Here is a 63,991-nt window from a genome sequence, read left to right on the forward strand (position 1 = left end):
TCTAAAACAAAGTCGTGTATCACAAACATTAAACATTAGTAGATGTTTTATAGTGAATCCCCCCCTCCCCCCTTTCCCCCCCCCTGCCCCTGTTCCTCAGATTCGTTGCCTATCTTATTATAGAATCCTATAAGCCTTGCCTCAGTTCCCTCTCCCTGTCCCCTCCCTCTTCCCATGATCCCAGTCCCCTCCCCCCTTCCTCCCTAACCCATTTCTAAACATTCCACACGAAAGAACAGTCAGTTCAAGATGAGGAAGAAGTCTCCAATTGTTGTTGTATTCTGGTTAACTTGTTTAGTATTTGTCATTTTATGGTGGGTTGTAGTGTAGTCCAATATCTTTGCCACACTCTACGAAATGCCAGCACATCACTATGTCTGCGTGCTGAGGTGGCTATCCCACAAAGCTCTAAGTTCAGAAGTTCTGTCATTTTTGTCTTCCATAACTCTCTTGTGGGGGCAAGGGCCTCTCTCCATTGAAGCAAAATCACTTTTTTCCCGACTACTGTTACTCGCTGAAGAAACCCCACTAGTCCTGCAGGGATGGGCTTTTTCAGTGCGAAGTTATCAAATAAGATCAATGGGTGAACGTCCATTTTCCGCTTCCAAGACAGACCCACCTCTGTCAGGATTCGGGCCCAGAACTGAAAGATAAATGGGCAGAGCCAGAACATGTGTCCCAATGTCGCCACCACTGCTCCGCATTTAAGGCAAGTTCCTGTTCCAAATCCCGCTTTCAGTGCTCTGGCCGGTGCCATGTAATATCGCAAAGCAAATTTATACTGTTGCTCCCATTGTCTAATGAAATGAGTTCTGTGCTGGATAGCTAATAAAAATCTCTGTAGCATTTCAGCCGTGAATGTGGTTCCCAGATCTCGCGCCCAGTCTGCTGCAGTTTTTATGTAATCAATATCCTCTGTTGTATCCAGGAGGGATCTGTGGTGGAACCGCAACGGCACAACCCCCTGTGCTCCCAATGTGAGCGCCACAGACAGAACATCCTGCACATCTTCGCTGAGGTTTAAGGCTCCCAACGTATGGGCGTAATGCCTCACCTGAGTGTGTGCATAAAAATCACAGTTAGGGATTCCATATTCCCGTTGTAGGTCTCCAAAGGTTTTGATCTGCCCTTCTTCATCAAGCAGCTGATATAGGTAGTGTAGTCCCTTCTGTCTCCAGCGGACAAATGCTATGGCAGAAGTGCCATCTGGGAAATCCGGGTTCAGGTTCAAAGAAAGAAATGGGGTTGCAGCCGCAGAGAACCCATACCTGCGACACAACCATCTCCACGCTGCTTTCGCCGAGAGCGCAAAACAGCTTAACCTCGGTGTGTCCACTGATCTCTTTCTTGTGGTATGAAGCAGGCAGCTCAAGTGCGTCTCTGGTGTCAGTGAGGCTTCTAGGCTCGTATTCGTGAAATGCTCGGTCCCTGTGAGCCAGTCTCTAATGTGCCGCATGGTGCAGGAGACAGTTAAATAACGAACATCAAGTAGCCCCATGCCCCCATGGTCTTTGGGTTTGTATAGCACATCTAGTGTTATTCGGGGTCTCCTATTATTCCACAGGAACTTTCTCAATGCTCCCTTCAATCTCTTCTCCTCTCTCCCCCGCAGGTACAACGGGAGCATCTGAAACTTATACAGCCACTTAGGGGCTATCATCATATTATATAACGCAATCCGCCCTGCCAAAGAGAGAGGACAAGAGCCCCAAATTCCCAGTAGTCGTTCAGTCTCCCCCAGCAAAGGCAATACATTCTCCTTGTATAACTCGTGCATCTGAACTGGGACCTTCACCCCTAGGTACTTCAGATGCCCCTCCGCCCAGCTAAAAGGGAAAGGGCCTACCCACTGCTGTTTAGTTGCATGCGACATGGGCAGTGCTAGGGATTTTGAAAGATTTAGACTAAACCCTGACAGGTCCCCGTATTTTTTTATCTCCGCTAACAGGCCTGATACCGAATTCTGTGGATCATCCACCAAAAGCAGTAGGTCATCCGCATATGCTAAGAGCTTCACTATATCCTTGCCCACCTTCATCCCCTTGATTTGTGAGTTGGCCCTGACAGAGCACAGCAATGGCTCCAGTGAAATTAGAAAAAGCAACGGCGACAGGGGGCAACCCTGCCTCGTGCCCTTCTCTATCGGGAAATCCTCAGTTTTTACCCCATTGACCAGCAATCTCGCCCGCGGGTCTGTATAGAGTGTTGTGACTGTCTGTAGGAACCACCCCTGAATTCCGACCCACTTTAGGGCCTCAAACATGAATGGCCATAATACCCTGTCAAAGGCACGTTCTGCATCTAAGCTGATCACTAAGCCGCCGGGAGCTCTGTCCGGCGCCTCTATCATGGCTGCAATTAGCTTTCTCACATTGCGTACTGAGTGGCGACCCCTAACAAAGCCTACTTGGTCCCCCCCAATTACGGAGGGGAGCACCTGTGCTAATCTCTCTGCCAAGATCCGCGACAGAATCTTAATGTCCAAATTTATGAGAGAGATGGGCCTGTATGCTGCTGGGTCCGCTAGGTCCCTTCCCGGCTTGGGGAGTAGACTAATCAGGGCTTCATTGGCATATTTAGGGAAATGGCCTCTCTCAATCGCCTCTTCATACAGTCCTAGCAAGGTCTCATTAATTGTAATTTGAGGATCTTGAAAAATTCCCCCGAGAACCCGTCTGGGCCAGGCGCCGAATAATGTTTCAGCGTCTGTATCGCCTCCAGGATTTCCTTTGCACGTAAAGGGGAGTTCAGGGAGTCTACCTGACCCCCCTGTAACTGTGGCATCTGTACCTGTTTCAGAAATTCTCGGATCTGCGCGCTCAGATCCGTTTCTACTCTCTCTCCTTTATATAGGGCCTTAAAATGTGCTAGAAAAATTTTTGCTATTTGTTCTGGGTTCGAGGTACTGTGTCCCGCCTTGTTCCGGAGTTGCATTACCACATGCGGTTTGCGGGCCCCTTTAATAAGCCGCGCCAGCATACCCCCTGGTCTATCGCCAAATCTACTCAGATTATTTGCGTACTACCGTCGCCCGCCCATGTCTTTCATGCAGTAAACTATTTAGCTCCGTTCGTGTTGCTATCAAGACTTCCAACAGGGCCTGAGTGGGATTCTCCGCGTACCTCCTTCTAGCTTTCCTCACCCTCCGCTCCAGCTCCACCACCTTCTGTGCTATTTGGCGATTCCTCCTGCTGACATATGCTATCACCTCTCCCCTGATAACAACCTTAGCAGTGGACCAGTAAAGTCCCGGGTGATCTATATGTTGCGCATTTGTCGTCGCAAAATCTTCCCACTTTTGGGTGAGGTATTTGGTGAATTCCGGTGAGGGGTAAAGGTACGCCGGGAACCTCCAGCCCCCCGCCCCTTGATAATAGGGCTGAGGCTCAAGGTCCACCCAGACCATGGCATGATCCGAGATCTCCTCAGGACCAATTACCGCCTCCACAACCTGAGGAAACAACCCCTGCGACACCAAGATATAATCCAACCTTGACTGGGTCCCATGAGCCCTCGAGGTATGCGTATAGTCCCGCTCCTCTTCATGTAACAGTCTCCAGGGGTCCACGACCCCCAGTCCTCCGCAAAAGGTCTCCAGAATTCTACGCCCATGGCCCCCCTCTTCTGCAAGTCGCCCGGTTCTATCTAGCCGCGGATCCAGTACCTGATTCATATCCCCCGCTACTATTATTGGATCTGTCCCATATTGTTGGCATTTTGCAAATAAATCTGCAAAGAATTTTTTCCCTCCAGTCTGCGGGGCATACACTGCCACCAGCAGTCTAGACTGCCCCTGCAAGTTCAGCCGCACTCCTATATAATGCCCTTCTTTATCTGCGAACAGCAAGCTCGCCCCCACCGCCACGGCTTTATTAAGTAAAATGGCTACCCCTCCACGTCTCCCCGATGCTGGGGAACACAGTACCTCTCCCACCCAGTGCCTCTTCAGCTTTTTGCTCTCTTCTAATGATAGTCTGGTTTCCTGGATGCATGCGATTCCCACCCCATGTCTCTTCAACGCTCCCAGTATCTTTGCCCGCTTAACCGGTGATGTGATGCCGCCTACATTCCAGGAGATTAATCTAACATTTTTCCCCGACCGGTTAACCATTGTAATCTATCCCATCATATTCAAAGGTCTCCATCCATTTTGTCTTCCCCAAGGGTCCCAGCCTCCCCCCAGGGCTTATATCAAGTGCAATACTTCCTCTAACCCATTGGCCTCCCCGGACGAGTGTCAAGTTCGCCAGGGGCCCTTGTCTTCCCTTCCTGCTCTTCCATTCTTGTGCGCCGCTTAAAAATTCTACCCCCCCCCCCCTCCCACCTCCTCCCCTCCCAATCATCCTCCCTCCCAACTGCCCATCCCATCCCCCCTGAGTACCTTCCCGGTTAACCCTGCCCATATACTGTAATGGGTATGAGGGGCTTCCCGTGCCTCCCGGTTCCCGCTCCAACTTAAGTTTACTGTATATTGAATACCAAGAAAATCACATTATTTTATCTCCCAAGGCATACCTTTGCACATGTATTAACTCATGTCACATTTAAAGCTCTTAATTACAGCTCAACTGGTCTCTGCATCTCCAGATTGTGCATTTTCCTTCAGTTCATTCACAAATTTTCCCGCCTTCTGGGCATCGTCAAACTGTTTCCATCGTCCCTCGTGCCTGATCTTTAAGATTGCAGGGTAGATTAGCATGAAAGTGACTTGTTTCTCATGCAGCGCTCTGCAGATCGGGGTAAATTTCTTTCTCTTCTCCTGCAATGCCGCTGAATAATCTTGAAATATGCGTATCATGTGTCCATCGTATCGGAGCTCATTTCTTTTTTGACGGGATCCTCTCAGGATTTCTTCCTTGTGCACGTAATTGTGCACTTTGATGATCACTGTTCGTGGAGACTGCCGTCCATCTTGTTTGGGGCCTATGCGGTGTGCCCGTTCGAGACAGAGCCTCCCCGCGCTATCCGATAGGGCAAACTCGTCCGTCAGCCACTTTTCAAGGACCGACGAGAGGACCCTGTCCGCCACCGTTTCCGGCAGCCCCACAAGCCGTAGATTCCCTCGTCGGGATCTGTTCTCAAGATCATCTAGCTTTGTCGACATCGCTTGTAGTGTGCTAGCCATCGATTTCACTTGTTGAGCAGTAGGGCCCGCCAGGTCCTCCACCTCCGACACCCGTCTTTCGAGCTCTCCTGTTCTCCGGGTGGTCTCCGTTATGAGCGCCTCTAGGCTCGACACCTTGGCATACAGCTTTTCTAATTTTGGATCTAAAGCAGCGCTCATCGCTTCGGTGAGTTGCTGTATTTGCTCTGTTGTGAACGAGGCGTTCCCGCCTGTCGTCAGGCTTTCCGCCATGCTGCCCGGCGTCTTCAGCTTGTCTTTGTCTTTTTTCCCCCCTCTGCTCGTCATTGTTCTCGCTGGCGAGTTTAAGTATTTGTCCATGGGGTATTTATCTTTCTGTTGGTATGTCTCTTGGGTCTCGATCGTAAGAAATTCCGGTATTTAGTCCGATTTAAAGGGAGCTTGGGCCCGGGAGAGCACGAGACCACGTCTTCTCTCTTCAGAGCATCACGTGACCCCCCTTTATTAAAATATAAAAAGGAACAATATGCAGTGTAACTGTTGTGTATAAAATAAATAAATAAATAAAACTGCTGCTGGGATTATGAAGATATTTGTCTGAAACCAAGTAAGTGTTAGTTGGATCTTCACTTACCATCATGTCAGACACTACAGAGCAAACCAAGTTGACACATCTGTGGAAGAACACCTCTCAGGATGACAGCACTGCATCAATGATCCTATGGTCAGGCTTTCTAAGAGGACACTTTAAAACAATCCATAGAATTCTACTGCTTTAGCACCATCTGGTCATCCATCCCGCTCTGCCCCTGTTTCTCCTTCACATAAGAACATAAGAATAGCCATACTGAGGCAGACCGAGGGTCCATCTAGCCCAGTATCCTGTTTCCAACAGTGGCCAATCCAGGTCATAAGTGCCTGGCAGAAACCCAAATAATAGCAACATTGGGAGCAAGATTCTAGAATTCTAAAGAATAACAAGATTCCATGCATAATTTCAAAGTGTAGCAACATTCCATGTGGAACCCCAAAGAGTAGCAAGATTCCATTCAGAATCCCAAGTACTTAAGTGCTGCCATATTGGGACAGACTGAAGGTCCATCAAGCCCAGCATCCTGTTTCCAACAGTGGCCAATCCAGGTCACAAGTGCCTGGCAGAAACCCAAATAGTAGCAAGGTTCCATGCTACCAACCCAAGGCAAGTAGTGTCTTCCTCCATGTCTATCTCAATAACAGACTATGGCTTCTCCTCCAGGAACTTGTCCAAACCTGCTAGACCTCCCTGCTTATAATCGAACGAGAAAAACGCCCAAGTTCCGACCTAAATCGGGAGATGGGCGTTTATCTCACAAAAACGAATAACGCGGTATAATCAAAAGCCGAATTTGGACGCTTTCAACTGCACTCCGTCGCGGATGCGGACAAAGTTGACGGGGGCGTGTCGAAGGCGGAACTGGGGCGTGGATATCGGGCGAACAGAGATGGGCGCCCTTTCGCCGATAATGGAAGAAAAATATGCGATTTCAGCGAGAATTTAGGGCACTTTTCCTGGACCCTGTTTTTCCACGAATAAGGCCCCAAAAAGTGCCCTAAATGACCAGATGACCACTGGAGGGAATCGGGGATGACCTCCCCTGACTTCCCCAGTGGTCACAAACCCCCTCCCAGCACAAAATATGACGTTTCACAACTTTTTATTTTCACCCTCAAATGTCATACCCACCTCCCTGGCAGCAGTATGCAGGTTACTGGAGCACTTATTAGGGGGTGCAGTGGACTTCAGGCAGGTGGACCCAGGCCCATCCCCCCCCTACCTGTTACAATTGTGCTGCTTAATGCGTTAGTCGTCCAACCCCCCCAAACCCACTGTACCCACATGTAGGTGCCCCCCTTCACCCCTTAGGGCTATAGTAATGGTGTAGACTTGTGGGCAGTGGGTTTTGAGGGGGATTTGGGAGGCTCAACACACAAGGGAAGGGTGCTATGCACCTGGGAGCTCTTTTACCTTTTTTATTTGTTTTGTAAAAGTGCCCCCTAGGGTGCCCGGTTGGTGTTCTGGCATGTGAGGGGGACTAGTGCACTACGAATCATGGCCCCTCCCACGAACAAATGCCTTGGATTTATTCGTTTTTGAGCTGGGCGCTTTCATTTTCCATTATCACTGAATAACAAAAACGCCCAGCTCACAAATTAGCGAATAACATATGGGCGTCTATTTTTTTCAAAAATACGGTTGGGTCCGCCCCTTCACGGACCCGTTCTCGGAGATAAACGCCCATGGAGATAGGCGTTTTCGTTCAATTATGCCCCTCCTCGTGGACTTACCTCCCAGAAATGCAAAAAGATCTGCCCGCACATTTCTGAATCTGTACTTCCCCAGCTGCAAAGGATTAAAGTACAAACTAATACATGCAACCAGCTTTTCTTACATGAGCACACAGTTATGGAATGCATTACCAAATAACCTGAAAATAACTAACGAAATAACTAACTTTCGCAAATCTCTGAAAACCTATCTCTTCAACAAGGCTTATCACGAGAATCCCTAGCTTAACTATAAAACTCCATCCTTATTCGGAAGTCTTCTTTCTATAACTGTTGCTTAGTCTTTTATGTTAGCCTAATCTTTTTGTAACACCAATTGTATTTTTTACCCTGGAATGGCGTGCCATAACAGGTCTTTGTAAGCCACATTGAGCCTGCAAATAGGTGGGAAAATGTGGGATACAAGTGCAATAAATAAATAAATATAGAGACCAATAATAACCCTCCTTCCCACCACCACCCTCTACCCTTCCAACCCCAACAATAGGTGATTTCTACTACCCCAAGGAATCCTAATCCACCCTATTCAAATGTCCAGGAGAAAAATATGCCCTATAAAGCACTATTATGGTTTTTTAGTCCGTGAATAAATAAGAAATCATCAACAATCTCAGGATTCAATCTAGCTCTCCTGTCTTCCACAGTCCTTCCTGGAATAGAAGTTGTCTTCTTAGAAGATGTGCTGGTAGCAGGATGTACAGGATCTCCCATGCAAATTTTGCTAGTTGTGGCCAGTATGTTTGCTTGTTTTTCCAAAAAATCAAAATATCTTTGTAGGCATCACTTAAACATAAATAACAGTCCAGTTCATTAACAGGCTTCAAAGTAGAAAATTACATGGGGACAAAGTTTGTCCCCTGTCCCCGTCCCTGTGGGCTCTGTCCCCATCCCTGCAGTTACTGCGGTTCCCCGTCCACGTGTCATTCTCTAGTCTCATGCATTACACCAATGGTCTCCAATGTTTCTCATACCTCACACTAACACTATCGGCTTTTGTCTCACCTAGAATGTAACCCGCACTGAACCCTGCCTGGAAAGGGGATCTTAGCGGTATACAAGAATTGATTTGATTTAATTTAATTGTCATTCTAACCCCCTTTTTCTCCAGATTTAGGTTCTTTACAGGTGGTACTTCATGCACTGGCCAACTGGTTATCTGTACATAAATTAGTATTAAATACTTCCAAAAGTACTGGAACATACAGAGGGTCTTACTCTGATCCCTACTCTTCTCAAAGTATTGATGCCGAAAGTGCATTCATTTTGCTATCTGGGTGTGATAATTGATTCTATATTATCATTCGAACACCACATTTTTCAAATAGCCCAGAAAGGTTTCCTCTGGCTTCACTGTTATTCACTCTGTCCTTAGATATCTTGATTTTTCTTCCATGCATACTCTGATTCAAGCATTTGTTATCTTGAGTGTGGACTACTGCAATGCTGGCATTTCTCAGGTTCAGCTTTGACACCTTCAAACTCTTCAAAATTCAGCAGTAGGTCTGTTATTTCAGGCTAAGAAATAAGACCATGTCACTCCACTATTCTTACGTTTGCATTGGTTGCCTGTAAAATTCTGAATCTGCTTTAAAATCCTATTTATCACTCATAAGGTGTAGCACACAGGATCTCCTCTTTACCTTTCCTCACTGGTTATTCCTTATACTCCAACTCGTTTTCTCTGTTTCTTGGATGTTCATTGATAGGTTCTGCCGTCATTGAAATCTGCTCATTATGGAACTACCAGATCATCAGCCTTTTTCTATTTGGCAGCAAGTCTCTGATATTAAGAGTCAAACTTTCCTTGTCAAGATTTAAATCGCTATTAAAAGCTCACTATTTCCAGCAGGCGTTTAATTTGCCCAACACTTAGATATTGCGACCTCTTGAAGATGCAGCCCTTACTGTTTTCTTTAATAATATCTATATAAGATGTGAGTGTGTGTTCTTTCCTGTTTTAATTGGAGTTCCTTTCCATTTTATTTAGAATTTCTTGTATGTAAACCACTTTGATCTTTTGTTAGTAAAGGCGGCATATCAAATTTTAGAATAAATATAAACATCACCTTAATGTAAGGTATTCTTTGTAATACGCTCTGAACCGTATTGGTGAAAATGGACTAAAAAAACTCAATGAAATGAAGCAAATCACTGTGAATAACTATCTGGTTACTCAAGACGATTTCTCTGACCCAACATCTCAAAGTTCTGCTCTTTCAGTACTGCGTTCACTGACAGAATTAACTCTTGTTCGATCAGTGCCCAGTAAAACCCAACAAGACCACTCAGATTCCACCACCCAGTCCACAACACCCAAGACTCTTTACTAGAAATGTTGCGCAGGTGGCCCATGCCAAATCTTATGGGGGAAAAGTGCCTTTCCGTCTACAATTTCTCCAGCCAAGCCAAGAATTATTCTTGTGAATTTTGCGGCGTGGAAGTGAATAGAAATCCTGTCTCTCATTTTGGGTGCTATTTTTGATGTTCTGTATATACATTTATTCTATCTATCCATTTTGGACATTGGAGGATTCAGATTCTTTTGGTTACGTACCCTTGTTATTAATGAAAACAGGCTTTATTCTGGCAATATACATGAGCTAAATTTGTCCATCTAGAAGACCACCAGGCCTAAACAAGCATATCTCATGCATATGAATGGAATCCAGTTGGATGTGAGGTCATCAGGACAGATTTGGGAAGCCTTGAAATAAGAGGATGGTGCCCTGGTGATGGGTAGACAGAGGCAGTACATGGCTGAAGGGTGCAGAGCGTGTTGGTGGCAGAAGTGGGATTTACATTTCCCAGTTCTATGATCTAATCAGGGCAGCTTCACTGTTAAGTCTTAAACTCCTCTCTTCCCCCTACTCCCCACCAAAGCCAGTTTAATTCTCATGTTTCCCAATTAGTCTGAGCTCTTACCTGCAAAAATATTTGCTCTTCAGACAGACCCACTAACCCAGAGTAAACCCTGATATGAATCTCAAGGGCAGCACGCTTCCTTCCTCTGTCCTAGCCTCGCTGTGGCTGTTTTTTCACCTTATAACAGATCAAATTCTAAAATAAGAAAAAGGAAGACTGGTGTCTCCCCCCCCCCCCCCCCCCAACCAGTGCAGAGTAAAATTATAACTTGAGGTTCAGTGGATCATTGCCTTTCTCTGACACCACGATCCCTCGTTATTTATAGTAACTGGAGTTACTTACCTGTAACAGGGGTTCTCCGTGGACAGCAGAATCAGTCAACTCCTGTCTTCAGCCTACTCATGTAATTTGTCTCTTGACCCCTCAATGATCTGGACACCTCTCCCCTCCCCATGCTGCCCTAGCTAATTCCTTTAAAGAGTGTTATGTAAATGGATTGGCTTTAGCCCACCTCTGTCCTCATTACCCACCAGACACACATGGCTCTGAAGAACCGGTGACCAAAGTATGAGTTAGTTTAAGACGATGATGAGACCCATAAATTGTGTCATGGACCTTAGTTTTAAAGAAAAGAAAACTTTGTAGCCAAAACAGTTTCTGAATAGACCCCTCTACCTACCATCCAACACTCCTGGTGTTGTTGGATTTCCACTGTGTGGTCCATCTCTGCCGTAACTAGCCATGTCTAAAGAACAACTGACCAAATCCGTTACAGAAGACGTCAGTTCACAGTGCATTTTGATGAACCAGCGGCAAAACTACAGATTGCTAGAGCAGCCTAGGGGCAGAGAGTGAGGTTTCAAAACCTTATGGATGCCAGGCACCTGTTCACCTATGGAAGCAGAATTTGAGGTCATCCTCACTCCCCAAGCTATACCAAGGTGATGCAGATCCTGGGTGGCCGGGAGACCATATCACCTTTTTCTCTGACCAGCCAAAGATAAGATGAGCATTGATGCTGGCTACCGGGTGCAGCTGAGGCGATCCAAGATGGCTGCGTAGTGACTTACTGCTTCGGACGTGCCCTGAATCTCTCCAAATACGCACTGCAAGGATCACCCTGTATCGTACTGTCTCGTATGGCAATCCCATGAGCCCTTGGGTCCAGCTGGAGGATGGAAGTGAAGGTGGACCCCAACCCTCCAAAGGACAGCCAAACAACCCCAAGTCTTCACCTGCGGTGACCGCCGTTCCCCGGGCGTTGAGCCCCCAGGTGTGGCCAACAGGACTTCTGGAACCAGTGGTGTAGCTAGGGTATTTGACACCCGGGGCCGGTCATTTTTTAACACCCCCCCCCCCCCCAAAATCCAGTACTAGGCATACCGAGAATACAAAACACTCAGGACCTATAGAGCAATTCTACCATACCATACCATAAGCAGTAATTTGTACGAGTCACACAAGGAAAAGGAAAGCATCTTAAACACTACAGTAAGCACTAGAACATCAATTCACCTATTGTAAAACGAAAACAGACAGATTAGTACAGATCGTCAATCCTGCACAGCCAATGCCAACTGAAAGCCATGTCTTTTTCACAAACACAGATAGACCCTAATCCACTATAGAATAAGTAATCATAAACTTTCTATTTAGACAAAAATTAAACTGGACCCCCGATGCCAGACTCTGCATACAATGCAACACCACAGAAACAGAAAATGTCCCCATAGTACTGTGCAAAATATAAAGACAGCAGATGTAAATTTGAAAAAACAAATATCAATCACCACTTTGCAAATTAACAAATAGAAATAAAACAAATACAGAAAATAAAATAATACCATTTTATTGGACTAATACATTTAGCTTCCAGAGGCCAAAATCTCCTTCCTCAGGTCAATACAGTATAGTACTGTTACAGTATCCTATCCTGACCTGAGGAACGGGGTTTTGTTCTCTGAAAGTAAAGTCAAAATGTATTAAAATTAGTCCAATAAAAAGATGACCTTATTTACATGTTCTATTTATAAACATTTATTAACACAGCTACAATACTATATCCTAAAGCAAAAAATAAAAATATATATTTTATTTACAGTTTGTTGTCTCTGGTTTCTGCTGTCCTCATCATCTTTTCACTGTCTTCCTTTTATCCAGCATCTGTCTTCGCTCTCTCTCTCTCTGCCATCCAGTGTCTGCCCTCTCTAATGTCCCTTCCATCCACTGGCTGCCCTCTCTCTCCCTTCCATCCACATCTGCCCTCTATTTCTGCCCCTTCCATCTGCCCCAGTCTGCCATCTCTCCCTCCTCCTTCCATCAACATCTGCCCTGTCTCTCTCCCTTCCATCCACATCTGGCCTCTATCTCTGCCCCTTCCATCCACCATTTGCCCCAGTCTGCCCTCTTTCTCTCTCCCCCTTCCACCCACCATCTGCCCTTTATCTCTGCCCCTTCAATCCGTCTGCCCTCCCTCTCCCATCCATCCAGGGTCTGCCCTCCCTCACGTTCCCCCCTTCCATCCAGGGTCTGTCCCCTCTCTCTCTATGCCCCCTCTTTTCAGCCCCCAGTTCCAGCCCCCTTCATCCACCACATGCCTTGCATCCCCCCCCTTTTCAGCCCCAGACCCATTCTCCCACCTGCCCCAGGCATGGACCCATTTTCCCTCCTGCCCCCTTGTCAGACCTCAGTTCCAGCTTCAGACCCCTTCTCCCATCTGAGCACACCCCTCCCCAGTCCCCTTCTCCCCTCTGAGCACCCCTCCCCAATCCCCTCTGAGCTCCCCTACCCCTCCCCAATCCCCTCTGAGCACCCCTCTGAGCTCCCCCACCCCTCCCCAATCCCCTTCTCCCCTCTCAGCACCCCTCTGAGCTTCCCCACCCCTCCCCAATCCCCTTCTGCCCTCTGAGCTCCCCCACCCTCCCCAATCCCCTTCTCCCCTCTGAGCTCCCCCACCCTCCCCTTCTCCCCTCTGAGCTCCCCCACCCTCCCTAATCCCCTCTGAGCTCCCCTACCCCTCCCCAATCCCCTTCTCCCCTCTGAGCACCCATCTAAGCTCCCCCACCCTCCCCAATCCACTTCTGCCCTCTGAGCTCCCCCCGTCAAGAGCCGACAGAGCCCTCTTCTCCTGCCACCACCCTGCCTTTTTTTTTAATCCATGCAGCGATGCAGGCAGCGCCTCGCGTCTGCCCTGCGTGTGCTGTGAAGGAGAAAATCACGTCACTGGCGTCGGGCCTTCCCTCGTTGTGTCCCGCCCTCAAGGAAATAGGAAGTTACCTCAGAAGAAGGCGGGACACAGTGAGGGTAGGCCCGACGCCAGTGATGTGATTTTCTCCTTCACAGCACACGCAGGGCAGACGCAAGGCGCTGCCTGCGTCGCTGCATGTATTTAAAAAAAAAAGACAGGGTGGTGGCAGGAGACGATGGGGCACCCCTCCCCACCCGCTGACACCCGGGGCAGACCACCCCCACCGCCCCGCCCTTGCTACGCCACTGTCTGGAACTGCAGGGGTTGGCGGACTGGCCACGCGGAGAGAGAACAGGTGCTAGCACAGGTCAGGGCTGGCAGCAAGCGAGGAGTTGTCAGGAACTAGCAGAGGTCAGGTCAGGCAGCAAGCGAGGAGTTGTCAGGAACTAGCAGAGGTCAGGTCAGGCAGCAGGCGAGGAGTTGTCAGGAACTAGCAGAGGTCAGGTCAGGTCAGGCAGCAAGCAAGGAGTTGTCAGGAACTAGCAGAGGTCAGATTAGGTCAAGTTAAGCAAAAGAGTAGTCAGGATACAACACATGAAAGCTAAGTCCTCAGAGTTGAGAAGCCGAAGCAAGGAGAATGAGGAATGCTGCTCCTTAAGTAGCCCTCCCAATCAGGGTCAGAGTGTCAGCTGAGGCATGCGGGAACTGCAGGGGCCGTCATCAGAGTGGTGGCTGTGGGATAGGCTCACCGGAGACTGGAGGAGGAGTCCTGCTGTATCCAGCTACTTAGGGAACTGCAAGGCGTGGCCTCGGTCCCTGAGCACCCGGAAGAGAAGCCCACTAGCAGACACCGGCGCCATCTTTCCCGATATCAACGATGCCGACCGCATGGCCGGCGATCAGGAGCAGCGCTATGAGGATGGCCGCGCTACGAGGATGGCCGGCGATCAGAAGCAGCGGCCGAAATAGCCAGCCAATGGTGCAAGGGGAGGCGGCCAACATCCCTTGCCCCCACTCCGGAGTGCGGCCTCCGCAGGAGTGGTGCCACCAAGGTGAGGGACGCAACACTCCCAGACCCCGGAGACATGGGGAAGCGGAGAGGCAAAGTGCGAGAGGTTCCCTCTTCCTGCACTGGGTCCAACCCTCGACAACAGGCGACATTGGAGCAGTTCAGGATATCGACCGTCCCCAGGCAAACTTCTTCTCCTGCTATCGGTGCCAGCGCGTTGGCATTGGACAGCAGTGCGAATGGGGTTTCCTTAAACCCCGTACAGCATGCAGCCCCCCCCCCCCCCCCGCAGCCAGGAGGGAGGGGAGTGGAGGCGGGTCCTGCAACACAAAGTCCACAATGGAATACGAATGTTCAGGGAGGGAACCAGCTCACTCCGACGGAAACGCTGAGAATGGTATCAATGGAAGAACACATTTCTTCATGAAATGTGCCTACACAAATAGTGAGTACATTGAACCAAATACTGAGCGCTTCCCCTCCTGTCTTTGTTATGGGGAACTTAGAAAAGCCGGCCGTAGAGACATTGGAGTCACTCTGGGACTTAACCTATACACTACATTCCTCTTTCTTACAAATGACTGAACCAAATGCTGCTGAAATAAAAGTACTGTCAGAAGCTGTCCTTTCACAGGCACAGATTACCACCCAACAAACTTCTCAATTAAATCAGATGGGGGAAAAGTTACAAACACTAGAAACTATGGGTCAAGTCTTAATAAGGGACCGGAATGTCACTTTCCAACGTTTAGAACAACTGAAAAACCAATCTAGGAAGTTGAATTTGAGACTAACTAATTTTCCAAGATCCCTCTTGATTTCTTGAGTAGATATGGTAAAGAAATACTTAACGGAAATATTAGGAATGTCGTGAATCACTTCCTCCTATTGTGCGTGCACAATATATACAAAGTAATAGAAAAATGGATGGAGAGATTTCTCAACCGCAAATAGGAGATGGTATGACCATGACAGCATTTTTGGAGTCGTCGCTGGAAATAATTACTCAAAGAACTACAGTGGTGGTATCTTTTGCACTTGAAATGGACAGAGATTCTGTTTTAAAACTTTCCTTTAGACATTTAGACTCATTGTTTTTGGGTTCTAAAATAAGAGTTTACCCTGATCTTTCTAGAGAAACTCAGAAGAGGCGTAAGGTTTTCCTGGCCATGCGAGCTAGGACCCTAGCTCTTGGTACGAGTTTTGTCTTAAAATTTCCTTGTATCTGTCGTATTCTATATCAATCTAAGCAATTTCATGGTTTTTTTTACCCTAAACAATTAGAGGAAGTTTTGTTAAATAAAGAGGAGGTTGATGTAACAGTTAATTAACAGATGCACACTGTAAGATAGGCTTTGAGGAGATCTGCTGGGAAGTAGTAAATATTGTTTCTTTAAATTACTGTTTGATTATAAGTAATTTCCTTAATCTTGGATCGAATTGCCTCAAAATTATTGAACGAAAGTTATTATCATTTATTTCTGGCATTGTTCTAATTAGGACAATTGATGTAAGACTAATGTTGCATTTTTTGTTATTTCTAATTGCTTATCATTTCTTACTGAGTTGTAATATTATAAATGAAAATAAAATAAAAATAAAAAGATGAGCATTGATGACCACATGGGTCAGTTTTCTTCAGATGAGTCACTGAGACCTGGAGGGGAGCTGTGGGGGGGGGGGGGGGGGAGTCATGGGATGGTGAGGAGAAAGTAGAGCAACAGGAACACCCCTCAGAACTAAGTGAAAGCTGGGTTGTCCTTTACCATAAAACTTTTTAACTCCTTGTACCATGCTGCCTCCTGTCCAAACTTTCTAACACCTCCAGCAGCTGGGCTTCTGATGCTGGAGGCTGGTTTGCTCACCACTCGCCCCTAGGTATTAAGCTTTCCCTTTCATCAGATTGCTTCATGATCATACATCATTTGTACCCTGACAATATATATCATATGTGTTATTTGATTGTTTGCTTTATTTATTTATTTACTTATTTATTTGTGACATTTATATCCCACATTATCCCAAACGAGTTTGAGTTCAATGTGGCTTACAATAAACAGTACAGGATACATGACAAAGAATAATCCATAAGAAAGTAATTTGTTGTAAGAATACAATATCGTAAACATATTGGGATAGCTATGGATGTTTAACATTTAGAAAATCTATTATGAATGAGAAATTGTACATGAAGCAAAGAGAAGGTTAATGGTAAATAGAGTAATAACCAATTCAGGTAATAATTAGTTGTTTGATATATGGTTGTTCTTTGTGAGGGTTTGTTTGAATAGGAACGATTTGAGGATTTTGCGGAATCTAGTATATTCCTGTATATTTCTTATTTTGGGTGGTAAGGAGTTCCACCATTTGGTTCCTAGGTAAGTGAAGTCTGCAGAGTGGACAGTTTTCTAGATTACTTTTTTGCAATTTGGGAGGTGTAGTCTGAGCTAGTTTCATGCTTCATATTTAGTGTTTCTTTGAGGTAAGTTTATTAATGGTACCATATAGTTTGGAGCTGTGCCATTTAGGATTTGAAAGATAAAGATACATAATTTGAAGGTGATTCTCGGTTTGATGTACATTGTACAATGCCTTGGGTGAATTTCTTGAAAAAGGCAGTAAATACATCCTAATAAATAATAAATATGGCTTACACACACATTTGAAGAAAAGACCTGTGTGTGGTCTCATGAACCACTTCAATGTCAGCTGCTTCTGTCAGTGGTTGCATGAGCCATATTCTTTCCATAGGGCTGTTAGGGTTCTGGAAGGGTCCTTTGTGCCCATTTTGGGCTTTCTCAGCCCCCCCCCCCCCCCCCCCCCCCCCCCCCCCCCCACACACACTTGCTTAGCACTCTTAGCCTCCTGTTGCATCCTGCCAAAATGAAAGACGGCAGAAACCACAATATCCAAACACCCCATAATGGCCAGATCCCTCTCTGCTCAACCCCCACCTGCTGAGATCCCCCCTCCCCAAATGCTCCAACGTCTTCCTAACCGCAGAGGGGCCTTGGGACGGCTTTCCCTGCTTATCTGTTCTCTTGCAAGGCCCCTCTGTATCCCTTTTCCTATCAGATAAGAGCCTGCTAAGGGGTAACCACAAAAAAACGGTATTTTACGATCAAGAGCAACACAGGAGAAATTGCCCCCCCCCCCCCCCCACACACACACACACACAGTAGAAGAGAAGGAGGTGACTCAGCATTCTCCCTCTCCTTCCTCTTCTCCTCCCTCTCACTGAGAACATTTTGCCATTTTTCATCCAGCAGAGAGTGCCTGAGATGGGGGAGGGGGAGGGGAGGAGGTAATTGGCTGCTGCACCCCTAGATAGAGTGATCCTCAATTCTTTCCTCACTGAAATGAGATCAGCTTTGGGGAATCTGTTGCAAAGTTACTGAAGAAGGTAGTGAGGTGGGGGTTGAGAGGCCGCAGGGACTGGCATTGCTGCAGACTGGCAGACCCCCACCCCCCCAGGGTGCAAGGGAGGCAGGGTGCCGAAATGTCTCTCTGTTCACAGGGTGCAGTGGGCAGGGAGGGAGCACCGGGGGGGGGGGTGTATCTCACAGGGTGCAATCTGGGTCAGTATGGTCCTTGCTCCAGGAACACAAACCGGAGGAGCAGCCTAGTGGTTAGGGTGGTGGACTTTGGTCCTGAGGAACTGAGTTCAATTCCCACTTCAGGCACAGGCAGCTCCTTGTGACTCTGGGCAAGTCACTTAACCCTCTATTGCCCCATGTAAGCCACATTGAACCTGCCATGAGTGGGAAAGCGCAGGGTACAAATGTAACAAAAAAAAATGCCTTCAACTGGCAAGTCGCAAATCATGGGGCCGAGCCCAACTGACAGATGTAGGAGCCTTTCCAGCCATTATAATGGGATCATGCTGACTCCAGAGAGGGCGGTGCTGCCCAGCTCTTTAGAGGTCAATAGGACGATGTTAACCTTGCCCTCAAGCTCCAGGCCATAATAATATGTGGATTTTTAAGCTGCTTTTCCAAAAATGCTCCAGGCAATAGACAGCATTATTAGCAATTCTGTAAGTGCAGAGAGGGAAAGGGGTTGAACCAGAACTGGGTTCAGGAGCAGCTTGCTGGCATCTCTGGTGCCCACCACAGAGACGTTAAGTTACCCAGTTCCAGGCTAGAGATTTTGGACCAGTCCTGGATTTCTGACCACTCCATCCTGGTGCATTATGGGACCCTCAGCACTGATTTCAACGGGCAGGATCAGGCACTACAAACCCCACACTGCTTTGGGATGTGAGTTCAAAAGCAGAACTGGCCAAAACGTCTCCAGCCTGGAACTGGGTAACTTGCAAGCTCTGCCACTATCCCTTTAGTAAGTAGCGTGTGCTGAATCCCCGGGGGGGGGGGGGCTCTCTCATCACAACCCTGGTTTTCACATTCCGCTCCTTCCCTCCCCCACAGCTGGACTCATGATAACAGGAAGAAAAACAACTGTTTTGACAAAATCACAGCTTCAGCAGTTTCCAGATTTCTCTGTAACCCTCTGACTCTATAACATTCGTTCCCATTTTTTTTTTACCCTTGAACTTTTCTGTTTTTTTGCACATCCCCACACTTTCCCTGCCTTTCAGAACTTCCTGGTTGCTGCCATGAGTCAAAACCATGAGCTGTTTATCTCGAAGGACAGTGTTGTAACACCTAATTTTTTGTGTCCAGGTCCGGTCTATCTGATAAAGAGGCCCAATGCAGTCAAAAGTTCAGTTCACTCCAATCACATCTTTGAATTTTTTCTGGCTCCAGTACAGCTATGAGAACCCATTAGGAGGTCACTTAAAAACAGAAAGCCAAAACTGAATACTGCTCTGTGAGATAACTAGCCTGAGCCAGCCAGTCCCAGTAAGTAACAGATCGAGCGCCAAGTGAAATGAAGGGTTTATCCAATTTTGGAGCCCATTGGTGCATGCTGAGCGCCATTCCGTAACGGGACCTTGGCACGTATTGCATTCAAAATTTGCACTCTGGTTCATAAAATCATCCACAGCGAGGCCCCGGTCTACATGTCAGACCTCATAGACTTACCAACCAGGAATACAAAAAGTTCAGCATGCACATTCCTAAATCTCCATTACCCCGGCTGCAAAGGACTAAAATATAAATCAACATATGCATCTAGCTTCTCCTACATAAGCACGCAACTATGGAATGCGCTACCAAACGCCATAAAAACAATGCACGACCTAACAAACTTCCGAAAATCACTAAAAACCAACCTGTTCAACAAGGCATACCATAATGATCCATCCTAAATACCAGACAATGAAACTTATACCAGAACTGGACAAAACCAAACTCTCTATACCTGACTGCTTCATCTAATTTGTCACTAATGAACTTTAATGCAATACCAATTTATTTCTCGTTCCGATAATGAATTCTCTATACTTGATTGCTTAATCTACTCTGTCACTTATGAACTTTTAACACAATACCACTTTCCACCTTATAATTGAAAGAGAAAAACGCCTAGATTTCGACCCAAATCGGGAGATAGACGTTTATCTCACAAAAACGAATAAATCGGTATAATGGAAAGCCAATTTTGGACGTTTTCAACTGCACTCCATCGCGGAAGCGTACAAAGTTGACGGGGGCGTGTCGGAGGCGTGGCGAAGGTGGAACTGGGGCGTGGTTATCGGCCGAGGAGAGATGGGCGCCTTTCACCGATAATGGAAAAAAAGTATGCGTTTGTAGCTAGAATTTAGGGCACGTTTCCTGGACCCTGTTTTTTCACGAATAAGGCCCCAAAAAGTGCCCTAAATGACCAGATTACCACCAGAGGGAATCGGGGATGACCTCCCCTGACTCCCCCAGTGGTCACTAACCCCCTCCCACCACAAAAAAATGATGTTTCACAACTTTTTATTTTCACCTTCAAATGTCATACCCACCTCCCTGGCAGCAGTATGCAGGTCCCTGGAGCAGTTGTTAGGGGGTGCAGTGGACTTCAGGCAGGTGGACCCAGGCCCATCCCCTCCCCTACCTGTTACAATTGTGCTGCTTAATGCTTAGTCGTCCAACCCCCCCCTCCCCAAACCCACTGAACCCACATGTAGGTGCCCCCCTTCACCCCTTAGGGCTATAGTAATGGTGTAGACTTGTGGGCAGTGGGTTTTGAGGGGGATTTGGGGGGCTCAACACCCAAGGGAAGGGTGCTATGCACCTGGGAGCTCTTTTACCTTTTTTTTTTGTTTTTGTAAAAGTGCCCCCTAGGGTGCCCGGTTGGTGTCCTGGCATGTGAGGGGGACCAGTGCACTACGGATCCTGGCCCCTCCCACGAACAAATGCCTTGGATTTATTCGTTTTTGAGCTGGGCGCTTTCATTTCCCATTATCACTGAAAAACAAAAACACCCAGCTCACAAATTATCGAATAAAATATGGACGCCTATTTTTTTCGAAAATACGGTTCGGTCCGCCCCTTCACGGACCCGTTCTCGGAGATAAACGCCCATGGAGATAGACGTTTTTGTTCAATTATGCCCCTCCACGTATTTCTCATTCCGGAAATGGCGATCGCCATTACGGAATAATGTAAGCCACATTGAGCCTGCAAAGAGGTGTGGAAATGTGGGATAGATACAAATGCAACAAATAAATAAAATTATACAATTCTGTCACAAGGCACCACCGGCGTTCCAAAAATGTAACGCGCCTTCGGTTACACCTGCCGTAGACATGTTGTAACTGTTGGCGCATTAGTGCGGCATGGGCGTATGTATCTTACAGGGTCAGTTGGTGGCACAGCCCTGGCACGCACACACACCAAAGCAGCCACTCATGCATCTACACAATGGCACTTAACCGTTTATGAACAGCACCACGGGCCTTTAAAAATGGAACACAGTTCTTTAATGAATGAGCCTTGACAAAAATGATACAGAAAGTGAAAGTGCCTTGGTGCTTTGTAGCTTTTACTACATGAGACGTGGGGTAAGGAATAATATATTGTAGAGGAATATATTCGAGTTATTCCCCAAGTTTTCCACGTCATCACTGTGACCCCTGACGCAGGTGCTAGTCACCGAAACACGGCCCGTGTCGGGTCTTTTTGTCAAGGCTCATTCATTAAAGAACTGTGTTCCATTTTTAAAGGCCCATGGTGCTGTTTTTTTGTTTGGACTTTAGTTTGTACTTTGTTCCCTCTCTTTTGTTATATCCGCTTAACCGTTTATGCACATCACTGCCAGTTTTCTCAGCAGCGACATACGTAAGTGGCAGTAGACGACAGCTTCTAGAACACATTTGTTAAAAACGCTCAGCATAGGAAGGAAATAAAAAGAAGGTGAGCGGGTTCTCAGTTCATTGTTCTAACCACCAACTAGAGCTCTGCAGAAACTTGTTCCAACGTTTGCATTTTCATGCCTGATAGATTCCACCAAAATACCATGTTGAAATGATAGACATGAAGAGCACATTTCAGGGCTTTGTTTTTTGTCTGTGTCTGAAGGGCAGCAAGACTGGAAGTATGTGATATAATTTAGCTCGGAGACAGGAAACAGAAGCTTCATGGGGAGAAAACAGTTCATGCGGAGAACTCTGCACATTTGCAAATTCTGAGGTCATCTTAGTGAGCCATGAGGAGTGAAAACCCTGTTCCTCTTCTGTCCCCCAAAGACTAGTGGAAAACTGTTCCTCCTGGGGGGCCATTATTGTACTAAAATATGGTACATTTTGACATTTGCCAAATTGTGTAAAGGTCCTGCAGTAAGTGGGGTATAACCAGCCTCCCCCACCCTCTGCATTTACCACTCATTACGATTATTAGCAATTAGTATGTGTCACAGATATCAAGAATTAGTAAGTGAGCCCTTGTGCTGATCCGGAGACCAGCAGTCAGAAACCCAACGCTTCACCTGCAGCGACCACCATTCCCCAACGGCTGAGCCCCTGAGTTCGGGAGGCCAACAGGACTTAAGGAGTTGGGCGGCGAGACGGACTCAGGCTCAGAAAAGAGGAAGAGGCGAGCTCAGAGCCAGCAGAAGTCAGGTCCCAGGTAGCAGTCAGGTCAGGTGGCGATCCAGCGGAAGTCAGATCCAGGCAGTGGTCAGCAACAAAGAACTTCTACGGTCTAAGCCCTGAACGTGACTAAATAGATAGGGATGGGCTGGAGTGTAAATTTTAAGGGGCTTCGACGTTAGCTTCAGAACGTTTAGTACAAGAAGAGTGCTGGGCAGACTCCTAGGGTCTGTGCCCTGAGAATGGCAAGGACAAATCAAACTCAGGTATAAAGTATCACATAACATGTAAAATGAGTTTATCTCGTTGGGCAGATTGGATGGACCGTAAGGTCTTTATCTGCTGTCATTTACTATGTTACTTTTTGGGGTTCTACATGGAATGTTGCTACTAATTGGGATTCTGGAATCTTGTAACATTTACTATGTTTAACAGCAACAGAAAAAATGCACCAGACACCAGGAAGGTTAGTAGCTGAGGCAATGAAGTAGTGAGGAGTTTTTGGTTTCAAAGCAAAGGTGTCTGATGTCAGAGTAGGCACCCCCAAATGTAGATGTGCCCAAACTGGAGATACTCAGAAGAGAGGTATTAAGCACATCACAGGTGCGTACATCTGGCTCCACGTTTGATATTCCAGGTTCGTGACAGTGTGGATGCACTTAAGGACCAGCATCTCCGTGTAGGTACCCGAGAATGTGCGATGAGTGACTGTTCCATACTGGCATCTGGGCACCTGGTTCTGTTACAGAAATAGTAGTGTCACCTGGTATTTGGCATACCTAATTAGCTTAGCAGGGTTTTAAAAAGGTTTGGATGGCTTCCTAAAGGAAAAGTCCATAGATCATTATTAAAATGGACTTGGGGAAAATCCACTGTTTATTTCTAGGATAAGTACATAAGTACATAAGTAATGCCATACTGGGAAAAGACCAAGGGTCCATCGAGCCCAGCATCCTGTCCACGACAGCGGCCAATCCAGGCCAAGGGCACCTGGCAAGCTTCCCAAACGTACAAACATTCTATACATGTTATTCCTGGAATTTTGGATTTTTCCAAGTCCGTTTAGTAGCGGTTTATGGACTTGTCCTTTAGGAAACTGTCCAACCCCTTTTTAAACTCTGCTAAGCTAACCACTTTCACCACTTTCTCCGGTAACAAATTCCAGAGTTTAATTACACGTTGGGTGAAGAAAAATTTTCTCCGATTTGTTTTAAATTTACTACACTGTAGTTTCATCGCATGCCCCCTAGTCCTAGTATTTTTGGAAAGCGTGAACAGAAACTTCACATCCACCTGTTCCATTCCACTCATTATTTTATATACCTCTATCATGTCTCCCCTCAGCCGTCTCTTCTCCAAGCTGTATAGCCCTAGCCTCCTTAGTCTTTCTTCATAGGGAAGTCGTCCCATCCCCGCTATCATTTTAGTCGCCCTTCGCTGCACCTTTTCCAATTCTACTATATCTTTCTTGAGATGTGGCAACCAGAATTGAACACAATACTCAAGGTGCGGTCGCACCATGGAGCGATACAACGGCATTATAACATCCTCACACCTGTTTTCCATACCTTTCCTAATAATACCCAACATTCTATTCGCTTTCTTAGCCGCAACAGCACACTGAGCAGAAGGTTTCAGTGTGTTATCGACGACGACACCCAGATCCCTTTCTTGGTCCGTAACTCCTAACGTGGAACCTTGCATGACATAGCTATAATTCGGGTTCTTTTTTCCCACATGCATCACCTTGCACTTGCTCACATTAAACATCATCTGCCATTTAGCCGCCCAGTCTCCCAGTCTCGTAAGGTCCTCTTGTAATTTTTCACAATCCTGTCGTGATTTAACGACTTTGAATAACTTTGTGTCATCAGCAAATTTAATTACCTCGCTAGTTACTCCCATCTCTAAATCATTTATAAATATATTAAAAAGCAGCGGTCCTAGCACGGACCCCTGAGGAACCCCACTAACTACCCTTCTCCATTGTGAATACTGCCCATTTAACCCCACTCTCTGTTTCCTATCCTTCAACCAGTTTTTAATCCACAATAGGACATTTCCTCCTATCCCATGACCCTCCAATTTCCTCTGTAGCCTTTCATGAGGTACCTTGTCAAACGCCTTTTGAAAATCCAGATACACAATATCAACCGACTCCCCTTTGTCCACATGTTTGTTCACTCCTTCAAAGAATTGAAGTAAATTGGTCAGGCAAGATTTCCCCACACAAAAACCATGCTGACTTGGTCTCAGTAATCCATGTCCTCGGATGTGCTTTGTAATTTTGTTTTTAATAATAGCCTCTACCATTTTCCCAGGCACCGACGTCAGACTCACCGGTCTATAATTTCCCGGATCTCCCCTGGAGCCTTTTTTAAAAATGGGCGTTACATTGGCCACCCTCCAATCTTCCGGTACCACGCTCGATTTTAAGGATAAGTTGCATATCACTAGCAGTAGCTCCGCAAGCTCGTTTTTCAGTTCTATCAGTACTCTAGGATGAATACCATCCGGTCCAGGAGATTTGCTACTCTTCAGTTTGCCGAACTGCCCCATTACGTCCTCCAGGTTTACCGTGAAGTCAGTAAGTTTCTCCGACTCGTCCGTTTGAAATACCATTTCCGACACCGGTATCCCACCCAAATCTTCCTCGGTGAAGACCGAAGCAAAGAATTCATTCAGTCTCTCCGCTACGTCTTTGTCTTCCTTGATCGCCCCTTTTACCCCTCGGTCATCTAGCGGCCCAACCGATTCTTTTGCCGGCTTCCTGCTTTTAATATACCGAAAAAAAATTTACTATGTTTTTTGCCTCTAATGCTATCTTTTTTTCATACTCCCTCTTGGCCTTCTTAATCTACGCCTTGCATTTGCTTTGACACTCCTTATGCTGTTTCTTGTTATTTTCAGACGGTTCCTTCTTCCATTTTCTGAAGGCGTTTCTTTTAGCCCTAATAGCTTCCTTCACCTCACTTTTCAACCAGGCCGGGTGTCTTTTGGACTTCCGTCTTTCTTTTCTAATTTGCGGAATATGTATGGCCTGGGCCTCCAGGATGGTATTTTTGAACAGCGTCCATGCCTGTTGTACAGGATAAGCAACATAAAATGTATTGTACTTTTTTGGGATCTTGCCAGGTATTTGTGACCTGGATTAGCCACTGTTGGAAGCAGGATGCTGGGCTTGAGGGACCTTCGGTCTGTCCCAGTGTGGCAACACTTATGTACTTGGGATTCTGAATGGAATCTTGCTACTCTTTGGGGTTCTGCATGGAATGTTGCTACACTTTGAAATTCTGCATGGAATCTTGTTATTCTTTAGAATTCTAGAATCTTTATTACTCTTTGAAATTCTGCATGGAACCTTGTTATTCTTTAGAATTCTAGAATCTTTATTACTCTTCAGGATTCCAGAATATTGATATTCTTTGGGGTTCTACATGGAATGTTGCTATTCTTTGGGTTTCTGTCAAGTATTTGTGACCTGGATTGGCCACTGTTGGAAACAGGATGCTGGGCTTGATGGACCTTTGGTCTTTCCCAGTGTGGCAACACTTATGTACTTCGGATTCTGAATGGAATCTTGCTACTCTTTGAGGTTCCACATGGAATGTTGCTACACTTTGAAATTCTGCATGGATTCTTGTTACTCTTTAGAATTCTAGAATCTTTGTTACTCTTCAGGATTCCAGAATATTGATATTCTTTGAGGTTCTACTTGGAATATTGCTATTCTTTGGGTTTCTGCCAGGTATTTGTGACCTGGATTGGCCACTGTTGGAAACAGGATGCTGGGCTTGATGGACCTGTGGTTTGTCCCAGTTATGGCAATACTTAATCGGTACCAGCAAAATGCCAGTCATAGAACTGGTATAACTCTGGGAATGTAAATATGGCAAGGCCAAGGCCAACACATAACTTTTTGTATTCTGTCAGTAGCTCTGCCCCTGTGGATGTCTCCTGGCATTTACATGGGCACTGTTACAGAATCGCGCTGAGGCACCCTGCCGCCACTGTCCCTGCCCATAACCCATCCAGTTCCTGCCCCTGTAGCTCTCACGCCCGCAGGGTAACTTGCCACACTTTAATACAACGATCTGACAAAACAGTTTTAAAAAGCTGCTGTAGCCCAAAATACATATTTTCCTCAAGGGGCTGAAAATAGCAACTACAAAATGGGGGGGGGGGGGGGGAGGACTATAGGAGAACCAACATCTGTGGGAATGTCCCTCCCTGCCCTAGACAGACCATGTGCTTTCCTGCGGTGCCTGGAAATTCCTTTTCATGCACAAAAGGCATGGCCAACCCTCATTCTGAACGAGGAGCAGCTTAAATACCGTTCCTGACAGCTTTGGGGAGTCATGAGCAGAAAACGCAAGGCAATCTGAGAAAATATTCAGCTGCTAAAGTGTGAAGTGAGGGGGACAGGGGTACAAAAACCTCGGCTCAGCAGGGAAGTCCCCGGAAGAGAGAAAAACCTAAACCCGGTTTGCATCACCAAAAACGCTGCGAGACTTGTTCAGTCTTCCGGGAAATCAGGGGGCTGAACCGAGTGGGAGGGAGGAGTGCCAGTCCCCGTCTGCCCGGACCCTCACACAACCTCCTCTCTCTCAGTCTCTGGAGCTCCAGTTCTCTTCCCCGTCTCGTTTTGTACGTGGTGTCAGCCAGCCCTCACCATGCTGCCCAAGCTAGGATTTGCACTCTGCGCCCTGTCCTGCCTTTCTCGGGTGCTGTTGGCCGCTGCAGGTAAGAGCCCGATTCTCCTTTTTGCTCCTTTTACACAGAATTAGTTAAAAGCAATGCAGTTTCGGCCCTAGGAGGGGTCGAAGCCGAAGCCCCGCTGAGTCAATATTCCGAGACTGAAAAACTTTCGGGACTTCTTGTAGATTGTCGGTAATAAATAGAAAATAAGAAGATACGATGATGCCCTTTTTTATCAGACTAGATTTTCAAAGGCAATAACTTATTCAAACCAGATGTTTGTCCTGTTATTTATAGATTGTTTTAAGATGTATAAAATCGAGGAAGGAGAAAACTAAAAAAAAAACAAAAACATTTTAAAAAACCACAAAAAGAAACGAGTTCAGAGGTAATTTTTTTGCATGTGACTTGGGACTGGGTTTGTACCGAATCCAGAATAGTGATTTAAATTCGAATACGAATAATCCCGGACTTCTACTGAAATAAACACTTTGATCTCTGATTTTTCGTTGCTTATTATTATTATTATTATTATTTATTACCTTAAAGCTGGATGCCTTTATTTATATTGGCCAGATAGTAAAATATGCAATATGCTAGTCGGTACAGCTGTACTTGGGACCTTCATTTGCCCTGAATGGGGACACCCCACACCCACCCTAACACATCTAGTCCTACAGCTGGTCTGTATTAGATTATTTGGGGACAGCACTGACCCCACAGAAATTTCTCTTTTATTTTAATACCCTTCTGGTCTGACAGTAATAGGGATTGTGAGCCAGGACAGGATGAACATCAGAGATGGTAGTGTCTGGGACAATTCCTATCTTGTGACAGGTAATATTTCCACTATTTAGCTTGTAAAATATTATTAATAAGGTACATTGCATTCGTGCAGGCCAGTTTTTCTGTCTGTTCTAGCATTGAATGACAGGCGTGCTTTTGCAAAGCATAGGAATTGCGCATCCAGATACTCTGAGAAATCCTCAATAAACCAACCCAAAACCCGGCTATCAGCGTATTTTATGAGACACCTTTGGCCCCAGAAATGAACAGCAGTGGGACAGGCCCTGCTGCCTATGAATTGATGATCCTCTGTCCCCCTGTTTCTCTTTACAGAGGCTGCCTGATGCAGGTGCAGGCCTGGGAGAAAGTAGACCAGGCAATGGTCACCTCAAAGAGTAGCTTCTATGAAAGACCTCAACAGAGAGAATGGACCTGTTCAAGGTTTGCGGAGGAAGGGGAAGCCAGTTCTGAAACTGTTTTATATAAGATCTGGTGAAGTCTGAGAAGGGCTTGACTGGCTTCTTCCTGTAGAAAGACCCCCTATTGGTTTTTAAAGCTCCAGGATGTGTTGGACTTGAAATATTCCGAGGATAGGTTGTGTCCCTATGAGGTACTAGAGCAGAGTTTCCCAAAATGGAGTCACGGTGGGGTCGTCATATGTGCATCTTTAATCTGCACTTCCGGGGGGGGGGGGGGTCACACGATTTGATTTGGTCTCAATCATGGGGTCACAGCCACAAAGAGATTGGGAAGCACCGTCCTAGAGCTCAGGAAGAAGTTGTCCTGCAGATTAGGAGGCGGGAGTGCAGAGTCCAATCCTGCCTTTGTCTATCAGGCACCACCACAGTTTTGGAACTGGCTTCCAACCACATTTCTGAAAACTCAAGAGTTCTGATGTGAACTTTAGAGGTTTCAGAAATGTGTTAAGTCATAATTGGTTCAGCTACTGGCTTGTAGCTTTCGATCTAGTTGGTTATTAGCATGTGGAGTAGGGGATTTATTTCTGCTGTATTTTGTTGGTGCTTTATTGTTATGTTATTTTAATTTTATATGACAGGAGATGGTTTTATTAATTATTGCAGTTGTATGTTGTATTTCAGGACGTTGATGCAATGTACGCAGTAATAATTAGTTTACTTTATTTGTATTCCTAAGCAGATTACATAATCAACATACGTTACCACAAAATAACATCCAAAAATAACAAAAACATAAGTGAAAAATAATTCATAAAAGATATAAACCGGAAAAAAAGTATTATCTCTGTAAACTGTCAGCTAAGCAGTCTAGTATGAATTTTGAGTTAAAAATGTCTCTATCATGTCCCCCTTCCCTCTCTCACAACTCACTTCTCTTCCACTAAAGCGTGTTAGAGGCTTTGAGCTATTTTCACAGTCATCACGTGGCAAACCGCGTGTTAAATGCTTTTTGTGTTGGGGACATGTCGTCACGGAGAGCGGACTTGAAAGCCATTTGATTTGGTTCTGCAAATAACATATGCTAAAAGGCACTTTTGCCCTTAGTGTGGGACCACTTACTGCGTCCTGTCTCTCTCTCTTCCTCTTCCCTCTCTTTCTCTCCCTCTCCCTCCCTGTTACTCTCCTCCTCCTCCTGCTCTCTCACAGGTCCTTTTACTAAGCTGTGGTAAAAGGGGGCCTGCGCTAGTGTCCGCATGTATTTTTTGATGGTCTGAGACCCCCTTTTACTGTAGTGGGTAAAAAGCTGTCTTTGTTTCCTGAAAAGAAATGGCCATGCGGTAAGTAAACCACTTGCCTTATGGCCATTTCCGGGGGAGCACTTACCCGCCCCCGCCCATTGAGGTGGCAGTAACTGGGCAGCAATTACCGCTGGGTAAGCTCTGGTGCTATAAACATGGAAAATAATGTTGTAGCTCTAGAACTGGCCTGCGCTGGGGGTGAGAACTGCCGCCCAGCGGTAGTTCTGGATTGGCATGCGGCAAGACTATTGTCATGCGCCAGACCCTTTAGTAAAAGGGCCCCTCACTGTCCACCCCCCCCCCCCTTTCACTCTCTCTCTCCCCCTCCCTTTTTCCTCTCTCTGTCTGCCTCCCTCTCTCCCTCCCTCCCTCTCCTATCTCCCGGTCCCCTCCCCTCTCTATATCCCTCTTTCACACTCTTTCCCTCTTTCTCACTCTTTCCCTCTCCATCTCTCCTCTGTCTCCCTATTCTCTCTCTCTCTCTCTCGTCCTCCCTCCCTCTCCCTCCCTCTTCTCTATCCCCCTTTTCTTTCTCTCTCTCTCTCTCTCTCTTTCTTTCTCTCCCTTTTCTCTCTCTCTCCCTTCCTCCCTCGCCCTCACTCTTTCCCTTTCCTCTCCCTCAGTGTCCTCTCTCCCCCTTTTTTCTCTCTTTCCCTCCCTCCTTTCCTCTCTCACTCACTGTCCCTCTTCTCTCTCCCTCCCCTCTCTCTCTCCCTCCCTCCCCTCCTCTCTCTCTCTCCTTCCCCTCTCTCTCTCCCTCCCTCCCTCCCCTCCTCTCTCTCTCTCCCTCCCCTCCCTCTCTCCCTTCCTCCCTCCCTCTCTCACTCACTGACTGTCTCCCTCTTCTCAGAGGAAGAAAGAAATAAAGAAAAGGGAGAGAGACTCTCCCTTTTCTTTATTTCTTTCTTCCTCACTCTCCCTAATGTCCTTTTCTCTCTTACACGCTTTAGTACAGTGTATTATTGGTTCATAAGATGTACTTAAAGGTCAGCTATACTGAAGGGGATTTTTTTTCCCTATTGTCTGCCTATTTGAGAAAAAAAAAGAAAGCTTAATAGATTTGCACATTCTTAAATGTTTTTGCACCTCAAACCTTTACCTCACTGACTGGCCTCTGCTCCAAAAGAGGTCCAGCACTTAAAGACAGAGGATGCAGCTGGAGACAGAGTCATTTAAGTCTGAGCTTATCAAATTTATTCCATCCGTTTTGTGTCCGGGATCCACTTAACCCCACAGGCAGGGAAATGTGCATTTGTGCTTTTCTAGAGACAGGGTGGGGACAGTCCAGAGAAAGGCCATTATGAGGTGAGAATTTGGGGTCTAAACATGTAGGTGGGCGTGATACAAGAGACATTCAGATACTTGAAAGGTATAAATAATGTACAAGGTTTCAAAAGCCTTATTCAGAGAAAAGAATGTTCTAGAACAGCCTTTCCTGGGTGAAAGAAAACCAGGAACAGAATTCAGAAAAGCCTGGGGCTAAGTGCGCAGGTTCCCTAGCTGAAATGAACACATGTAGGGTTACCATATGGCTCCAGAAAAGGGAGGACGCTTTGCTCCAGTCCGGGGTTTTGCTTCCAATGAAAGCAATGGAAGTAAATCCCAAACTGGCTCAATCTCTCCTCCTTTTTCTGGAGCCAGTAGGTCTCTGGCACTGCCCCAGAGACTGAACGGGTCTCAGGGTGCTTATCTGCCGTCATCTCCAGTTTCTGTATTTATGGGGAGCTAAATCAAATCAATTCTTGCATACCGCTATTATCCCCTTTCCAGGGTTTCAGTGCGGTTTACATTCTAGGTGAAACAAATATTAATGAAATAAATGTTAATGAGACAACAATGAAACAGAATCTTTCTATATGTCCATTTAGGAGACACATGTATACATTTTTTTAAATACTTTTTATTTATTCATATATTTCGGGGGGGGGGGGTTCTTCATTTTTCCACACTTAAGGAACACTCTGCACTCATCTGGGCTTTTCTGGGAGGGATGGTAAGTTTGATCTCAAAAAGCCATTTTTTTTCTCTTATCGGAAAATGAACTGCTGCCCACCCCATCCATGTGAGTAGACATTTTCGAAGGAGCTGCTTTTGTTTAGTCCATGGAAAACAGATTTACTTAGGACCAATGTTTAAATACATAGAAAGAGAACTCGCTATTTCCACCTCCTCTGGGCACAGGATCAGGAATACAGCAGGGGAAGATCCGAGGTAGATATTAGGTGAGGTCAATTATTTTTACGAGCAGGTGGGACACATCATGTCTATTTTGGATGGTTTGGGTGGAGTGGATCCCACCTGGAAGCAGGGTGGGGGTGAACTAGATAATCTCTCGAGCTTCCTTAGGGCATTCTCGTTCTGTGGATCCCAGATATGGACATGTTTTTATTAAAACAAACACACACAGAGAATATCAATGAATTTACATAGTAACATAGTAGATGATTCAGAGTTAATTTTAGGTCCATCAAAGCTATTTAAAAAAGAAACCTGCAACTTTGAAATTAAATAAAAAAATATTCTCCCTCAAGCTTATAACCAGATTCTTAGGCCCCCTTCAATCTCCCCACTGTACTTACCCCATTCAGCAGGTCATCCTAGGTCAGCTTGTCATACTGGTACCAGCTCACCTTAGGCTGTGCTATTTGGAAATTTTGCCATACATCAAACTAGCTTCAGCCTTGGGTCAGTGGTGGGAAGGACTTGTCTGATTATTGCCCCACCCATCTTTCTTACCCCATCTGCCAGATCTTCACAGGAAAGCAGTGAGGAACCTGGACCTGCCATTTTGTTTTCTGTTTTGTACTTTTTTTTTTCTTGAATTGTTTTTTGGGTTTTGTTGTTGTTTTTCTTTTTAATTTAAATCAAACAAAACAGCCCTAATTGTAGATCATCCCCTGAGGTCCCTCCCAGCTCTTCCTGATAATCACAAAGGTCCCTTCTCACCACACTTATGTCTCCCTGCCACATTCTGGGAGCTTCCTAAAAATCCTTTTTCTTCCCCTTTTGCAGGAGACTCGTGCAACGTGAACATTTTGAACGGCAGCCTTGTTTATGTGGAGTACGATGGGTCCCTGACCCTGAACTGCAACAGTTCCTGTAAGGACATACGAGACATGAATTGGGAAACATCCCTGAAAAAGGATGTAGACAAGGGAGACCAATGGACTTCAGTTAAACTCAACAACATCATGCTCTGGAATACAAGGGTGATATGCTACGCTATGCTTCAGAACGGGGAAACAGCACAGCAGAACATCACCATCATCACATACCGTGAGCTTCATTCTTTTTGCGCTAAGCAAAAACTTATGGTCATTGAGTACCTCGCTTTTAACCGTACTTGTCCTTTCTGATGGAATTCGTTCGCTTTTCAGCCCCAAAATGAAGGGGTTAATTTTACTTATTTATGCATTCTTGTATCCAACTGTTATCCAAAAACACGTTTTGGTTCAAAGTGGCTTACAAATTACATTCTGGTTAGCAGCTACAGTAATTTACAGTTTAGTTGTGACTTTTATAGTGATGGATTGCATTTCGGTTGGGAATTAAGTGATGGTTTATGATTAGCGATGGTTAGTGCAGTGATCTGAAAACTAGGGGACCTGGGTTCAAGTCCCACTGCGGCTCCTGGTGACTCTGGGAAGCCACTTAACCCTCCATTGTCCCAGGTGCAAAATAATATATAAACTGCCTTGATTGTAACCACAGAAAGGCAGAATATCAAATCCCTTTCCCTGTATATAATATGTACACCGCTTTGATTGTAACCAATCCCATCCTCATCCCCTTTCAAAGCAATTTAACTGGCCAGAAATGGCTCCTGGCCCTTTAAATGGCTGGTTCGGGCCCTAACTGGTCATTTTCAGCGGCAGTTAACCGGATAGAAACACTGAAAATATGCAGGTAGAGCCCAATACGAAACTGACAATTGGAGTTTTACGGGGACAGAGTTGGCACTTGGCCAGGTTAATCTCATAAAAGTCACTCATATCATTATGTGGTCCTTCAAACTGCTATACTATACACAGAAATTCAATGCTGGAGCCTGGGCCTGAATTTCAGGAGAACACTGATTGATGTCAGCTGAATATCAGGCCCATAATGTTAAGAAACAGCTTCTATAAGAATGATCAAAAGTTCAACACTGTTGGGGTCTAGACCAAGGAGGTTTGATAACAGGAGATGTCATGATGTCACAAGGTTGAAGCCAGTGTCCACCCACTCCACCCAAGGAGGTTTTAATTCTCCCCAATGCAGCCATCTTGATAGAACAACAAGCTCTGCCTACTGGCTTCAACCCACATAATAGGCTCGTGTGGTCTCCTGGTATCAAGCCTCCTTGGTCTGGACAGCTCCTGTGACAGACAGACAGATGGACAGACAGCCACATCCCAATAAATAGCACCGTTGAAATTAAGAGGGAAAGAATGTTACTTGCTGTTGTCCACCTGCTTAATCACATTCGCCCTCACTGACGTCTCAGAGAATTTATCCGTGGCGCACTTTTAAAAAGCGTTTTTTGCATGTCCGTTCTTTCACTGCGCAGGTTACCTTGAGGGTGTTTTCTGTTCTACGTGGCTTATGGCATTTTTCGATTCCCAAGGCTGGGCACGGTTCATAAACAGCATCGGGATCCACGTCGGAGGATTTACACCAACTGAACCCTGGTGCAAATCTCCGCACTTAAATTATTTATTTATTTTTATTTGTTCCATGTGTATCCCACATTTCCCCACATATTTACAGGCTCAATGTGGCTTACATAATACCGTAAAGGCATTCGCCAAGTCCGGTAGGGGATAAGTACAAAAATTGTTGTAGTGGGATAGGGAAGCTAAGAATCAGTCAAGTTGGGTTTAAGGTAAAAGGGTTTGTTAATGTCTAATACGATCTTTGATTGTAAAGTGTTGCAGGATTGAGGCATTTAAGTGGGGTCAGTCGGGTATGCCTTTCCGAATAGGTGAGTCTTTAATAATTTCCTGAATTTTAGGTGATTGTAGGTTGTTTTCACCACTTGTGGCAGTGCGTTCCTTCCACAGGCGCGTTCGTATTGTAATAGGTTGCTGGGCGTTGCTCAGCCTCTAGGGCTATCCGCCCTTCTCAGCAGCCTTTAGCATACAAGTCTTGTTCAACAAAGAAACAAACAAAAAAACACATCAGGATCAAATACAACCTTTTCCCTTTTATTGTTCTCTCACTCAGCTTGGGAGAACTCAGCCCAGGCTTCCGCCGCTGGTTCCCCTTTTCGGTTTCCTGGGGTGGAGCGGCTCCAAAAGAGAGAAACCCTAATTCAGTCCCACCCGGGCTTGTTATAACCCAGGCACCATACAGCCTGGGTCAAAAAAAAAAACACCCAAAAACAAAACAGCTCAGGACACCTTGGTTTTTATAAATCCACAGTTCAGGTAACCAAGCTCTCAAAAACAGCACTATACTTGGCTCTTTAAATCCACAGTTCAGGTAGCCAAGCTCTCTCAGAATGGCAATATAACTTGGCTTTTTTTTTTAATCCACAGTTCAGGTAGCCAAGCGCTCAAAACAGCACTATACCTTGGCTTTATAAATCCACAGTTCAGGTAGCCAAGCTCTCTCAGAATGGCAATATAACTTGGCTTTTTTAAATCCACAGTTCAGGTAGCCAAGCGCTCAAAACAGCACTATACCTTGGCTTTATAAATCCACAGTTCAGGTAGCCAAGCTCTCTCAGAATGGCAATATAACTTGGCTTTTTTAAATCCACAGTTCAGGTAGCCAAGCGCTCAAAACAGCACTATACCTTGGCTTTATAAATCCACAGTTCAGGTAACCAAGCTCTCAAAAACAGCACTATACCTTGGCTTTTCAAGTCCACAGTTCCTCTGGCTTTGCGCGGGCTCAAAGCCTGGGGTCCCACCCACTTGGTCAGACTTTTACTTACTCTTCTGACCTCCTCCCGCTTGACCCCTTTTTCTCTGGCCCGTTTAGCCAGGGACTGTCCTACCTCTGTGTGTTTCTCTGGGCCAGGGCTGATATATCCATGGGCTCCTCCAGGGTTCGCTCTGGTACTGTCAGCTCCCTGGGCCAAGGCCCAAACTCCTCTTTCTCCTTCCCAGGAGCCCAGTCCATACTCTCCTCGCCCCACCCTCCCCCCAGCTGCTCCTCATTTTCCTCATTAACCCTTTCGGGCTTTTTCTCTTCTTTTTCCCACCTGTTCCACCTCTCTTTCCCCCAGGTTGGAGAATTAGTATTACTCCTTCTCCTGCAGCCCCCTTCTGGTGACTCTTGTGAATGCACCCTGGTTTGTCTCTCTTTTTCCCAAGGTGGCTGCTGGGATTTGTAGTTCTTGCCCCTAAGTTGTCTCTTGGGGAAAAGCGGCCGGTAAGGGAGAATCTCCTCTGTGTCTTTTTGGGGGTTGTAGGATCTGGTTCCCTGTGTTTCTCCCAGGTCCCTATGGTTTTCCACATTCCCTTTACATACCCCCCCCCCTTAAGCTCGCCTCTCTCCCTTTTCTTTCATTTGCTCCCTTTTCTTCGTCTACCCGGGATAGGGCGTCCACATGAGCCAAACACTTCCCAGGACGATGCTCCACCTCATATTGAAATGGCTGTAAAGCTAGGTACCATCGCATTAATCGTCCATTATTGTTTTTCATCATGTTCAGCCATTTCAATGGAGCATGGTCCGTTACCAGTTTGAATTTTTTTCCTTCCAAATAAACATTACATTCCTGTACGGCCCACCGTATGGCCAAGCATTCTTTCTCTATTGTGGAGTAATGCTCTTCATGGGGCAATAATTTTCGGCTCAAATATAACACGGGATGTTCTTCCCTGTTATGCTCCTGGGATAGTACCGCCCCCAACCCCCTCCCTGAGGCATCTGTTTGCAGGATAAAGGGCCTCTCGAAATCTACTGCCTTCAAGACCGGCTCTTGACACAGGGCCTTCTGCATCTGTTCAAAAGCCGTCAGTTCCCCCTCCCCCCATCTCAAATGATCAGGGTTCTTCCCTCTTAGCATGTCCGTTAAGGGGGTGGCCACAGCTGAAAACAGAGGGATGAAACGGCGGTAGTATCCTACCATTCCCAGGAAGCGCCTCAATTGCTTTTTGGTGTTTGGGCGGGGAAACTCCTGTATGCTTTTAACCTTATTTATCAAAGGCCTCACTTCCCCTCGGCCCACATTGTAACCCAAATACTTCACCCGAAATTGCGCAAAATGACATTTCTTTGGGTTCAGGGTGAGTCCTGCCTCTCGGAAAGCCTGCAGCACCGCCCCTACCTGTACCACATGGGTATCCCATTCCCCACTGTGTATGACCACATCATCCATGTACGCCGCTGCGTAGGCCTGATGTGGTCTAAGAACCCGATCTAGCAATCTTTGACAGCTCGCAGCTGCTGAATTCAGACCAAAAGGCAACCTTTTGAACTGGTACAGGCCCATGGGTGTGCTAAAAGCTGTCTTTGCCTGAGCCCCGGGAGTAAGTGGGATTTGCCAATACCCTTTTGTTAAGTCCAGGGTGGTGAGATATTGGGCGGTTCCTAACCGGTCCACCAGCTCCTCAATATAGGGCATAGGATAGGCGTCTGCCCGAGAAATGGTGTTCAGCTGGCGGAAATCGATACAGAACCGCCACTCCCCCTCGGGCTTGGGTACTAGCACCACGGGGCTGGACCAGGGGCTATTGGATTCCTCAATCACCCCAAAGTTTAACATTTCCTGCACTTGTTTTATTACCTCTTGCCTTTTCATGGGAGAAAGCCTATAGGGTTTTTGTCGTACTATCTTTCCCCTCTCCGTTACTATGTCATGCTGCACTAGCTGGGTACTTCCAGGGCAAGCTGTTAATACGTCCTTAAACCTTCTTAGTAAGCTCCCTAACTCCTTTTTTTGTACCGGGGTCAAATGGGGATTAACCCCCGGCTCCCCAGGCTGGAAGATATCCCTTATTTGGGGGCCCAACTCCTCTCCCTCTTTTTCTTCCACCCTAGCCTGTAAGCCTACCCTGGCTACCCAGGGTTTTATCAGGTTTACATGGAAAGTTTGGACTCTTCCCTTCTCGTTTTCTACCTCATACGTGAGGGGGCCTAGTCGCTTCTTCACCACCCAGGGGCCCTTCCACCTAGAAGCGAACCTATGCGGGTCCTCCGAGATTAAGATGAGCACTCTATCCCCTGGTTGAAACTCCCTTTCTTTAGCACCCCTATCATAATATTCCTTTTGGAGAATTTGGCTCTCTTCGAACCTCTCCTGGGAATATTCTTGTATCTTACCTAATCTTGCCCTCAGATCCTGTAAGTACTCGACTACTGACTGATCAGTGGCCTCTGGGGTTACCCACTGTTCTTGCAGTATGTCCAAAATGCCCCGGGGCCTCCTGCCAAACAGGAGTTCAAAAGGGGACACTCCTAAGGAGTCGTGCACCTTTTCTCGGTAAGCGTATAACACAAAAGGCAGCAGTTGGTCCCAGCTGGTCCTATCTTCCCCTAGAGCTCTTTTTATCATGCCCTTTAAGGTTTTATTAAACCGCTCTACCATCCCATTGGTTTGGGGATGGTAGGCCGCTGTACGGAGATGTTGTATCCCAAACGCCTCCCACACTTGCTTTAGGGTCCTGGACATGAAGTTGGATCCCCTATCCGTCAGAACCTCCCGGGGAAAACCCACCTCACAGAATATTTTTATTAGCTCCCGGCCAATAACTTTAGCGGATATGCTCCTTAAAGGCACAGCCCATGGGTATCTCGTGGCCATATCCATTACCACCAACACATATAAGAAACCCCTTTTTGATTTCGTGACTGGGCCAATAATATCCATTGCTATCCTTTTCCCCGGCTGTTCCACCCTCGGAATAGGATTTAAAGGGGCTTTGGGTGGGAACCTGTCTGACACCTTCTGACAGTTGGGGCAGGACTTACAATAATTTTCCACCTCCCTATAGACTCCCGGCCAATAAAATCTAGCCAAAATCTGAGTCAAGGTGGCTTGGGTGCCCTTATGCCCACCTAACGGGTGATCATGCGCGAGCCTTATGACCAGGGGACGGAAAGCCTGGGGAACTACCAGCTGTCGCCCCCCCTCAGGGCTCTCCCAGTTTGGCACTTGCCGATATAAGATGTCCCCTTCTATCCGGAACCCCGGAACCTCTTGATCTTCCCCCTGTCGGGCCCTCCCCCAGGCATATTCTAATGTCGGATCATTTGCCTGTTCCCTGTGAAATTGAGGAAACTGTTCCCTCAGTTCTTTTGGGGCTACCGGTAGATAGCTTTCGGCCCTCACCTGCTCCAATGCCTCCTGTCTACCCCTCTTCTCCTTTTTTTTCACGGCCTTCCCTTTTCTCTCTTTTCCCGGCTCCCCTAAAACCTCACCCTGGAACGGAAAGATATCTTCTATTCCCTCTTCCTGCCCCTCTAGGTCCCGAAGAGCCTGAGCCCGAGTAGTTACCCATACTCTTCTCTCTCTAATACAATCGGAAAAAGGGGGCCAATCCCTTCCCAAAATCATCTCCTGGGGTAACCTTGGAAGAACAGCCATAGCCATTTCTATGTCGCCTGTGGGCCCTTTTAGGTTCACTCTATGGAGGGTGTATCGTGTACTGGCCCCATGGATACACTGTATTGCTACCGCTCCCTCATAGGTATCCCGTCCCCTATTCCTCCTCCCTCTTATTCGGTCCCATAACCGCCGGGAGATCATGGACTGGTCTGCCCCGGAGTCCAACATGGCCACTACCGGTAAACCTTCCACCTCTAAAGGGGCCGTATACCTGGGTTTAAATCCCTCGTTAACCTGGGAGATCCATCCCTCCCGACCCGGGCAATCCTTCCTGAAATGCCCCGTTCTCCCACACTTATAACACTTCTGTACCCCATAAGAGGCCACCTTCTTTTCCTCCCATGGGAGCCCTCCTTTCTTTTTCCCCAGCCAAGTGGAGTCCGGCATCCCTTCCTTTTGCCCCATCTTGGAGGAGCAACTTTTGGTACCCCCACCCCCCTGGGGTCGGGGCTTTCCCCCCTCCCTCTCGGGTCCTCCCCAATGTTGGGCTTCCAGATACCACTCCAACCCGGCAGTCACTCCCTCAACTGTCTTACAGCCTCTTTTTACCAATTCTGCTCTTATTTCTCCAGGTAGGCCTTGGAGGAATTGCTCCACCACCAATTCTTGGAGAATTTCCTGGATAGTGTGGTGGTCGGGCTCTAACCATCTTTTTAATAAGTCCATCAACCTATTGGCCACAGCTTTCGGGGTTTCTCCCTTTTCCCACTTAGTGGCGCAAAACGTCCGCCTATAGGCCTGGGTACTAAGGCCATAACGGTCCTTAATGGCCTCTTTCAGCCTCCCATAGTGGGCAGCATCGCCTGGAGACAGGTCTCTAAAGGCGGCCAGGGCCTCCCCTGCCAGGGAAGGGACTAAACGCATGGCCCACTGTTCTTGTGGCCAACTAGCAGCCACGGCCACCCTTTCAAAGGCTGTTAGGAAATCATCCACATTGTCCTGCTCGGTTAACTTTCCCCAGGTCAGTGTGTTCATGGATAGTGTTCCTACCGCACCGCTGTCTCCAGTCCATGGTCCTAAGGCTGCTGGGTCCATGTCCCTTGGAGCGGGGATCCCCCTCTGAAAGAACTCCTGGAGCATCTTTAGCACCGGCTGCTGTTGGTCTCTCGCTGCCGTCAAGGAGTCCTCCACCATCTTAGCTGTTAGTTCCTGCTGTTTTTGGAACTGCATGGTCATCCACGCGAAGATTTCCTTCGGATCCATCCCCTGGCTCCAGAACCGCCTCCTGGAAGAAAAAAAAACAGAGGACCACTCCAAGTGCGATTTCCCCCACTTCCTTGGGTCTTTCTAAGATCCCTCCGGCCCCCACCTGTCTAGGCCCCGCTTACCGGAACCCCAGATGGGTCTGCGCCTTTATCAGCGTTGGCCCCTCCGTCGGGCTTTTCTGCTGGGCTGGTCTCGACCTCCTCGAGCGACAGGTTCAAAAAAAAAATTTAGATCCCACTCCTGACACCAATTGTAATAGGTTGCTGGGCGTTGCTCAGCCTCTAGGGCTATCCGCCCTTCTCAGCAGCCTTTAGCATACAAGTCTTGTTCAACAAAGAAACAAACAAAAAAACACATCAGGATCAAATACAACCTTTTCCCTTTTATTGTTCTCTCACTCAGCTTGGGAGAACTCAGCCCAGGCTTCCGCCGCTGGTTCCCCTTTTCGGTTTCCTGGGGTGGAGCGGCTCCAAAAGAGAGAAACCCTAATTCAGTCCCACCCGGGCTTGTTATAACCCAGGCACCATACAGCCTGGGTCAAAAAAAAACACCCAAAAACAAAACAGCTCAGGACACCTTGGTTTTTATAAATCCACAGTTCAGGTAACCAAGCTCTCAAAAACAGCACTATACTTGGCTCTTTAAATCCACAGTTCAGGTAGCCAAGCGCTCAAAACAGCACTATACCTTGGCTTTATAAATCCACAGTTCAGGTAGCCAAGCTCTCTCAGAATGGCAATATAACTTGGCTTTTTTAAATCCACAGTTCAGGTAGCCAAGCGCTCAAAACAGCACTATACCTTGGCTTTATAAATCCACAGTTCAGGTAGCCAAGCTCTCTCAGAATGGCAATATAACTTGGCTTTTTTAAATCCACAGTTCAGGTAGCCAAGCGCTCAAAACAGCACTATACCTTGGCTTTATAAATCCACAGTTCAGGTAACCAAGCTCTCAAAAACAGCACTATACCTTGGCTTTTCAAGTCCACAGTTCCTCTGGCTTTGCGCGGGCTCAAAGCCTGGGGTCCCACCCACTTGGTCAGACTTTTACTTACTCTTCTGACCTCCTCCCGCTTGACCCCTTTTTCTCTGGCCCGTTTAGCCAGGGACTGTCCTACCTCTGTGTGTTTCTCTGGGCCAGGGCTGATATATCCATGGGCTCCTCCAGGGTTCGCTCTGGTACTGTCAGCTCCCTGGGCCAAGGCCCAAACTCCTCTTTCTCCTTCCCAGGAGCCCAGTCCATACTCTCCTCGCCCCACCCTCCCCCCAGCTGCTCCTCATTTTCCTCATTAACCCTTTCGGGCTTTTTCTCTTCTTTTTCCCACCTGTTCCACCTCTCTTTCCCCCAGGTTGGAGAATTAGTATTACTCCTTCTCCTGCAGCCCCCTTCTGGTGACTCTTGTGAATGCACCCTGGTTTGTCTCTCTTTTTCCCAAGGTGGCTGCTGGGATTTGTAGTTCTTGCCCCTAAGTTGTCTCTTGGGGAAAAGCGGCCGGTAAGGGAGAATCTCCTCTGTGTCTTTTTGGGGGTTGTAGGATCTGGTTCCCTGTGTTTCTCCCAGGTCCCTATGGTTTTCCACATTCCCTTTACAGTATGTAAGAGAAATTGGGCGCATGGGTTGTCTTGTATTATAGTCCTTTGCAATTTCGGTAGTGAAGATTCAAGTAAGACCGTGATGAATTGGTGCTAGGTGCGGATCCCCCAAATTCTGTAATACTGCGCACAAATCCTGACCTGCCTGTCCCCTGTCATGGCCACACCCCCTTTTCAGAGCCACATGGAAAATTTTTCACGCACACCTTTTAGTGACTATAAAGGTGCGTGAAGAAATTCCAATTACTGCCAGTTAGCACCAATGATTTATTGTTAGCTGATTAAGCAATTAAATTCCATGCACTATTTTAAGAGCTGTACGTAGACTTGAGGGGTTAAAGTGTTGTTTCTTTTTGTGGGTGTTTTCTCAGGACCTCCCACGAGTGTGAACATCAGTCTGGATAAGGAGACAATGGAGGTGAACCGGTCCTACCCCATCACCTGCCATATCCCCAACGTCGCCCCCCTCAGGAACACCCGCGTGACGTTTCTGAGAGGGGAGGAAACCCTCCACGTGGTGACCTTTGAAAACAGCACTACAGTTGATGGCGTTGACCTACTGGTGACCCACAATCACATCGCCCAGGAGGCCGATCACCACATGCCGTTCAAGTGTCTGGTGGCACTGGACCTCCAGCCCCAGGGGGAGCTGTTTAGAGAGTTCTCAAGGAATGTGACCGTCAGGACCTTTGGTAAGCTGACAGCAGGGGCGTAGCTAAGGGGGGGCCATGGGGGCCTGGGCTCCCGCAAATTTCGTTTGGGCCCCTGGTTTGGCTGGCGGGGGTCCCCATATATAAAGGATTTGAATATATATATATATATATATAAATTTTAAATAAAGTTGTGTAGAAAAGGAATTGTGAAGTTAATTTGGAAGGCAGCTACTGATACTAGTAACAAGATTGGGGAAAAAAATTAACTCATTGTATAGGGAAGGTGTGTAATGAATATACATGAGATATTTGCATACAGCAGGGATAGCAGGCACGTAAATCTCCTTCATGCATATTCATAGGGATCTCCTGAAAACCTGACCCACTGGCAGCCCTTGAGAAATGGAAGTGAAGTCCAAGGGGTTAGAGCAATGGACTGAGGACCAGGGAAACTCAGGTTTAAATCCCACTTCTGCCCCTGACTCTCCTTGGGACATCGGGCAAGTTCCTTTTATCTCCCATAGCCTTGGGTACCCATGTAGACAGTAAGCTCTTCAGGACAGGGACACAGTTTACCTAAATATTTATCACTTATGTGCAGCACTGCCTACATCCCATAGCATTATAAAATGATAAGTACTATTATTATTAATGTGCAGCTCTGCCTGAGAAACCCACGATTCACATGCTCAAGTACATCGAGAAGGGCTCAGAGGTCACTGCCGAGTGCCAGGTGTCTGGCGTCTTCCCGCCTGAGGAGGTGAACCTGAGCTTGATGTTGAGTGGAGAGGACGTGAATGCCACAGTGAAAAGGATGAATGACACAGTGACAGCTGAAGCGCGGGTGACCCCCAGCAGCTTGGAGCTCCCAGTCCAATGCAGCGCCACCTTGTGGGATGAAGTCAAAATGACACAGGATATTGGCTACGTCTACAGTAAGGACTTGTTCTGTGGATTGGGGTGGGGTGAGGGGGAGGTTGTACTTATCAGGGCATTTCCCAAAGTTTACAGAGTTGTAAGTGTGTCTCACTGTCACCCACAGCAGGTCTCATCAAAGAGTTTGAACTGGTGCTTGAGCGCTTTTGGGGGAGGGGCTGAGACGTAAAAATAGGATCCCTCATTTTCTATGGTAGTTCACTTAGGGGACCTTTTACTAATATGGCATCTATTGGGGTGAGGGGCGTCCCCAGTATTTCCTACTGCAGGTCGTGCATTAACATTGATTAACGTATGATACCTGCTCCAAGTTCTTAGATCCCTCTTCTTTAGGAAGCGGTTAGTGGTCGCATGTTAACTCCACGTTAGTCTGCGCAGTAGGTGCAGCGGCTTAAGTACCAAACGCCCTCCACACCCACTGTCCGTCCATGCCAACCCCCCCACCACCACCACCACCACAAAAAGCACTTAGAACTAGATTCAGTACATGGCACACATATTTGATTGCTAAAACAAGCCAGCTCAGAACGCTATTCTGTATATGCTCAGTGTGCTGCGGCAGCTGAGAAAGCAAATAGAATGTTAGGTATTATTAGGAAAAGAATGGAAAACAAAGATGAGGATGTTATAATGCCTTTGTATCGCTCCATGGTGCGACCGTACTTCGAATATTGTGTTCAGTTCTGGTCGCCGCATCTCAAAAAAGATATAGTGGAATTAAAAAAGGTGCAGAGAAGGGCAACGGAAATGATAAAGAGGATGGGATGACTTCCCTATGAGAAAAGGCTAAAGCAGCTAGTGCTCTTCAGCTTGGAGAAAAGGCGTCAGAGGGGAGATATGATAGAGGTCTATAAAATAATGAGTGCAGTTGAATGGGTAGATGTGAAGCGTCTGTTTACGCTTTCCAAAAATACTAGGACTAGGGGGCATGCAATGAATCTACAATTTAGTAAATTTAAAATGAATCAGAGAAAATTTGTCTTCACTCAACGTGTAATTAAACTCTGGAATTCGTTGCCAGAGAATGTGGTAAAATTGGTTAGCTTAGCGGGGTTTAAATTGCCTTGGGAAAAATTCACTGCTTATTTCTGGGATAAGCAGCATAAAAGATATTTGTGACCTAGATTGGCCACTGTTGGAAACAGGATGCTGGGCTTGATGAACCTTTGGTCTGTCCCAGTGTGGCAATACTTATGTACTTGTACAGCGTTCCCATTTGCGAGCCGTTGATAGATCAGCACTTAGAGCTGATTTCCATGCCAGACTTCAAATGTGAGGATTTATACCAACAGAAACCTGGTATAAATCCTGGCGACAGTGACGATCCCAGGTCGGCTGCCACCCGGGGCGGATCGCTAATGCGCACCCCCCCCCCCCCCCAGGGTGCACTTTTAGCTGCTGGGAGCTGTTCCGGGGCAGAGGGAGCAGGGAACCAGCGGAGCCGACAGGCGCGCAGCTGCTCTCTGCACCCCTCCCCCCAGCAGCGTGGACCCGGGGTGAATCCCCGGAATTCAGTAATACTGCGCAGATCTGTAGTGACCTGCTCGTACCCTTCCCGGGGCCACCTTTTCAGTTGTGCTAAAAAGATGTACGCACAAATCTTTGAAGATCAGCCTTTAGCAAGATGCAGGCGCAAATCCAAATTGCTACCAATTGATGGCAACAATTGTTACATCCAGTTATTGGTGTTAATTAGCTCGTCAGCCCATTTAGTTGCACAAATAGGAATCTCGTACAATTTATAGAATCCAGGGGTTATGCACAGCGATTGCTAAATTACAACAAAGCCCCTTAATGCGTCTCTGCGCTATCAGTTACCACACAATAAACTGTACGTTAATCCCAGATTCTATATATGGCACCAAGATTTTCACTCCCTCAAATTTAAGCGCGATTAATTGAATGATCAGCTCAGAACTATTCGATACTTGAGCGCTAACAACCAATTATAGAAGTTAAATGGCATTCACTAAAATTTGCGCACCCAACTGGTGGCTCGCTATTCTATAAGGCAGTGCGTCTAGCTCCCATCGAATGTCCGAAAAGTGGGTGTGGTCACAGGAAGGGCATTTCAAAAAGTTGAGTGCATAGTTACAGGACACCAGGTCAGTGCACCAGCATTTACCCCAGGTTTCGGGTGCTTAAACGTTTGGGTGTGACAATCGGTGAGAAGCATGATTCCATAAAGAGCCTTACGCACTTAATGCAGTTTAGTAAAAGGGGCCCTTTAGATTCACAGGTGTGAATTTATCGATTGATGACCTGTTTACCAGATTAACCTGGGGGTCCTTTTACTAAGGTGCGCTGAAATATGGCCTACGGTAGTGTAGGCGCGTGTTTTGGGCGTGCGCAGATCCATTTTTCAGCACACCTGTAAAAAAAATGCCTTTTTAAAACATTTTTGCTGAAAACGGACGTGCAGCAAAAATCAAAATTAGCACATGTCCATTTTGGGGTCTGAGATCTTATCGCCAGCCTTTGACCTAGTGGTAAAGTTTCACGTGGTAACCAGGCGGTAATGACCTAAGTGCATCAAATGCCACTTGGCACGCATCTGATATGCATGTCCGAAATAAAAAAATTATTTTTCTGACGCACAACAAAAATGAAATTACCGCAAGAGTAGCTGGGCGGTGACTCCATTTTGGTGTGCGTAGACGCTTAGTCTTCAGATGTCTTAACCATTGTAGGTGGTTTGTAAGGTCCCTTGTAAGCACACTGAACGAGGCACAGAGAAATAATATCCCAAACTGTTTACCATCGGAGAGAGCTCTGCTTGTCTCCCCCCTCCTTCCCCAGCCCTCAGCTGATGCATTCCAAGCGAACAACTCCCCCTCTCGCCTGGCCAAAAACATATTAACAAGCTTTCCAAATGTCTTGAGTCTCAGCAGTGCATTTCTTCATCAGATTTCTGAGTATTTGGGCTAGAAAGGAAAGGTGAGTGACCCAACCAGATACAGAGAGAGCAAAGGAGAAGGGGAAGAAAGGAGGGTGATGTGTACTTGTTCAAAAATGGAGAAGAAATGGACCCAGAACCAGCTGTCCTAACTTACCTGGATCCGTATCCTGCTACAACGCTGAATAGTGTTATCCATCTCTGGACCGCTGGCGGTCAGTGAAGGTTTTCAGAGACATTATTCAGATAGTACCAGTGAATATCTGGGGCTGGCCCCAGTGGGCAGTATGAATCCAGAACCGCTCCAACCTGAAAAAGCACCGCTGAATCTCAGATGTATTTGGAAAGGAGTTTTAGACGCTTTTACTGTGCTGGTTAAATTTTATGATGTTTTAAAATACTTATTTTGAATGTTTTCACTGTAACCTACCCAGAAAGAGTTGATGAACAGGAATAAATAATAATAAATAAATATAGGGGTCCTTTTATTAAGGTGTGCCAGAAAATGGCCTGCACCGGTGTAGCCGCGTGTATCGGACACGCGCAGGTCCATTTTTCAGCAAAAAAGGCTGGGGTTTTTTTGGTCGGAAATGGGCGTACGGCAAAATAAAAATTGGCATGTGTCCATTTTGGGCCTGAGGCCTTACCCAGCCATTGACTTGGCAGTAAAGGTCTCACGCGTTAACCGGGCAGTAATCGTCAGCGTACGTACACTGCCGATTACTGCCCGGTTTAGTGCCATGCGGTAGAAAATAGAACTTATCTTCTGCCGCGCATTTTGGACGTGCGTAAAAATTAGAATTACCGGCTGGGGCACACGGTAGCCGGGCGTTAGTTCTAATTTGGCGCATGTTGTATGCGCATAGTCACCTACGTACCTTAGTAAAAGGACCTATAATGTTTATATATAGATAGGTAGATTGATAGATAAACAAAATGAACATTTTATGGTTGCCCATCCCTAGTTTAAACATTGGCCTGTCCATATTTTAAAAGCTTCAAAAGCCATTAACTGAACGGAGTCAAGATGCATAATAACTGTGAAATCGAATTAATGTGTTCTGCTACATTTTCTCGCTTGTCTTCCTCCCCCCACCCCCCCTCGAAACCTTTGCAGCTTTCTCCCAGCCAGTCCTGCAGCTGACTGACGCCAGCACAAAGATGGGAAACAATGTAACGATTAATTGCAGCCTGGCTGAGGCCAAGCCTGCCAGTGTCCAGTTCATCGTGACCGCTGGGGGAGCGCCTCTGAGCTGCGAGGAGGGATCCCTCTTTCAGCGCCTCTGCACACTGACTGTGCAGAGGGAAGATCACGCCAAGGAGGTGGTTTGCAAGGTCCAGCTCCAGTTACCTGAGCAGATCATCTCGAAACAAGCATCCGTACGGCTAAACGTCACCTGTACGTAAAGTCTTATTTTTTAAATCGCACTGTGCAGGGCTCCGTTGCTTATGTCTCTGGAAGAAACTCTCTCTTGGGTTCTGTCCCATCACTACTGATTTTCTAAGTGGAGTTTGTTTTATTAGTAGTATTTCTTTTTCATAAACTTTATTTTATTATTCCTGTTCATAGCTGTGTTCAATAATAAATCAACAATAAATACATGGGGGTTTTCTTTTTATAAATGCAAGTCAGCACAAAAAGGTGTTACTGGAGGAAAAGCCTCAAGAAGCTCCTAGACTTATTAAACTGCCTTACATATGAGGGACCTTCAATATCAACAGGCAAAAACCTCCATAAAGTAATTAATGCTATAAATTATGCAAACTTAGCTTAGGCTGCCAGGTCTCTTTTTCTTCCCTTCTCAGCTTCTCATTTGCAGCAACCGTGATCAACGATGGCCAGCGTTTCGAATCACTTTCAGGATCACAGGTCAGAAGAATTTTGGTTCCGTTCAACAACGCCGACGGAGTGATTCGAAACGCTGGCCGTCATTGATCATGGTCGGTGCAATTAATTACTTTATGGAGGTTTTTGCCTGTTGATCATGAAGGTTCCTCTCCTGTAAGGCAGTTTAATAAGTCTAGGAGCTTCTCGAGGCTTTTCCTCCTGTAACACCTTTTCATGCTGACTTTGCATTCATAAAAAGAGAACCCCCATATATTGTGCATTTTTGTTGGTTTGGGTATCTCTCCCTCGGATAGTATTATTTAGTTTATCTCTACAATAATAAATCAAGCCACCCTTTTCACCAGCCTCCGTCCCTAAACTTCTCTGTAATGTTCTGTACTTCCTGACTTAGGGTCCCTTTTTACTAAGCTGCGTTCAGCGCTACCCACGCACTGAACGCAGCTTAAAATGGTGTCCCATGGGCTGCCCTCGGGCATCCTGTGGTAACAGCCAAATCAGCGCCTACTAGCTGCGCACGAAAAAGTATTTTATTTTTTCTTGGCGGGTGTGTGTCTGCGGGTGGAGAGCGAGTGATCCTGTGCTAATCAGCACAGTTACATTACTGCAAACACTAGAGAATGACACGGGGACAAAGATTGTCTCCTTCCCCACCCTATCCCCGCAGGTTCTGTCCCCATCCCATGGGTTCTGTCTCCGTCCCCACCCCAGGTTGTCTCTGTCCCCGCTCCGTCCCCATGGGCTCTGTCCTCATCTGCAGAAGCCTCGAACACTTATGATTTTATATTTAAATCTTTTTATTAAAATATAAAAAGGAACAATATGCTGTGCAACTGTTGTGTATAAATTACAAATAGAGAACAATAATAACAATGAGCAGCTATAATAACCCTCCTTCCCACCACCACCCTCTACCCTTCCAACCCCAACAATACGTGATTTCTACTACACCAAGGAATCCTAATTCACACTGTTCAAATGTCCAGGGGAAAATATGCCCTATAAAGCACTGTTATAGTTTTTTAGTCTGTGTATAAATAAGAAATCATCAACAATCTCAGGATTCAATCTAGCCCTCCTGTCTTCCACGGTCCTTCCTGGAATAGAAGTTGTCTTCTTAGAAGATGTGCTAGTAGCAGGATGTTCAGGATCCCCCATGCAAATTTTACTAGTTGTGGCCAGTATGTTTGCTTGTTTTTCCAAAAAAATCAAAATATCTTTGTAGGCATCACTTAAAGATAAATAACAGTTCAGTTCATTAACAGGCTTCAAAATAGAAAATGACACGGGGACAAAGTTTGTCCCCTGTCCCCACCCCGTCTCTGCGAGCTCTGTCCCCATCCCTGTGGTTACTGCAGTTCCCCGTCCCCATGTCATTCTCTACTGCAAACTAGATTAGTGCAGGAATAGTGTGTGAGCCCTTACTGCATACAAAATGAGGGCGGTAAGTGATTGTGCGCTAATTTTTTTTAATGACTGGGCACTAATGGCTGTTAATGCAAAAAAATGGGAAAAATGGCTATTTTTATGGCTGCAGTAAAAATAATGAATAGGAAAAACCCACGCAAGGGTGCACTAAGACCACTTTATACCGTAGCTTAGAAAAAGTGTCCCGTAATGACCTGGCTTAAAAGAGGACCAAGGTCCACAGAGAACAGCCTTCCTGTGATCGCCTCATGGTCTCTTCCTGCCCTTTCTGACTGTCCTGTGCAAGTCTGATACTACCAGAAAAAAAATAGATGGAAAAAAAATCCACTGAACATCCATTGCTTAATAGAGACACAGCTGTCAAAACAAGAGAGAACTCAGGGGTCCTTTTACAAAGGCGAGCGGGAAAAATGGCCTGTGGTACTGTAGAAGCGGGTTTTGGGCATGCACAGAATTGTTTTTCAGCGTACCTACAAAAATGCTTTTTTTAAAAACTTTTTGCTGAAAATAGACGTGCGGCAAAATGAAAATTGCTGCGCCTCCATTTTGGGTTCAGAGACCTTACCGCCAGCCATCGACCTAGTGGAAAATTCTCATGCGGTAACCTGGCGTTAATGATCTATGCACGCCAAATGCCACTTTGTGTGCGACCAAAAATAAAAGTTATTTTCCAGATGCGCATATTGGATGCGCGCCAATAATTAAATTACTGCAAGGGCCACGCGGTAGCTGGGCAGTAACTCCATTTTGGCACACGGGCATGCAAAGACGCTTACGTGGCTTAGTAAAAGGGTCCTGAATTGACTGGGAGAGAAGACCTCATCTAGCCAGGAGAAGAGCAGAGATGCTGGCAGGGTGGACCATAGGTCATAAAAACTACCCTGTCTACTTTTATGTTTTATGTATCACAATTGAATTGTGTCAGTAATGCTCCAAATAAAATTCAGAGTCCCAAATCTTCACCATTGGCTGTGTATGATGAACTTCAACTTTCTAACCTTTTAAAGCCTCACTTATCTTCAGTCTTCAGTCCCGACGGGAATCTCCGTTTCGCCGAAAAGCTTCCTCAGGGGAAAACTGAAGATTGTGGCTTCCGGCACTTGACCCAGTCCGTTCCATCCAAGTCTGGGTGAAACAGGATCGAAGACTCAAGGGTTGCTTTATAATGTTAGAAAGTCGCATTTTGTAGTACACAGCCAATCCTGACGAGTTGTATATTTGGGACTCTGAATTTTGTGATTTTACACATATTGGGCTACGTTCTATATGTGAGCCTGAGAATGACAGAAAAAAAAATACGCCTAGGCGTATTCTATAAAGTATGCTTAAATTTCATAGAATAGGCTTAAATTTCCACACGGTATATAGAATATGCCTCTTCGTATGACCAAATTTGGCCATAGAAACATGACTGCAGATAAAGGTCATATGACCCATCCAGTCTGCCCATCCTCTTTAACCTTTAACTCTTCCTTTTCCTAAGCGATCCCACATGGTTATCCCATGCCTTTTAAAATTCTGGAACAGTCCTCGACTCCACCACCTCCACCGGGAGGCCATTCCACGCCTCCACCTCCCTTTCTTTGAAATAATACTTCCTTAGGTTACTCCTAAGCCTATTCCCTCTTAACTTTGTCATATGCCCCCTCATTCCAGAGCTCTCCTTCATTTGAAAAAGGCTCTCTTCCTGTACATAAATGCCCTTGAGATATTTAAACGTTTCTATCATGTCTCTTCTCTCCCTCCTCTCTTCCAGCATATACATGTTGAGCTTCATAAGCCTGTCCCTATAATTTTTTGCATTCCAGACCGCTTACTAATTTTATAGCCGCCTTCTGGACTGACTCCATCCTGTTTATATCTTTTCATAGGTGAGGGTCTCCAGAACTACACAAAGTATTCCAAATGGGGCCTCACTAGAGACTTAAACAATGGCACTATCACCTCCTTTTTCCTGCTGGTCATCCCTCTTTTTATGCGCCTGAGCATCCTTCTGCCTTCGACCATCGCTTTTTCTTCCTGTTTGGAAACTTTAAGGTCATCAGACACAATCACCCTCAAGTCCCGCTCTTCCTTCATACACTGAAGCACTTCACCCCCTATACTGTACCGTTCCCTCGGACAGGGCTGCCGAGAGAGGGGGGGCAGGGGGGACAAAATTCCCCGGGCCTCCAAGGGGGGCCCGGAGCTGCAGCCCCACCTGCCCTCCATTGTCGACCGTCTGCCACCGGGCAAGGCCCCCTGCATTGAAATCACAGCACCTCTCACCTCCATGTGAAAGCGCTGCAGGCAGCAGGGCAGCAGATCGCCTCCCTTCGGGCCTCCTTCCCTCCCTGTGTCCCACCCTCATCTGATGTAACTTCCGCAAGGGCGGGACAGGGAGGGAAGGAGGCCCGAAGGGAGGTGATCTGCTGCCCTGCTGCCTGCAGCGCTTTCACACGGAGGTGAGAGGCGCTGTGATTTCAATGCAGGGGGCCCGGCCCAGTCTCTCAGCGGCCCTGCCCTCGGATTCTTGCGACCCAACTGCATGACCCTGCATTTTTTGGGATTAAACCTTAGTTGCCAATTAGGCCATGTTTTACTTGGCGTAAACCCTGACACCTTAGGCACTTAGAATTTAGAAATGCCCACACCCCTCCCGTGACCACGCCCCCTTTTCAACTATGATCCCAAAAAACAACAAGGCGGACGATCTGCAAAATCCAGTGTGTAAACAAGAGAAGCAGATAAATCAATCTTTATTATAGGGTTCCAACCCAATAAAATGCCGACACAGGCCATGTTTCGCCCAAAAGAGCTGCGTCAAGGGCTATAATGTGATCGTAGCAACGCTGTAATAACCTTCCCCCTTATCTTCATCCAGCGGCAGTGAGTGATTTGCTGCTGGCGCCATTCCTGGAAATTCAATGCCAGGCTCTGTGCAGGTTTCGACATTGCATATCTGGTTTTTTTTGGCGGGGGGGGGGATTTGGAGCTGCCTAATGCGTCGCTGGCTGAGTCAATATTCAGCCCTTGATCACATAAGCCAAACCACTTAAAGATAGGACTGCGAATTATGCGGCCCGATTTAAGTGATTTACTTATGCAGTGAGGGGCTGAATATTGGCGCTTAACCTGCCTCTGCCCCGGAACCAGGGGTGTGCTGGTAAATTGTTAACAGGGGGCTCTCTCTCGCCAGGAAAGTAAAAGAGAACTCAGGAGGGGCCCAAGCCCACATTTTGGGATCCATTTGTTAAAGTAGCCATGGAGAACCGGCTCCCAAAATTCTTAAAAACTTAACAAACGGCTCTCGAGAGCCTGTGAGAGCCTGCTCCAGCACACCACTGCCCGGAACGCTCACGAGTTAGCCACTTTCGATCATTTTCAGCAGAGATAACCAGTTAAGGGCCACTGAATATGACCAGATAGTCGCGAACAAGCAGTTGAACCAGTCGGTGGCCATTTCCAGCCTGTTCAATCATTTTAAATATCTGCTGATGTAATTTTAAGGCACACTTCCATTTCCTACTGGATGATTCTAATCTTAAAGTTGATGGCAGTGACGTAGGAAGGGCGGGGCGGTGGGGGCGGTCCGCCCCGGGTGCATTCTTGGCTGCTGCAGGGTGCAGAGAGCAGCCGCGCGCCTGTCAGCTCCGCTGGTTCCCTGCTCCCTCTGCCCCGGAACAGGTTACTTCCTGTTCTGAGGCAGAGGGAGCAGGGAGCCAATGGAGCTGACAGGCGCACGGCTGCACCCTTCAGCAGCCAAAAATGCACCCGGGGGGGGCTTGATGTGCCAGGGAGGGGAGTGTCATTGTGACGGGGGGGAGGGGGGAGTGTCGTGCTGCACCCTGGGGGGATGGACGCCACTGCACCCGGGGGGGGGGGGGGGTGCGCAGCATCAATCCGCCCCAGGTGGCAGCCGACCTAGGATCACCACTGGTTGATGGTAAAGAATTCTAAATAGATTTTATTTTTATTTCTTGCATTTGTATCCCACATTTTCCCACCGTATGGCAGGTTCAATGTGGCTTACATATTGCTAAAAAGGTGGTTACAAAATTTAGATTTGTAGAAGTCTAGTACATAATACAGAAGTACAATAGATGGGACTACACAGGTGCCACTACCTCTGCCCATCTTAGGAGGGCGCTGCAGAGATGATTTGCTGTGAACAAGAGGCAGAGAGAACACCCAGGACATAAAAGCACTGGGAAGAAGAGGTGGTTCCCTTTGCAGACCTCGGTCTCTGAACGGCCCTCATGCTTCAGAGAGGAAGAAGATGGGTAGGATTTAAACCATGTGAAAGTGAAATCAGCAAAGTTGTTGTACAGCTGATGGGAGAATTTGTCATTTCAGACGGTCCTGCCTTTAGTAACTCCGATTGCCCATCCGTTCAGACCCTGGTGGAGGGGAGAATGAGCACAATCAGGTGCCAGTCCGAGGGGAACCCTGCTCCTCAAATCGAATGCACCAAAGATGGCAATGGGAGATGGGACTTCACCAGGGCAGATTCCGGGACCTACCTGTGCACAGCCACAAACAGCGAGGGCTCAGCTGACAGGAACGTGACGGTCAAAGTGGAATGTAAGTTATTTGTGCTGTAAGCTGTCCTGAAAAGAGACATTTAAACTGTGTTAATTAAATAGATAAATCCACTGCTGGACATGTCACAGGCAGAGGTGCGGGATTAGGAGAAAAAAAGATGTGAGTGAGACAGAGGGAAAGACAGTGTGAGCAGTGGCGTAGCTACGTGGGGCCAGGGGCGACCTGGGCCCCCCTAGATTTGGCCCTGGACCCCCCCCTGCCAACGACCTGCCAGACCCCCCCCCCCTCCCGCCGTCGCCTGCCTTTGCTGGCGGGGGACCCCAACCCCCGCCAGCCGAGGTCCTCTTCTTCTCGCAAAAGGAGGACCTCGGCTGGCGGGGGTTGGGGTCCTCTGCCAGCAAAGGTAGGTGACAGCGGGTTGGTGGCGAGGGGGGGGTCGAGAGGGTCGGCGGCAGGGAGGGGGCAAAGTTGGTGGTGGCGGCGGGGTCGGCAATGGCGGGGGGGTCGGCGGCGCCAGGGGGGGCTAAAATGTGCCCCTCACCTCGGGCTCTGGACCCCCCCTCCTGTCGAAATCTGGCTACACCCCTGATGAGTGAAAGAAGTGTGAATGTGAACGAGAGACAGACAGCGAAACAGAGAGAAAGAGAGTGTGAGTGAATGTGTGAGTGAGAGAAAGAAGTGTGAATGTTAATGAGTGACAGAGACAGATGGGGAAACAGAGAGAGTGTGTGCCTGTGAGTGAGTGAGACAGACAGACAGAGAGAGAGAGACAGACAGAATGTGAGTGAGAGAGAGAGAGAAAGAGAAAATGAATGAATGAATCTAGCTGTACTGGTACCAATGCAGGAAAAACCTGGGAAGGGTCCCCCTCCCTAGAGTCCCCTTCCTAGGGAGCAGCTGGTAAAGAAGGCACTTGAGCGTGGAAATTGCTTTGATTGTGGAATTTGGATTTTTTTTTTTTTAATTTTGTCTCTGTGGATTGCATCAGAGCTCAATGAAGCCTTTGCCAAGTTTTGCTTGTGTTTGTTTTCTTTGGAAGAACCTCAAATGGTCTGTCTTGTGACTTTTGTTCCTCTGGGAGATTGAAAAGTTGCAAAATAAACATATATAAACTCTGGAAAGAGTATCTGCCCTCAACGGGAAGGACCCAGGACCTGGGCTGTGGGCTTGGGTGACTCATTCATCTCTCTGGTCAGTTCAGCTGCCTGGGCAGATCTAACTTTGTACCTGAGGTGATGGAGGGTTAAGTGACTTGCCCAGGGTCACAAGGAGCCACAGTGGGATTTGAGCCCTGGCCCTCAGCTCACTAGGCTACTCCTCCACTCTTCATTTGACATAGTTATCTCAGGCCTGTAACACAGGAGTGCTGCTGTCTCCAGCTCCAGGATATTGTAAGCCCTGTCAAGCTCTTACATGTTCAATGTACAGCCTTGCGTACGTCTAGTAGCACTATCTCTCTATATAATAATTGGTCAATCTGCGTCCCTGGATGGCTGGCTGGGTTCATAACCGCATGTAAATGAGCTACTACGTAATCGGCTCGCCTCCAGCCTTCACTTCCGTCTCAGTGTCCCGCCCTCATGGAAAGAGGAAATTACGTCAGAGGAGGGCGGGACACTGAGAGGGAAAGAAAGGGAAGGCTGGAGGCGAGCCGAGCCTGCCGCTTTCATTGATGCCGCTGCGACTTCAGGAAAAATAACACTTTTAAAAGGAAGGGTGGCAGGAAGGAATGGAGGGCTGTTGTGGGAGAAGAGGGCGGGCAGGTGAGGGTTGGGGTTGAACTGGAATTCTGGTGCTTAAAAGGGGGGGCATGTGGGGGCTGGAGTGACTCACTGGAGATGGAGGGGAGGGCAGAGGAGAGTCGCTGGACATGGATTGGATGGGAGGGGAGAATCGCTGGACATGGAGGGGAGAGAGGAGAAATCGCTTAGATGATAGCCTTCCTAGGGCCCATTTCATTTTTGGAGAAACAGGCTTTTATTACTTGTAGAAATGATAAGTAGTAGCAGTAGTAGTAGTAGTCAAGAATGTACAAGAAGTCTTGGTTGGTGATGTAACCTCATAACCCACTCTTATTTTCTTTTCTCAGACCAACCCACTATTTCCACCATTGAGCTCAATGAACCCAAAGACGTCATCACGAAAGGGAAAACAATTACACTGCGATGTCTCGCCTCTGGCCTTCCGCATCCAAAGTATCAGTGGTCAATCCCGAAGGCCGAGAGTGTCACCTATTCACCCGATAATTCCATGATTACCATCCATGATGCACAGACTCACCACAGCGGGTCTTACGCATGCAACGTGACAAACATACATGGAAGTCACCGGAAGGAGAAAACCATTCACATCAGAGGTGAGAACTGCCAGGAAAAAACATGAAAATTTCTCCCGCCCGACACTTAGGGAGGGATGAGAGGGAAGGCGCAAGTGAAATTCTGATTTAGGCCTCTCCCCCAAACCCAGATTTTGCCAGTATTCTGTAACGTTAGAAAAGACCCTTCACTGGTACGACATCAGGGCATCTAAAAGGAAGAACCAACATATAGAAATTGACGCTTCATGGTGGCTGATTAATTAGAGATGATTCCATCCATTAAATCTCTGGTGATTTATTTGTTTTGTTTTTCATTTGTGGCAGATCCTCTGCAGACCATCCTGGCAGCGATTTTAGGAACAGCGGCGGGCTGTGCTCTGTTGACCGCTGCAGTTGGCTACTACCTCTATTACCGGGCACAGAAGATTAGGAAGTACAAACTTCAGAGAGCGGGGAAGTCACCTGCAGGGCAAAAACTCATGCCCAACGGCACAAGCAGTGCAGCTCCATGACTGGAGCCTTCATGTCTTTCAGGGACTGTTAGAAACCTGGCCCACAAACTCAGTATCTAACAAGCCCGGGATGCTACCCTGCAGGAGGCCAAGCATGTCACCGTAACTTGAAATCTTGTATTGTGGGCCAATGGGAAAGAATCCCAGGAAGGGGGCACAGACCTGAAAAAAGGACCTTCAGCTATGCAAAGTGTATCATACTGATTTAATGTTATTACAGAGCTTGTAGCAGGGTTTAATGACAAGTTCCTGGAAGAAAAGTCCATAAGCCATTATTAAGGAGAACTTGGGGAAAGCCACTGCTTATTCCTGGGGTAAACAGCATTCACCTTTGCTACTCTGTAGGATGTCGCCAGGTATTAATGACTTGCCTTGGCCGTTGTTGGAAACAAGATACTGGGCTCGATGAACTTTTGGTCTGACCCAGTACAGCAATGTTTGTATACCTGCTTTTCCTGGGCACCTATAAAACCTATTTTTTTTCACTGTGAGAAAGCTGAGAAGAAAAAAATGAACAGAGAAATTGAACAGACCATAAGCTTTGAACTCATACCATGTCTGGACAGAATCATGGTATATATATATAACACACTTTAACAGTTCAGCATAAGTAGAGGAGTGTGGTAGCCGTGTTAGTCCACTCAAGGTTATCAACAGAAATCAAACAAAATAAAACATGGAAAAGAAAATAAGATGATACCTTTTTTATTGGACATAACTTAATACATTTCTTGATTAGCTTTCGAAGGTTGCCCTTCTTCGTCAGATCGGAAAACAGTTCAGCATGAAATTGTCAATGTGTTTTTAATATGTTCCGATATAACTACAAAGCAACAGTGGGTGAGGGTCAGAGTGGGTAAATTAGGGCTGTACCGATTATTCGTATTCGATTTGATTCAGCCATGAATACATTATTCGGTTTTAGAGGATAGAGATTTAAATTTGAATACAAATAATCCGGGACTCTACTGTGCTAAATCCTATTGAACTAAACACTTGATCTCTGATTTGTCATTGCTTCTTTTTAATGTCCATTATTCATATTTGATATTCGGTATTTGGCTGTATAGTAAAATATGCTATTCGGAACGTCTCTAATTTTAATGTAAATAACTTTGCAAATATTTATGTTAATATTTTGTAACTCAGGCTGAACATTTTGCAAAAGTGGCAGGTAATCAAACCTGAAATTTAAAGAGATTAAAGCAAATTAAACCAGTAAATGCGGCAGAGTAAATGCGTCCTTTCCTGAGTGAGAATCTGGATCCCAGAATTAGCATTTATTTGGGTAAGGTGGGGCACAAAGATTTAAAATAAAATTCAGAAATTGACAGAAGTTGTATTTTCCCTGGAGAGAATCAACAAGGTGGCGGGTTGGAGAGAACCAAAATTTGTGGAAAGATTATGGGGTCCTTTTACTAAGGTGTGCTAATGGATTTATACAATAACTAGTAAAAAAGACCCGTTTCTGACACAATTGAAACGGGCGCTAGCAAGGTTTTCCTCGGAGTGTGTGAGACTGACTGTGTGTGAGAGAGTGAATATGCGAGTGTGTGTGTATGACAGAGAGAGAGTGAGACTGGGTGCAAGTGTGTGAGAGTGTGTGTGTGCCTGGGGCCCCTCCCTCCCACCCAGTTCCAGTGTCCTCCCTTCCTCTGTGTTCCAAGGTCGTCATTCCCCCTCCCTCCTTCCGAGTTCCAGGGTCGTTCCCCCCCCCCCCCCCCCCCCGGTTTTTGTTTAGTTTTTGTACAGGTGGTGCATGACCCCCCTCCCCCTCTCCGAGTTCCAGACCCCACCTCCCTGCCTCCCTCCCTCCAATTTGCAGACCCCCCTCCCTCTCTCCGAGTTCCAGACCCCACCTCCCTACCCCCCTTCCTCCGATTTCCCGGCCCCCCTTCCCGCCGCCAACCCTCGGGGCTTTGGAACCCATCTGTGAAGAAAGTTACGGCCACAGGCAGGCAGACACATAGAACCTTGGGGGTGAGAATTATATAGGACGCGTCATAATGGGTCTAGTGACATCAGCTAGAGGTTCGGAACCCATCTGTGAAGAAAGTTGCAGACGCATAGAATGTTGGAGGTGAGAATTATTATATAGGACTAGCATGCTGTAAATGATAACATGCCCATTATTGGGCGTCTTATCATTTAGAATCTGTTAGTGCACCTTAATAAAAGTTGATTTTCATTCTTGTAGCAAAACAGCATTTTAGTTCTCCAGTTATTCATTAAAATACTTACAAGTGGGGAGAAGCATTTGGCATTGGTTTTTATTTATTATTATTTATTGCATTTGTACCCCACATTATCCCACCTTTTTGCAGGCTACTACTACTACTTAACATTTCTAGAGCGCTACTAGGGTTACGCAGCGCTGTACAAATTAACAATTAAGGACGGTCCCTGCTCGGAAGAGCTTACAATCTAAAGGACGAAATGTCAAGTTGGGGTAGATAAGTTTTCCTGAGAAGAGGTGAAGTGGTTAGGTGCCGAAGGCGACATTGAAGAGGTGGGCTTTGAGCATTGATTTGAAGATGGGTAGGGAGGGGGCACGGCGTATGGGCTCAGGGAGTTTGTTCCAGGCGTGGGGTGAGGCGAGACAGAAGGGGCGGAGCCTGGAGTTGGAGGTGGTGGAGAAGGGTACTGAAAGGAGGGATTTGTCTTGAGAGCGGAGGTTACGGGTAGGGACGTAAGGGGAGATGAGGGTAGAGAGGTACGGAGGGGCCGCAGATCGAGTGCATTTGTAGGTGAGTAAGAGAAGCTTGAACTGTATGCGGTATCTGATTGGGAGCCAGTGAAGTGACTTGAGGAGAGGGGTGACATGAGTATATCGGTTAAGGCGGAAGATAAGACGTGCGGCAGAGTTCTGGATGGACTGAAGGGGAGATAGATGGCTACGTGGGAGGCCGGTCAGGAGTAGGTTGCAGTAGTCAAGGCGAGAGGTAATGAGAGAGTGGATGAGAGTTCGGGTGGTGTGCTCGGAGAGGAAGGGGCGAATTTTGCTAATGTTATAGAGGAAGAAGCGACAGGTCTTGGCTATCTGCTGGATGTGCGCAGAAAAGGAGAGGGAGGAGTCGAAGATGACACCGAGGTTGCGGGCAGATGAGACGGGGACGATGAGGGTGTTATCAACTGAGATAGAGAGTGAAGGGAGAGGGGAAGTGGGTTTGGGTGGGAAAACAATAAGTTCAGTCTTAGACATATTCAGTTTCAGGTGGCGGTTGGACATCCAGGCAGCAATGTCGGATAAGCAGGCCGAGACTTTGGCCTGGGTATCCGCAGTGATTTGTGTTGTGGAGAGATAAAGCTAGGTGTCGTCGGCATAAAGATGATAGTGGAAACCATGAGAAGAAATCAGGGAGCCTAGGGAAGAGGTGTAGATTGAGAAAAGAAGGGGCCCAAGGACAGATCCCTGAGGAACTCCAACAGAGAGCGGGATAGGGGAGGAGGACGCACCATGAGAGTGTACTCTGAAGGTACGATGGGAGAGATAAGAGGAGAACCAGGAGAGGACAGAGCCCTGGAACCCAAGGGAGGACAGTGTGTCAAGAAGTAGGTTGTGATTGACAGTGTCAAAGGCGGTGGAGAGGTCGAGGAGGATGAGGATGGAGTAGTGACCTTTGGATTTGGCAAGAAATAGGTCATTGCAGACTTTAGATAGTGCTGTTTCTGTTGAGTGTAGGGGGCGAAAGCCGGATTGAAGTGGATCAAGGATGGCATGAGAGAAGAGAAAATCAATACAGCGGCTGTGGCTTACAGAGTAGGGTTATGATAAAGTCAGTACATGATTTAAATACAGTTGATCATAAGCTGAGGTAAAAGAGGATTTGGATGGGCAGATGTTGGGTAGGTTGTGTGAGAAATGTTTTAGGTGTGCTTGGGTGGTTTGGGGGATGATTTGTATCATTGAGGGTGACTTTTGTAAGCTTTGTTAAAGAGGTGTGTTTTCAGAGCTTTGCGGAAGCTGGTTAGATTGTTCATGGATTTCAGGGCCTTGGGTAACGCATTCCAAAACTGTGTGCTTTTGTATGCAAAGGTCGTAGCATAAGCCTGTTTGTATTTCATTCCTTTGCAGCTGGGGATTCAATCACACTGTTGTCACTCATACAACTCTTAAAACACTTTTAAAAGGAATTTTCTGCCACTGCTGCTCCCAGACTCAAAACACATGTCTGTCCAGCTCCCAGCTGACCAGCAAGCCGTTGCCAAGGCAACCAGGTCTCAGCTTGCTCAGCTGTTCTCCCAGAGTGATGATGTCACTTTAGAACCTTTAGTTTTTCCCTCTGGAGGAGCCCAGTCAAGATTATTTGAACCCCCTATGGGTTACATATGCATGAATTTAGGTGTACAAAGAGATTGATATCAACCCTTTGATAACCTGAAAGCACACCCAAATTCCCATATATGGTCACCAAGAAAATCGGTTGATGTCACAATGGCTGGCAGCTATATAGGTGGGGCTCAGTGGACCTGACTCAGAAGCACCTGGATGGGAGCCCAGGTAGACAGCAGGAGGAAGAGCCAGAGCAGCAGTCAGGTACAGTATAATGTACTTGCACATATAGTCTTACTATACTTACTACAGGGAATTAGGGAGGGAGGGATTGGGAGTGCAGAGGGCTGCACAGGGAGGGGGGAGGGAAGGGGTTGGGAATGCAGAGGGCTGCATAGGGATGGGGGAGGGAATGGAATGCAGAGGGTCTGCAGAGGGAGGGCGGGAGGAAGTACTAAGTACTGTACTACTATATATGCAAACCAAATGTTTTCTATTTCCAGCAGTGAGAAACCTGGAGGAACAGCACGGAGAGGAAGCCAGGAACACTACAGAGAATCCAGGAGCTGCAGCCAGGATGTCCTAACAGCTGGCAGACTTATCAAGGAGGAAACCACTTACCTGCGAGGAAAAATACAAAATAAAAACATTATACCTCATCCTTGGAACCTGTGTTTTATTTGTCATACTTGTGACATAACATTAAAGAATGTCTATGTCTAAGTTGGGGGGGGGAGGGGGTTGAGCATGCCTTTGCTTAGCGCAGTAATGGCCCGGCTCTGCACCCTCCGCTCGCACCACCGTGTTCTCCTTCTGGCTGTTGCCCTTTACTATTCTGGCTCTGAGCCAGAGAACCATTCCAGCAGCACGAAAAGGATCAAGGAGGACCAGGCGGCACAGAGCCCAAGCCTTAAACAAAAGGCCACACACACTGATCAAAATGCAAACCACCTCTAGTGAGTTTTAATTTTTTTCTGAAGATGAAGCAATTTGTGCTGGGAGTTCCAGTTGTTTCAATAATGCTTAAATTCAGCATCTGCATGGTGGATTTTGCCAGCATTCATCCTTTTGAAGAAAAATTATTTCAGCATATTATTCAGATTTGTTCTGTAAGCTAAAAATATTTCTTCCTTATCCTACTTTAGCCCAGATGGGTTAATGTCACCCTGCTAGCAGATGGAGACAGGATTGTAATTTTTATGACATACTTAACATCTCTGGCGCCAGCAGACAGACCTCAAAAGTAGGATATCAAAGGAAACATAGTTTATTTCAAGGAAAACTAAGTTGTGCAGGAAGACTAGTATACTTTTCCTCTTGTTAATAAGGGAGAGTCAGCTGCCATATTATCCTTCTATATGCCTTTCACCCAGCCAATCTCAATCTATTTGTTAAGTTCACGAGGCCCTGTGATTCATTTAATGAAGATGCAGACTTCCTTTGGTTCAGAGAGAACCGTTCTCCAGAAAATATTTGTAAGGTAGCCACTGTATTCTCCTTATCATCCTTTGCTAAGCACCACAGATTACAGGTGCAGGCCAGGGTAGTTCTTATGTTTGATGTTCTGTTAATATCAGTTTTGGAGACATGTCTTCAGGTTAGGTTCTGCACTCAAAAGCTTTACAGCGTACCAGTGATGGGGGGGGCTCCATAATTTGGATTTACCCCCCCAATGTCTGCTGAGTTGGCTAGCAGCTATCCCCAAGCCCCACCAGCAGAAGCTGTGACAATATTCACCACCATGCTGCCTACCCTGCTTCCCCCTCCTTCGTGCACATGCTCAATTTCACTAAAGCCGCGAATGCACACCAGGGCAGGAAAGCAGGGCACTGAATATCTCTACAGGAAGGCTTCTGGCGGGATTGGGAGACCCCCACTGGCCCAGGTATGTGGGGTTGTTGCGGGGGGAGGGGGACTATGGCAGGAAGCATTTTAATAGGAAAAAAAGGTGCTAGCAGTCTGCATGGGTTCCAATCTTCCCCCCTCCCCAATTTTAAAAAGAAAAATTTCCCATGGCTGTGAAGTAGCTCTTCTCCCATGACTAGCTTCCACCAGACTTTTTCCCTTATGTGGATGTACTGCATCGGAGGCCACAGCAAGTGAGTATCACTCTTGCCTTTTCAGGTATAGGGGGCAGGTGGCCCAGTAGAAACATTAAAAAAAAATGTTTTAATTGGGGGGGTGGGGAGATGGACATAACTCTAACTCTCTACAATTCCCAAATGTATCTGTAACACATGAACCTTATCCTACGATTCCCAAATGTGTCACATGAACCTTATCCTAATACACACCACTTTGTATTTGTTCTTTACTGGACTGGGCCAACGCCCCTATGTAAGCCACATTGAGCCTGCAAATAGGTGGGAAAATGTAGGATACAAATGTAACAAATAAATAAATAAAATTTCTCCCAATAAATCCCCAACCCCTTGTTTGTCCTGTCTGTCGAACAAATTGCAAGCTCTGTTAAGCCAGGACTATCTCAAAAGTGTTTTATGTACAGCCTTGCGTACATCGAGTAGCAATATACAAATAAGTGGTTAATATTTTTGGGGAGGGAGCTAGGCCTGTTGGGAGGGGTACACAAGTCATTTCTGTTTGTTTTAATCATTGCCA

The 63,991-nt window shown here is 46.7% G+C and overlaps 1 protein-coding gene across 1 annotated transcript; it reads left to right on the plus strand.

Moving 5' to 3' along the window:
* The first annotated feature begins 26,751 nt into the window (after positions 1–26,751).
* Positions 26,752–57,739, plus strand: LOC115466066 (intercellular adhesion molecule 5-like). Its single transcript, XM_030197076.1, has 8 exons — positions 26,752–27,190; positions 32,661–32,924; positions 42,359–42,679; positions 43,300–43,575; positions 47,590–47,871; positions 54,082–54,309; positions 56,360–56,626; positions 56,912–57,739. The coding sequence occupies exons 1-8, from the start codon at positions 27,121–27,123 to the stop codon at positions 57,097–57,099; spliced, it is 1,896 nt and encodes a 631-aa protein (XP_030052936.1). The 5' UTR covers positions 26,752–27,120; the 3' UTR covers positions 57,100–57,739.
* Positions 57,740–63,991: the final 6,252 nt, after the last annotated feature.

This window comes from Microcaecilia unicolor, chromosome 3 (assembly GCF_901765095.1).
Source record: "Microcaecilia unicolor chromosome 3, aMicUni1.1, whole genome shotgun sequence".
Lineage (NCBI taxonomy): Eukaryota > Metazoa > Chordata > Amphibia > Gymnophiona > Siphonopidae > Microcaecilia > Microcaecilia unicolor.

Bases quoted from the DNA above. Each gene is read 5' to 3' on its own strand.
- LOC115466066 (XM_030197076.1), top strand. From the start codon at position 27,121: ATGCTGCCCAAGCTAGGATTTGCACTCTGCGCCCTGTCCTGCCTTTCT. The intron at 27,191-32,660 runs GTAAGAGCCCGA...CCCCTTTTGCAG, and splicing joins GGTGCTGTTGGCCGCTGCAG to GAGACTCGTGCAACGTGAAC. The intron at 42,680-43,299 runs GTAAGCTGACAG...ATTAATGTGCAG, and splicing joins TGTGACCGTCAGGACCTTTG to CTCTGCCTGAGAAACCCACG.